Source organism: Rutidosis leptorrhynchoides, chromosome 6 (assembly GCF_046630445.1).
Source record: "Rutidosis leptorrhynchoides isolate AG116_Rl617_1_P2 chromosome 6, CSIRO_AGI_Rlap_v1, whole genome shotgun sequence".
Lineage (NCBI taxonomy): Eukaryota > Viridiplantae > Streptophyta > Magnoliopsida > Asterales > Asteraceae > Rutidosis > Rutidosis leptorrhynchoides.
This window is the reverse complement of record NC_092338.1, coordinates 308,483,249-308,555,337: the sequence shown is the minus strand read 5'-3', so window position 1 is coordinate 308,555,337 and position 72,089 is coordinate 308,483,249. Positions and strand designations below refer to the sequence as shown.

The 72,089-nt window shown below is 34.5% G+C and overlaps 1 pseudogene; it reads right to left on the bottom strand.

Moving 5' to 3' along the window:
- Nucleotides 1-24,062: 24,062 nt before the first annotated feature.
- Nucleotides 24,063-65,583, bottom strand: LOC139854635 (uncharacterized; annotated as a pseudogene).
- Between the last annotated feature and the right edge of the window lie 6,506 nt (nt 65,584-72,089).

Sequence of the window (72,089 nt, the reverse complement as noted above, 5' to 3'; positions counted from 1 at the left end):
ATCTTCTTGTATACTTAATTCTTGCATGAAACTTAACAACTTGATTCACGTGCTATATAATCGAGTTGTAACGAGCCATAGGACTAATTGGACAACTTTGACCAATCATGTTTACCGTTATTGATACAACCTACTTGTTTATGTCAAGACTAGCAATTGTCCTTGCACACATTTACTTGTGAAGTACTTTATTTCTCGTGCACTCAAGGTGAGATCATTGTCCCAGTTTTACTCTTTTAAACTTAAATTTAGGATGAGAAAACATAAACTTTTCGTTTTACAAAGTGAACACACGTACGGAAACAAACATTCTACGTACGAGTTAGAACAAAAATCCTCAATTCAATTATCATTAGTTACACTTGAAGGGTGTAAGCGAGAACTTATGTTGTATAGCCATACGGGTTTGACAAACCCTCATTCGGACGGTTCGCAATCGTTATTGGATGAAATATATTTTCGAGAAACAGTGTATGTTCTAACACAATTGTGATGGGGTTCTATGGATGGAAAGTTAAGCCTTGATAATTGGGTGCTCGTGATAACAAATTTTAGAATGGTTTACTATTATTTCAATGTTATAAATCTTGTGGTTCATTTGTACTTACTTACTTACTTACTTAAACTTATGATTTCACCAACGTTTTCGTTGACAGATTTCTATGTTTTTCTCAGGTCCTTGAACGTTTTGTGATACATGCTTCTGCTCACTATTTTTGATACTTGCTTGTATGTCGAGTATACATGCATACATGGAACATCTTTTGACTTACTTTTAAATTGTGTCGCATAGGTTTCATTTGTACATTAAACGTTGTAATGTAACTAGTCGTTGAACTACTTTTGTAAACTTGAAACATCTTTACATTTGAAATGAATACGACATATTTTGGTCAAACGTCATTTTAAAGACTTATGACCACGTAACGAGACCTAAGTAGACGACGCCGTCAATGACGATTTTGTCGGGTCGCTACAGATGGTATCAGAGTGTTGGTTGTAGGGATTTAGAGTTCATTGGTGTCAACCCCGAGTCATAGGGTACATTAGTGAGTCTAGACTACAACCAGCATATAGACTTGAAGTAGGAATTACTTGACTACTTGTGCATTTATACTCGAACTCTTCTATTCATACCTAACTCTTATTCTATCTTAATCTCACGTTATTTAATGTGATTGACACGTCACCTTGACTTTGCGAAATAATGTCGAATGCACATATGAATTAGGGTAATATAATTGCCGAGATTATATTACGGTGACTCATATGGACGTTCCGACATTATGACATAAAGAATTTAAGACGGGTCAAGGAAATTTTCTCTTCATCATTATTCCATATCATGATTAGTATTATTGAGAATACTAAACAACGATATTCTTGTCTCATGAAGGAACAATGGCTCACCGAGGTCAACACAACACTCTTCCCGAAACTCTCAAACAAGCTCTTCAACGAATGATAGCCAGCGCCGTGGATGCGTTCATGGCCGGTCACTCCTCCAACAACAACAACAATCATGGAGCCGGTAATTCAAACGAGGGGTGCTCCTACAAGAACTTCATGGGGTGCAAACCTCCCACTTTCTATGGAACTAGGGGACCGATTGCTCTCACCTGATGGTTCGAACAAATGGAAGTCGGTTTTAGAATAAGCGGCTGTCGGGACCAAGATAAGTTCAAGTTTTCTACCCTCACTTTCACCGATATCGCTCTCTCATGGTGGAACACGTATGTACAATCGGTGGGTACCGATGAAGCCCACACACTCTCTTAGACCGAACTAAGAGAAAGAATGATCACCGAATACTTCCCGCACAACGAGGCTCGAAGGCTCGAACAGGGGCTAAGAAATTTAAAAACAGTCAGGGATGATCTCAAAGTTATAATCAACGGTTTGTCGAACTAGCCTTAATGTGTCTAACCCTCATGACTCCCTAGTCCCTAAGAGTTGAACTTTACATGGATGGCCTCCCTAAGAGCATTCAACACGGGGTAATGTCATCAAGACCCGCTAACCTACAAGAGGCTTTAACGATGGCCCGCCAATTTATAGAAACGGTGGATGAATTTGAAGCGCCGGCACCAACGACCGAGGATCGATCGGGTAGCAACCAAAGAAAAAGGGAAGCCTCTCAATCAAGCAATGTAACGATCCGTCAAAATCTCTATTGACGCGGCACGTTAATCATTGATTTCACAGTGAGGTTTTGACCTCTATATGATACGTTTTAATAAAATATTGCATTCATTAAAATAAGTGACTTTCTAAACATAGAAAGTTATAAACATGTGGGTGAGTGCTTAGGTATAAGCAAATCCCCAAAATATATAAGTTTTTATCATACAGTTTGACATCACAGTCAAATTATTTATTACACAACGCAGTTTTATTTCGAATGCAATAAACTTTATACAAAGCATGAGAGACTCCATGCAGGCAACAAGCACATCACAGCGGAAGCAGTCTAAGGACCTGAGAATAAAACATGCTAAAAAGTCAACACGAATGTTGGTGAGTTATAGGTTTAATTGCTCGAGTCATAAATATATATAAAGATAGACCACAAGATTTCATCAAAAGTTTATCAATAGATTCTACGTAACAGAGCACCCTGGTAACTAAACTTAACGCTATAATGATAATTACCCTATTCGTTTTAATACACGCAAACCAAAGTGTCATAAACTCAAATAACATACGTCTGTTAAAAGGCTAGCGCTCTAGCTCGGACGGGGATGTCAAGCCCTATGGATCCATATACAATTATTCGCGCCCACCAGTCCATATCCTATGTACTGGCAGCTACTAGTTACCAAAGCAAAGGGATTTTCGGTTTAACTCAGTGTACAATTTAGTACGTACTTGTGTCTTATTGCGTTTAAAATAAATTGCATGTATTCTCAGCCCAAAAATATTTAAAGTATTTAAAGAGGGAGACTATAAACTCACAGTTCAATATTGAGATTCAATATTGTTGGAAAATTGCGTAGACGTAATGATGGTAGACGACTGTATGGTTGGCCTTGGATTCAAGAACAATACCCCGAACAATACCCAATTTTTCCTTAGCTTAAAACGGTTTGAAACCCGAATTAAAACACCCTCGTATATACTTTATTATTATTAAACTTAAATTAAAATTATAATTATAATTATAATTATAAATTTAAATTTAAAATACAGAAGAAAGAAAAGAAAGAGTGTGAAGAATTCGTCGAGCAAATTGGCGTATTTATAGTACTTTTCCATTTCCTGTAGCCCATGCGATCGCATGGGTTTGTAGTGTATTTGCCATGCGATCGCATGGCCGCCTGATCCGCTTTTGTTTGTTAGTTCGTCGACATAATATTTACAGTAGCAAATAGTGTTTACTGCAGCAAATAGTGTACTGTAGCAAATAGTGTTTACTGTAGCAAATAGTTTTACTGTAGCAAATAGTGTTTACTGCAGCAAAGTCGTTTTCACTGTAGTAAATAGTATTTTACTGTAGCAAAGTCGTTTTCACTGTAGTAAATAGTGTTTTACTGTAGCAAAGTGATTTTTATAATTATCACATGTTATGACGTTCGTGAATCGTCGAAAAAAAATCGAAAGGTACATGAATGTGTAAATTAGTTCAAAAAGGTTTAAGACTCAACATAATAGGTTCACTTATCGTGTCGGACACATTTATCCTGTAATTAATTTATTAATATGAAATTTTCTGGGTCATCACAGTACCTCCCCGTTAAAGAAAATTTCGTCACGAAATTTTGAGTAGTACCTGTTTTATATGCGATATCAGTGAACAAATGTGGATATTTTTGGTTCATTTGATCTTCACGTTCCCATGTAAACTCGGGTCCTCGTCTAGCATTCCAACGAACTCTAACTATCGGTATTTTGCTTTGTTTTAATTGTTTGACTTCACGGTCCATGATTTCAACAGGTTCTTTGATAAAATGGAGTTTATCATTGATTCGTATTTCGTCAAGAGGAATTACGACATCCTATTCACCTAAACATTTCTTCAAATTTGACACGTTAAATGTGTCGTGAACACTACTAAGTTCTTGCGATAGCTTTATACGATAAGCAACTGCTCTAATTCTTTCGGTGATTTCAAAGGGTCCTACGTACCTAGGACTTAGCTTTCCTTGTTTATCGAATCGTACAACGCCTTTCTAGGGTGACACTTTCAACACGACTTTGTCGCCCACTTGAAATTCTAGCGGTTTTCTTCTTACATCAGCATAACTCTTTTGGCGACTCATGGCCGTTTTCAATCGCTGTTGTATTTGAATGATCTTTTCGGTGGTTTCGTGAATAATTTCTGGTCCGGTAAGTTGTCTTTCTCCTACTTCACTCCAACAAATAGGAGATCTTCACTTTCTACCGTAAAGTGCTTCAAATGGCACTGCGTTGATGCTCGTATGATAGCTGTTATTGTATGAAAATTCTGCCAACGGTAAGTGTCGATCCCAACTGGTTCCAAAGTCAATCACGCATGCCCGTAACATATCTTCCAATGTTTGTATTGTTCTTTCACTTTGACCATCTGTATGTGGGTGATAAGTTGTGCTCATATCTAATCGAGTTCCCAATGCTTTTTGTAATGACTGCCAAAAACGTGATGTGAATCAGGTGTCACGATCAGAAATGATGGAGATAGGTACACCATGCATGGAAACTACTTCCTTCAAATATAGGAGTGCTAATTTCTCCATACTGTCTGTCTCCTTTATTGGTAAAAAGTGAGCTGATTTAGTTAGACGATCAACTATCACCCAAATAGTATCATGAATACTTACAGTCCTTGGCAATTTCGTAATGAAATCCATGGTTATTCTTTCCCATTTCCACTACGGAATTTCTGGTTGTTGCAGCAATCCTGACGGCTTTTGGTGCTCAGCTTTGACCTTTGCACACGTCAAACATTTGCTTACATAAGTAGCAATTTCTGTCTTCATATTAGGCCACCAATAGAACTTCTTGAGATCGTGGTACATTTTCCCGTTTCCTAGGTGAATTGATTACCTCGTTTTGTGTGCTTCATCCAGTACTAGTTGCCTTAGGTTACCATGTTTTGGTACCCATATCCTACCAGCAAAATACAGGGTTCCATCGGCTTTTACTTCAAGTTGTTTTTCTAACCCTTTGCTCATTTCGCCTTTTTCATTTTCTTCTTTTAAAGATTCTAACTGTGCTGCTTGAATTTGCTTTGTGAGATCGGTACGAATTGTAATGTTCAAAGCTCGGAAAATAAGAAATTTTACTCTTTCTTTTCGACTTAGGGCATCAGCCACAACATTAGCCTTTCCGGGGTGGTAACGGATTTCACAATCGTAATCGTTTAACAACTCTACCCAGCGACGTTGCCTCATATTGAGTTGTTTTTGATCAAAAATATTCTGAAGACTCTTATGGTCGGTGTACACTGTACACTTGGTGCCATATAGATAGTGTCTCCATATTTTGAGTGCAAAAACTACTGCTCCAAGTTCCAAATCGTGCGTCGTATAGTTCTTTTCATGAAGTTTTAGTTATCGTGAGGCATATGCGATAACTTTTGTGAGTTGCATTAATACACATCCTAAACCTTGGCGCGAAGCGTCACAATAGATCACGAAATCATCATTTCCTTCCGGTAATGATAAAATGGGTGCAGATATTAACTTCTTCTTTAATAACTGGAATGAGGATTCCTGTTCTGTGGACCAATCATACTTCTTTCGCTTTTGAGTCAATGCAGTTAAGGGTTTGGCAATTTTAGAGAAATCTTGAATGAATCTTCGGTAGTAACCAGTAAGACCTAATAATTGGTGGATTTGTGTTGGAGTCTTCGGTGTTTCCCATTTACTAATGGCTTCGATCTTGGCAGGGTCAAATTTAATTCCATGTTTACTGACAACATGGCCCAAAAACTGTACTTCTTGTAACCAGAAATCACATTTTGAAAATTTTGCGTACAATTTTTCTTTCTTGAGTATCTCTAGTACCAATCTTAAGTGTTGCTCATGTTCTTCCTTGTTCTTTGAGTAAATCAATATGTCGTCGATAAAAACAATGACAAATTTGTCTAAATACGGTCTACAGATGCGATTCATTAGATCCATGAATACTGTTGGAGCATTAGTCAATCTAAAAGGCATGACTAGAAACTCATAGTGACCATAACGGGTTCTGAACGCGGTTTTAGTAACATCTTCTTCCTTCACTCTCAGCTGATGATATCCGGAGCGTAGATCAATCTTAGAATAAACACTTGATCCTTGTAATTGATCAAACAAATCATCAATTCTCGGTAATGGGTACCGATTCTTGATCGTTAATTTGTTTAATTCTCGGTAATCTATGCACATTCTCATAGATCCATCCTTCTTCTTGACGAACGGAATAGGAGCACCCCAAGGTGAAAAACTGGGACGAATAAATCCACGGTCCGATAATTATTGCAACTGGTTTTGTAATTCTTGCATTTCTGAAGGTGCAAGTCTATATCGGGATCAGGCTACAGGTGCGGCTCCTAGTACGAGATCAATCTAGAATTCTACACATCTATGTGGAGGTAGCCCTGGTAATTCTTCTGGAAATACTTCGGGATATTTTCTTATAACTGGCACGTCTTCAATACTTCTTCCTTCGATATTGATCTTCTTCACGTGTGACAGAATAGCATAACAACCTTTTCTTATAAGTTTTTGAGCCTTCATACAGCTGATAAGGTTCAGCTTCGAGTTGCTTTTCTCCCCATAAATCATTAATGACGTTTTATCCTTACGAGGGATGCGGATTGCTTTCTCAGCACAAACAACTTCTGCTCTTGTTTTGGACATCCAGTCCATGCCAACGATTACGTCAAAACTTCCTAATTCTACGGGTATTAAATCGATTTTGAAGGTTTCACCAGCGAGATTTATTTCGCAACCATGGCAAATTTTATCGGCTTTTATCAGTTTACCATTAGCTAATTCAATAGTATATTTATCGTCTAGAGGCAATGATGCACATTTTAGTTTAGAACTAAAGTCTTTACACATATAACTTCTATCAGCACCAGTATCAAACATAATAGAAGCTAGTTGATTATTAACGGTAAACGTACCCGTGACAAGATCAGGATCCTCACGTGCTTCGCTGGCACTAACATTAAATGCCCTCCCACGTGCGGGTTTTTGTTCTTCTCCTTATCAGGGCATTGATTTATAAAGTGACCAGTCTTCCCGCATCGAAAACATTTTTTGACATCGGTCGGTTTTGTCTTTACTTCAAAAACGGTGGCATAACAATCTTTCGCGACATGTCCTTTCTTGTTGCACTTATCACAGACGACTTAGCAATAACCTGCATGATGTGTGTAACATCTTTTGCAGAACGGATGGGGTCCCTTATAGTTTGGACTAGCAGTTGCCCCATCTTGTTTACCTTTAAAAGTTTCTCGCTTCTTCAGGTGAGTACTTTTGCCCTTATAGTCTTCCCATTTCCTCTTTCCTTCAGTTGTCTTGACTTCGGTAATTGGTGCCTTAATCGAACTCTCTATGATTTGGTCCATGAGTTGGTGTGCCATTGTCATGGCTTCCTGCATCGTATTCGGTTTGGACGATGTAACATTTCCTTTGATATTGATCGATAAACCATCAATATACATTTCTATTTTTCGTTTCTCGTTTGGCACCAATTCGGGACACAACAAGGCTAGTTCCATGAAACACTTTTCATAGTTATTGAGATTAGAGCAGAAAACCTTCAGATTACGCAACTCAGATTCCATTTTTCTGATCTCGTTTCGAGGACAGTACTCCTCGATTAGCATCTTTTTTAGTTCTTTCCAAGAGATATCATATGCCGTATCTACTCCTTCTGCTTTAGCATAATTGTTCCACTAAGTAAGTGCACCGTCTTGCAACGTGCACGAAGCATACTTTGACTTGTCTCCGTCCGCACAATTACTGATTTTGAAAACGGACTCCATCTTTTCAAACCATCGGGTTAGCCCGACTAGTCCCTCGGTCCCACTAAACGTCTGTGGTTTGCATCCTTGAAAAGTTTTGTATGAACATCCGTTTTGTGAGTTTGTGTTCACAGTTGCTGCTTTGGCTGCTGCTTTTGCTGCCTCGGCTGCAGTAATTCTTTCATTCACACGTTTCTCGACTAGTTCCTCAAACTCAGCATCCGACATTTGAGACATGTTTCTTCAATAAACATATAAGATAATTTAATCACGTAGAATATTATAAATGTAGCAAGTAATTAATGGTACATCGTGGCATATTAATAATATGAACCAATTATTATAAAAGCCTTTTCTTCTTATTAGCGTTTTATAATTATTTCTTAGGGTATTACCTACCCGTTAAAGTTCATACTTAATAGCTTAATACAACAATTAACTACTACCGTTCAAATAATATTCTATTATGAAAAACTAATGCATTATCATTTCACGCTCTATTCTTCAATGCATTATCGTACAACAATACAATACCACTATTTCACATAAGTTTATTTTACATAAAAAATATGTAAGATAAAGTAAAGCACACTAATTAATATTATACACTGCGTGAAGTGATGTCATAGCGGAAATGGTTTTTAAAAGCGGCGAGGCTTCTTGTTATCAGGTACTGGAATATCGCTTATTCGAGCGGTAGGCTTATATTTTTGTTGGGGTTCTGAGGTACTTGATACCTCAATAGAGTTGGTAAGAGAAGGGTGACTAGGGGTAGCAATATTAGGAGCAACAATTACTTTATTAATTTTTGGATTCGGCAATTTTGGGTTGGTGACTACATGTTCCTTTCCTTTGTTAACTTCTTTTTCAGTAATCTCCTTTACTTCCTCCTCCTCCTCACTAATCTCACCTAATGAACTGTCCGAGTCATGTGTAGAAGAATATGTACCGGTGGTCATGAACCGATATCTGCCAGGCGTAATCGGCACAACCCGCCCGTCGGCGGTGTATCTGGCCCAATGTCCATGTTCGTTTAGAAATGGACGATCCTTATTTATTCTAGGGATCAGGGTACCATCGAAACGATACTGTGGCTCCGGAAAACTAGGGATGGGTGGAGCTGGGACCTCCTCTGGGTTTACCTGGAGTTGAGATTCTCCGGCTAACACAATTTCTTCTTTAATAGGTATTAGAACGCCCTTTTCAGTTGTGGATAGAATAGATTCAGTGTCTGATTCCGAGTCATACAAAATGATAGAATTAGAAGAAGTCATCTATCACATAATTTAAACAACAATTACGTTAGTATATAAATATATCACATATAATGTTTTTGACAAAATGATAAGCAAAAATCGGTAAAAACAGATATGGTCATAGTCCAGACTCACTAATGCATCCTAACAATTACCAGTTAAACACATTAATACAAATTCTGGTTCCCTATAACCTCAAGCTCGGATACCAACTGTAACGACCCGTCAAAATCGCTATTGACGCGGCACGTTAATCATTGATTCCACAGTGAGGTTTTGACCTCTATATGATACGTTTTAATAAAATATTGCATTCATTAAAATAAGTGACTTTCTAAACATAGAAAGTTATAAACATGTGGGTGAGTGCTTAGGTATAAGCAAATCCCCAAAATACATAAGTTTTTATCATACAGTTTGACATCACAGTCAAATTATTTATTACACAACGCAGTTTTATTTCGAATGCAATAAACTTTATACAAAGCATGAGAGACTCCATGCAGGCAACAAGCACATCACAGCGGAAGCAGTCTAAGGACCTAAGAATAAAATATGCTACAAAGTCAACACGAATGTTCGTGAGTTATAGGTTTAATTGCTCGAGTCATAAATATATATAAAGATAGACCACAAGATTTCATCAAAATTTTATCAATAGATTCTACGTAACAGAGCACCCTGGTAACTAAACTTAACGCTATAATGATAATTACCCTATTCATTTTAATACACGCAAACCAACGTGTCATAAACTCAAATAACATACATCTGTTAAAAGGCTAGCGCTCTAGCTCGGATGGGGATGTCAAGCCCTATGGATCCATATACAATTATTCGCGCCCACCAGTCCATATCCTACGTACTGGCAGCTACTAGTTACCAAAGCTAAGGGATTTTCGGTTTAACTCAGTTTAGAATTTAGTATGTACTTGTGTCTTATTGCGTTTAAAATAAATTACATGTATTCTCAGCCCAAAAATATTTAAAGTATTTAAAGAGGGAGACTATAAACTCACGGTTCAATATTGAGATTCAATATTGTAGGCAAATTGCGTAGACGTAATGATGGTAGACGACTGTATGGTTGGCCTTGGATTCAAGAACAATACCCCGAACAATACCCAATTTTTCCTTAGCTTAAAACGGTTTGAAACCCGAATTAAAACACCCTCGTATATACTTTATTATTATTAAACTTAAATTAAAATTATAATTATAATTATAAATTTAAATTTAAATTACAGAAGAAAGAAAAGAAAGAGTGTGAAGAATTCGTCGAGCAAATTGGCGTATTTATAGTACTTTTCCATTTCCTGTAGCCCATGCGATCGCATGGGTTTGTAGTGTATTTGCCATGCGATCGCATGGCCGCCTGATCCGCTTTTGTTTGCTAGTTCGTCGACATAATATTTACAGTAGCAAATAGTGTTTTACTGCAGCAAATAGTGTACTGTAGCAAATAGTGTTACTGTAGCAAATAGTGTTACTGTAGCAAATAGTGTTTTACTGCAGCAAAGTCATTTTCACTGTAGCAAATAGTGTTTTACTGTAGCAAAGTCGTTTTCACTGTAGTATATCGTGTTTTACTGTAGCAAAGTGATTTTTATAATTATCACAGGTTATGACGTTCGTGAATCGTCGAAAAAAAATCGAAAGGTACATGAATGTGTAAACTAGTTCAAAAAGTTTTAAGACTCAACATAATAGGTTCGCTTATCGTGTCGGACACATTTATCCTGTAATTAATTTATTAATATGAAATTTTATGGGTCATCACAAGCAACCTCAACCGCAACAACTTCACCAAGAAGCCTTTCGCCCCAGGAGGCAAGAAGGGGTATGCCGGAAACCTACATTATTGTAACAAGTGCCGCAAACATCATTTGGGTGAATGTGGCAAACCATTTTGCAACAAGTGTCAAAGAAGTGGCCATGTTGCCAGCGATTGTAAAAGTACCATCCCCGTCGCTCAAAAGGGGCCCAATGCGCCAAAAGCGGGTGTTTGTTTCGAATGTGGCCAACCGGGTCATTTTAGAAATGCATGCCCAAAGAATAAAGTTAAAACCAACGCACGCTGTTGAGCTTTCAACACTAACGCCAAGGATGCCCGAGATGACAATGAACTAGTCATGGGTACGTTTCTTCTCAACAACTCTTATATTTCTTGTTTATTCGATTCGGGCACCGATGAATGTTTTGTATCCAAGGCCTTGACTCCTACTCCTTGCACTCCACCATTTTCCTTAAATACTACTTATGCCATTCAAGTGACCAATGGAAAACTGTTGCGTGCCGACAAATTTTATCGGAGGGTGTACGTTAAACTTTTTGGGTAAAGAATTCGAAATTGACTTGATACCTAGGAATAGAACTAGGAAGCTCGAAACCTAGTCGTTAAGAAGAAAGTGTTTTTCTTTCATGTGTATAGATTAGCGTGAACTAAATAATTTTCGGTTAAGAACAGATATCCTTTTTCCCCGTACCAATGACCCCATGATCAATTACAAGGATTCCGTGCGTATCCCAAAATCGACCTCCATTCCGGTTATCATCAATTGAGGGTTAAGGGAGAAGATGTCTCCAAAACCTCTTCCCAAACTCATTACGATAGTTATGAATTTCTTTTAGTGTCGTTCAGTTTAACTAAGGCTTCGTCCGTATTCATGGACCTTATAAATCGCGTATGTAAACTTATCTAGACAAATCCGTTATCATATTCATAGGTGATGTCTTAACCTATTCAATTCAAGCGAAGAAGAAAACGAACAACGTCTCCGTCCTACACTCGAACTCTTGAGAAAAGTGCAACTCTATGCCGAATCCTCCAAATGAGAATTTTGGTTAAACGAAGTCCAAATTCTAAACCATGTTGTTAGTGGTCAAGGTATTAAAGTAGATCTCGTGAAAATCGAAGCCACACGTAATCGAGAAAACCCTCGTGACTCCGACTTGTATTCGAAAAATCTTGGATCTCGCCGGTTATTACCGAAGATTCATTTCTGTCTTTTCCCGTATTACTCATCCTTTAACCTCGTTAACTCACTAAGGGAAAGATTTAAACCTCTCCATGTCCGGACCTTGAACGTGATTATTCATACCCACCTTACTAGCCAAATTCGTGTAGCACAAAATGGAACTCAGATATGGAAATATTTTTACGTGAACGCCTGAAAAGCATACTCTCTCGACTTGAAATCAAGGAAACTAAAATTCGTTATTTTGCACGAAGAATTTGAAAACTTAATTATGGATCCGATCAATTTTCTCATCACCAAGTACCACGATACATAACTCTGTTATTCACTGTTACCGTCTGATATTACTGGAACCTAAGATAACACACAATCCAAGGATACCTCTTCCTTCTTTGACTTATCGTCCTTATGCTTCTGATATACGGCCAACTACTACTCAACACCGAACTATACAAATACATGTACTATCCTGTTCCCACCAAGTCTCAACATTTGGCCACAAGATGCGCGATGTGACTACATCAAGATGAAAAATCATACTATTCAAAAACTCTCATTTCGATCGTATCTTTTTCGCTCGTACTTCTGTATAAGGAAAACTTTTATCTAAATTCTCAATGGAGAGTGAGACTCTTCACGTATTACTAGTATTCACCACGAGGGTGAATAGCCCTGATGAACGTTTTCTGTAGCTGATAAGAAACTTGTTCCAACAAACGTTTTCGAGCCCTAGCTAACTTGTTTAAACACATCTTAAAGAATTCTATTCCAACACGGAGTACCATTGTCAATTATCTCGAATCACAATATTCGTTTCACTTCTAGTATTACAAGAAGCCTTAGGAACACGTTTAAACATAAGTACCGCGTATCATCCACAAACCGACGGACCAAGCAAACTTACGATTCAAATCTTGGAAAGACATGTTACAAACATGTATTGTTGCCTTTAGTTGTTTCCCTCTTACAACAGTAGTTACCACTCATGTATTAACGCCGCACTTTTCGAAACTTTATATGACCGCACATGTCATTCTCCTTTTTTTTTCGTTAGGCCAAAATAGGTGACAAGGAAATCACCGGATTCGAACTCATTCAAGAAATAGCCGTTAAGATCGTTCAAGTCCGAGAAGGGCTCAAGACGGCCCGTAGTCGCCAAAAGGGCTATGCCGATGTTAGACGTAAACCTCTCGAATTCCAAATGAGTAACCGCGTAATATTGAAAAACCGCACCTTGGAAAGGTGTAATCCGTTTCGGAAAATTGAGGAAAGTTATATCCACAATATTGATCCATTTGAAATCTTGGGGCGTTTTGGAACCGATTCCTACCGTTTAGATCTTCCGACTCAATTAAGTTTCCATTTATCCTACATTCCAGGTATAGAACTTTGAGAAGTGTCCTGCGGAACAGGAACTTGTTATTCTTCTAGATGAGCTTACTATTGATGACAAACTCCACTTCATAGGAGAACCAGTTGAAATTATGGATCGTAAAACCAAACCTTAATACAACGTAAAACCCCGATTATCCAGATTCGTTGGAATGCCAAAAGAGGACCAAATGAAAAGAAAGTACCTTCACTCATTCGTAAATTTGACAACTCTAGGTCTCGAGGAAAAGACATCGACTACTACTTCCAACTAAATTTCGGGACGAAATTTCTTTTAAGGTGTGGGTAATGTAACATCCCGCATTTTTCCGTTAAAATTATTTTAACGCCCGTCTTTTTATTTTATTAATATCTTTCGTATCTAGATTCGTATCCTCCGTTAGCTAATGTTCTTAATATTTCCGTTATCAGATTTTAACATCTCCCATTTACTCTCGCGTATTTAAATTAATTCGTTCGGTTAATTCACGCAACCGCTTTGAAACGTGAGGGACTAAACTTGCCAAGAGACCAAACTCTTGACTGTGTCAACTAGTCAACCATGATCTCTCATCCATTCATTCACTTCCTCCTCTCTTTCAATACTTCAACTTTTTCTCTCAAACACCAATTCGAAGATTCATCATCCATTTCCAATCTAGCAATCAAACATCAAGACAAATTACATATTTGGAATCCTTGCATCTTCCTCTTCAATTCCATACCGATTTCATCAAATTTGGCTAACTTTCTAAAATCAATAGATTCTTTGTTCTTGATGTTTTTAACTTATAAAAGTGTTAATTAGTGTCTATTGTTCAAGTCTAACATGAATATATGATTTGTATGCTTGTTCTTGTCATTTTGATGTAACTAGCTTAAACTTGAAATGGGTGTGTTTGATCTTGAAATTTGGTTACTTAAATGTTGTTAGATGTTAAAAGTGCATGTATTAAATGTGTTACTAGAACCATTAGCTTCAATTTGGTATATAGGTTGACTTGGAAAAGTCTCATTAACATGATTAAGGATTTTATGATTTTTGGTTAGGGTTTGGTAGCTTTAAATGTGATTTTTGATGCATTAAAAGCCTTGCAATGTTGTTGGTAAATGTTTAGTAGTATTGTATGTTTAATTACCTACGAAACGGCGTATTATATGTGTGCATTTAATTCCCGAATCATAAATGTGCGTTTATGAACTTGAATGTATTTATGATGAACATTAAATGAACATTCAACTTGGATTTTTATTTTTGTAAATGATATTTTTAATTAATAAAATGTGTTTAGTTGTGTTCCTCGTCAAATTTCCTTTCCAACGATATAAGATACGTGCCTTGAATGTTTACGGTTCGTTAAATGTGTTTGAATCAAATTTGGTTTAGGGCTTAGACTTTTGAAAAGAGCCAGGCACCAGCTCCAGTTGATTGCCGCGGCGCAGCCATCCCATGTCGCGGCGCGACATAAGCCGTGATCAGCGGCTGTTCACCATGACATTTTTTTTCGAAAAATGTTTGCTATGCTACGCACCTCCGATTCACATGCAACTTGTTCTAACATGCTTATATATGATTAAAAACCTCGGAAAAATAGTTCGGGACCCGACCCGAACGTGTTGACTTTTTTGTTGACTTTGACTTGACCAAAGTTGACTTTTGTCCAAACTTAACCAATATTTATTTAAACCGTTCTAATCTTCTTGTATACTTGATTCTTGCATGAAACTTGACAACTTGATTCACATGCTATATAATCGAGTCGTAACGAGCCATAGGACTAATTGGACAACTTTGACCAATCGTGTTTACCGTTATTGATACAACCTACTTGTTTAGGTCAAGACTAGAAATTGTCCTTGCACACATTTACTTGTGAAGTACTTTATTTCTCGTGCACTCAAGGTGAGATCATAGTTCCACTTTTACTCTTTTAAACTTATATTTGGGATGAGAAAACATAAACGTTTCGTTTTACAAAGTGAACACAAGTACGGAAACAAACATTCTACGTACGAGTTAGAACAAAAATCCTCAATTCAATTATCATTAGTTACACATGCCGGGTGTAAGCGAGAACTTATCTTGTATGACCATACGGGTTTGACAAACCCTCATTCGGACGGTTCGCTACCGTTATTGGATGAAATATATTTTCGAGAAACAGTGTATGTTCTAATATTATTGTGATGGGGTTCTATGGATGGAAAGTTAAGCCTTGATAATTGGGTGCTCGTGATAACAAATTTTAGAATGGTTTACTATTATTTCAATGTTATAAATCTTGTGGTTCTTTGTACTTACTTACTTACTTAAACCTATGATTTCACCAACGTTTTCGTTGACAGATTTCTATGTTTTTCTCAGGTCCTTGAACGTTTTGTGATACATGCTTCCGCTCACTATTTTTGATACTTCCTTGGATGTCGAGTATACATGCATACATGGAACATCTTTTGACTTACTTTTAAATTGTGTCGCACAGGTTTCATTTGTACGTTAAACGTTGTAATGTAACTAGTCGTTGAACTAATTTTGTAAACTTGAAACATCTTAACATTTGAAATGAATGCGACATATTTTGGTCAAACGTCATTTTAAAGACTTATGACCACGTAACGGGACCTAAGTAGACGACGCCGTCAATGACGATTTTGTCGGGTCGCTACATAAACACTGTTTTTTTTTAATCAAAAGTCATTTTTTCTTTGTTTTTTGTTACGATGCATCTGCTGCATGAAAGGCAGTTAACATGCATCAAACAGCATCAAAACAGTGGATAACATGCATCAGATGCATCTTAACGCTCAAGTTGAAGGAAAAAAAAAATTCTGAATCTGCACACTGAAAATAGATACCAGCAATTTTTTTTTTAAATCGGAGCTGTAGAACTCTAGATATAAAAATCACAAAATCACTTATCCCCTTATCCCACTTATACCCACTTAGCGCTGGATCTTCACCCTATATATATATATATATATATATATATATATATATATATATATATATATATATATATATATATAGAGTATTAAATAAAAATATATACAATATACATAAACAATTACTCCCTCCGTCTCATTTCAATAGTCCACAGACAAAAAACACGCAGTTTTAGGAAATTCCACTAACTTCATTTCTCCACCAATGAAATATCTTCTCTCTCCAGATCCACCAATGAAATATCTTCTTTTCTTTCTATTTATGGAAGTGAACTATCAGAATGGGACAGTCCAAAATAGAATAATGGCTTATTGGAATGAGACGGAGGTAGTACAATATAATCTCATCCCAAAATAGTTGCAACATTCCAGAACAACGATTTTTTATTCAGATTCATGGTTTAACGCGCATAAGCAATAGATCCTCAATACATTTTCGAAAGTAAAATTGTTATGGACTTTTTTTCAATAATTTCATATTTTTTATATTTTACATGTTTACTATTCCCTCCGTCCCAAATCTATAGTCCATTATTCTATTTTGAGATGTCCCAAATTAATTGTTCACATCCATAAATGAAAAAGAATATTGTGATAAAAGTCTTTTGTGCCCCTACTTTATGCATTTATGACAAAAAGATATGTAAAAAGTAATGGGTAAAACTGGAAAGTAAACAGAAAAGTACACGTGACATGTACTTTTTCTTAAACGGTGTATTTTATGTCTGGTGACAATAGATTTGGGACGGAGGGAGTATTATGTTGTAATTATTTTATTACCGTAATATTATTAGTTGTCAGTAACAAATAATTTTTAATATTTGTTATTGTTAGGGATTAATTAATACGGAGTATGAAATTGCTGAATTTGCCAACGTATCATCACTCGTGTGCACTAATTAGGAATTGATTAATACGAGTATATCATTCTTATATCTTATCTTATGCAAGTTGCGGAGAGAAATAAAAAAGATTGTAAACGTTAAGTTACTAACACCACTAAAAATCACTTTTAAAATTTGTCAAAACTACGATCAACACTACGGGCTCTTCAACTCAAAAGATTGTGTGAAAAAATCAATTAATTTTGCACGATTATGTTACTCATACGTAGAACGCATGGGCTCTAATATTTTATTTACTTTCGCTATTTATATATTTGAATGATATAATATGTTACGATTTTGCACGACATTTTACACACCCGTGCAACGCACGGGCTCTAAAACCTAGTAAATAAATAAATAAAAACGAGCTGGTAACCTTGAGTTTAATAGCCGACTTGCAAACTTTACTAAACAAAGACGATTCCTTTTATCTAATTTAACAAGCTTCCATATGCAAAGAAAGAAAGGGGTATTATTGTAAGTGAATAATTATACTAAAGGTATTCTTTTTGTGAACAAGAACAAAACTAGTGGTATTATTTATCTAATCTAAGTTAACAAAATAAAGAGGAGGTAACTAAATTAGAAGAACTTTTTATTTCATTTTTCGTAAATGAATAATGAATAATGAATAAATTAGAAATCGTGAACGATATGTTACAAGTAGCCGACTCCCACACGTTCAGCCATTGTGTCACTGTACGTCATGTATGGGGCTTAATCGCTCAAATCGCTTGAAGTTGATATTCCTCATTGGAATGACGTTCATGATATCTTTGCTTGGTTCTCCTCCAATGGTTTAAATGGTCCCAAGATCTTGTGTGAAACTATAATGTTAGAACATTATGGAGCTTGTGGAAATTGCACAACACCACCGATTAGACCTTCAAGAAATAGCCACTACAAATAAAATGACATTTAGTGACATGCGCTTTTAATGGAATTTTGATTTTGATTATATGTCAGTGATTCAAGTTTTTAGTGGCACTTTCGGTATGTCACTAAATCACATATTAATGACACATTATAACTCGTGCCATTAAAGTACATCTATATTAGTGGCACATAACCATATAAGCCACTAATGTAGAAACATATTAGTGGCACAAATTTAGATGTCACTGGTGTATGTATATATATTAGTGGCACAAATTTACTTGGTCATTATTTTATGTCTATATTAGCTACTCAAAAATATTATGCCATTAATTTACAAATATATTAGTGACACAAAATCACATTAGCCACTAATGTACGTACTCGTGACACAAAATTGCATATACTATTGAGTTACATACATACTATTGACACAAATTTAGGTATGCTAAATTCTGAATGACATCAATTCGCGCGTTTAAAGTACATTTAACAAACATAAAATAGAATTTTTTTTAATGTTCAACATACTAACGGTCACCTCCATCTTTTTTGTGACATGATCATAGATATTCAGACAAAACTACCTTAACACAATAATATAAACAAATAATATAATTTCCAACAATCGTTATTTTTATGTTATAATCACGTTCCAATCGTCATTAAATTAATAAATGGCTAATTTTTATTAATATGTATTTAAATATATGATAACCAAAGATAGTATTCTCATCTATATACATTTACATATGCATGATATTGGTAATTTTCGAAAAAGCATACTCATCAGGGCCGAATATTGGGGCGTGCAACCCGTGCGGTCGCACAAGGCCCAATATCTATAGGGGCCCAAAAATATATTCTAATGTTACATACCTAGGCCCATTTTACATATATAAGTCCATTTGTAGATTAATAATTGAAAAGAAAAAAAATACACAATCAAACCAATCTCCGCTTCAAATCTCCGATACTCGTTCTGCTCCAAATCTCCAATAGTCCAATACTCCGGCAGATTCCATAAATGCATAGGTATTGCTTAGAGTAATTCTTTATTATTATTTACTATCTAGAAGAAAGAATTTTTATCATACTACTCCGTATGTTAATTGTTAAATGTTAATACAGTTATATCTACAGTTATATCTATTTGATTTGCTATTAGGTTTTCTATGACCGTTATCTTATTATACTATTTTTTTTAACATAGATTTTTTTGGAATCAGTAGATCATTTATTTCAACAACCCTCATCATACGTATTATCTTATTATACTATTATTGCGCTTATTATTATATAATTGAAAATTTTTCGTATATAAGGGCCCACTTTTATTTATCGCACATGGCCCATAAATTTAACAAGACGGCACTGATACTCATAATAAATATAATCTTTTACGGAAATTTACAAATGTGCATTATTGAAGTTGAACTGACAACCACTTAATTGGAGGTGGTTAACTAGATATAGGGAGGTCCATACACAACTAATTTTTAGTCATACACAACCAAACATGTTTTAGACTATTGTACTGTATAACATCATAAAGTATATTACAACAGTCTAAAGCATGTTTGGTTGTGTAACACTAAAAATTGGTTATGTACAAATTACTCCCTTATTTTTATAATATGACAATTTAAGATTATAATTATACTAATGATAATAATAAAATTGATATAATTAGCATTCTACAAATAACTAGTGAAATGACCCGTGAAATCACGGGTTTGTTTAAACGAAACAGTTTAATGATATGTTTTAGGTATTAAGTGAACATAAATGCTAAAGTCATTTAGTTTAATGACCCGTGGAACCACAAATTCCAACTAAGAAACTCGTCAGTTGAATATTTCATCAAACACTCAAAGTGCATCATGTAAATAAAAGTAACAAACCTTTCTTTCAACCTTACTCATTATACAGATGCAAACTTATTTGAAGAAGATTCAAGAATCAATTAGCAAAATTGTGAAGTACAAACAATTTTTGAAAGAAAATAGGAGCATGAATATAATACATATAACTGAAAGATGATAGAAATTGATAGTCACTATCTCACTGGAATTTTTTTCAAATTTTACTTAAACGGAAGAGAAGAAGTACTTACATAAGAAGGGAACACTCAAAATATCTTTAAAGAATATGTAGGGAAACATAAAACGAACACACAAAAGCAATTTTGGAATGATCTTGAACTTTCACAAAACTTACACTAACTGCAACAAAAAAAGATCAATTTTTGCCATTAAATCATCTAAAAGACCATCCAAGATTCAAAATAAAATTATATTCAAGAACATGTTCTTATCAATAACTAAACATGAACTATCAAAATCAAGCAAAACAACACACTCAGAATCGGTCAAATAGAACCACTACCTAAAAACATGTTAGTGACATACAGGAGGTGTAAACCAATTATATTGGCCACCTTTAAGTTTGCAGCATTGACTTGACAAACTCAAACTCCACAAATGTTCTTTACCTTGAACCCGTATCCATGTTGTTTGAATCAATTTACACCAGGCTGATTTACATATTGCTAGCTATATTTGGAGCCAACTCCATTTGGTATTAGGTTGTTGATAATGCTAAAAACGAACATATATTTCATACAAGCTTTTAGTTGCAATTGTTCTATTTACAAGTGATATTCGTTTAAATAATAAAAGGTGAAGACAAAAGACAGATTCGATGAATTGAAGACGCAAACGACCAAAAAGCTCAAAAGTACAAATTACAATCAAAGAGGTTCAAATTATTGATAAGAAACGTCTCAAAATTACAAGAGTACAAGACGCAAAACGCAAAGTACAAGATATTAAATTGTACGCAAGGACGTTCGAAAATCCGGAACCGGGACCAGAGTTGTAAAGACCTTAATCTTACGAATGCCAATACATATAAATAAAGGTAACTTAAAAGATAATTGAGCGTTATTCTTATTCGAATTCAAACCATAGTTCAAACCAAAGTTGACAAACTTATTCAAAAGTACTACTAAACCAAAATAAGCTACTAAATCTTGAAGGAAATCTCTAAGGCAAGGTGCTAAGTTCACTCCACTCTACACTCTTCCCTCGTTCCCGACGCCCCCTTGATTACCTGTCGTATAAGAAGGAAAACAAAGAAAACGACTGAGCCAAAGCCCAGTGAACGGATATAACGAATAACGGAGTATAGTATGACATGCAAAATTTTATATTCAAAACGAACTTATTTTCAAAATAACTTAGCTGCAAAACAAAGCGCGAATATGTATAGATCCACAATACCATATATCATGGTGCAAATTTCATAAAATAATGCACTAAGAGTCAAAACAAATATGTACAAAGTATCAAAATGAAATCATAGGGTAGCTACTCCACTAATCATCCATATCGGTGACGTTTCGTATAACACTACGATGAACGTACACCGTCAAAACAAAATCCTAGGATCGATCCATACGCCTCCTATCAAAATATAATAACAAATATAAAGAGCTCGTACCACCACCGGGTAATCAAAAGGAGACGCCGTAGATATAACAAAATACACCGCTACGGTCGATGCCACATTATCGGTGTCACAATAATGCGCTCATGGGACCTCCATGAATAGGTTACTCTTAGGCACATTTTAAGAAATCGTTTTTACCGACTTATGATTACGAATTTAAAAATACTTTTAAAGTGATCAAAGGACTTTAATCTTTAAAAATGGTTAATATAGTGAACCAAAGTATTAAACGTTTGACCAAATACTTGATGAAATATTTTATAAAATGATATGTCGTATTAGTTTAAAATCACGTGTCAACTCAACCATTCGGTCTAACTTTTGTCAAAAGTCATGCTACATTATATTTCATCCCTTTACGAATTATCAACTTAAACGGGACTTAACGGGACATGTAAAGCCACGTGGAATGAGGGACACTCGATACGAATCACCGTACCATTCGCCCTACACACACACGTTCATTACCGGGCAGTTTGGAAACGTTTCGGGGCTGTTCGGGACTGATTCTGAAACTGATTTCGTGACAGATTTCGGACAGCAATTTCGCGACAGTTTCAGCTGTTTCGCGACAGTTTCAAACTATTTCGCGACACCTTGGGACTGTTTTGTTACAGTTTCAGGGGCTGATTTCGGGGCTGTCCGGAACAGTTTTCGGGACCAATTTCGGGGCTGTTTTGGTTGGATTTTTGAGACACGGTTTTGGCACAATTTACAAACACCAAAGTATTATTATTCCTCAATTAACAAACATAATTAGCAACCTCGTTAGTACATCCAAAATGAGAAAAACATAACACATTTCAAAGGCTAATAGACAAACAATTTTAAACAAGCATGTCATACAATAATACTTATACAATTTGAAACAAAGTTTTGAGAGGAAAGATTTACCGAAACGATCCTAGAACCACCTAGAATATCCGTACCTTATGTTGATTGAAGAAATTCCAAAGACAACAAAACACCACCAATGATGCGATCACCGAGCCAAATCTAAGGAACACACACGTATGAGCACAAAATGCATTTCAAATAGGGAGTATGTAATATCCTTTATTTAATTAGTGTTACCATTTGATTTTATGTGTTTATTTCTATCTCAACAATTTCATATATTTTATATTAATGATATAGTTATGTTATCATATATTACTATGACTTCCATATTTTAAAGTGTCTTAAGTATTTTAAGACTAAAAATTCCTACTATCTTAATTAAAAACATGGATTCCAAATATTAGTTTCTATTTCTTTTTTTTATATTATACAAATATACATCCACCTAATTGTATTATCATTTCCTACTAAATTCTATCAGTCTAATAACTTACATTTCATAAGGATTTAATAGGTTAAATATGAACATGGTCACATGCCATCTTAGCCGATCGATTAACACACTGTACAAGTTTAATAATTGCATCAACTCTCCATCATTTCTTTTGCTACAACACAATGCTTATTAGTTGAAATTTATATGTACTCATATTATATTTTTAATCTTTAAAAAGCATAGTCACAACCTTATAATTTTTATACTCCATTACTAAATATATATGACTACAATTTATTCAAGATCAAAATTCACAAAAGATACCCATTTAGTACCCAAAATCTTAACATTTCATCTCTATAATAATCCATGTGATATGTAGCCAATCTAAACTATTAAGTTGATTAAGAAGCCAATAAACAAATTATATATAAATAACAAAGGTGTGGTTTAGTAATTACCTCTAAAACGTGTTCGTGTTAGAATCGAAACTAGACCCCGCAAATATTTTGTATTCTCCTTTGAATGTCTCTATTATCTTCTCTTAATATTATGATAGATTATAGTGAGTAGTATGGCTATCAAGTTGGTGAAAACCTAGTGAGGAGAGTGCCAAAAAAATGATACTGAACAGATGACACTTAACGATACTCATAAGGGATATAACTTCATTAGACTTTCCCCATTCCTTTTAATAAATATATGGACCCAAACAAATTCCACCAGTAGGATTGATCTTCCTCATTTAATAATGAATTAAGTTTTAAAATTTAGTAGAAGGAAATTGACTAGTACTTGTTACTCTCAATATATTTATTCCTAACATGATACATCACCAATTTGGTATAAATTATATTTACGTTCTTAACTTTACAAGCTAGGATGATGTGTTAATTTATTTATTAATTAACTTATTTAGCACTTATTACTTATGTATCTATTTTATATGTTTTATTTATTTTAGTTTTATAGGATATTACAACTCCACCTACTTAAAAAAAATTTCGTCCTCGAAATTGAAAGAAGTTATAGAATCGAAACGCACCAATTAGCAAACAAATGAGGGTGCTTGGCTCGCATGGTTTCCTCAAGTTCCCAAGTGGCCTCGCTAGCAGGATGATTCTTCCATTGAACTTTAACAAAAGGGGTGGAGCTTTTACGAGTTACTCTCTCCTCGCGTTCTATAATAGCCTCGGGCTCTTCAACATAAGAAAGATCAGCTCGAATTTCAGAAAAAGGATATTGAACCACGTGCAATGGATGATAGTTGTAACCCCGCAACTGAGATACGTGAAATACGTTATGAACATGAGATAACTGTGGCGGTAATGCTAAACGATAAGATACTTCACCAACTCGATCCAATATCTCAAACGGGCCAATATATCGAGGACTGAGCTTTCCTTTCAAACCAAAACGTCGTATACCCTTCCAAGGTGACACCTTTAAAAACGCCTTATCACCCACAACAAACTCTAATGAACGTCAGTGTTTATCGGCATACACTTTCTGTCTCGATTGGGCTTCCTTCAGTCGATTCGTAGCTATAGCGACCTTTTCATTAGTCCCTCTAACCAACTCAGGTCCTTCAATTAGTTTCTCTCCCGTTTCATTCCAAAAAACTGGCGCTCTACACTTTCGACCATAAAGCATCTCAAATGGCGCCATACGGATACTAGCCTGCCAACTATTATTATAGGCAAACTCCACCAAACATAAGTACTCATCCCAATTTCCCTTCCAATCTAGGGCACACGCTCGAAGCATATCTTCCAAAATCTGTATCGTACGCTCAGAATGTCCATCAGTTTGTGGATGAAAAGCAGTACTAAGCTTCAATCGCGTACCCCAATCTTTCTGTAGCCCCTTCTAAAATCTAGATGTAAATCGAGGGTCACGATCGGATACGATGGACGAAGGGACCCCGTGTAATCTCACAATTTCTTGCTGAAAAAGCTCGGATAGCTTACTTACCGAATAATCCATACGAATAGGCAAGAAATGTGCCGATTTGGTTAATCTATCAATCACCACCCAAATAGCATCATGCCTTTTCACAGTCTTCGGTAAACCACATAAGAAATCCATTGAGATATCATCCCACTTCCACACGGGAATGTCCAACGGCTGCAACAAACCACTAGCACGTTGGTGCTCGATCTTTACTTGTTGACAAGTAAGGCACTTCCCAACATATCTAGCAACGTCTTTCTTCATGCCACTCCACCAAAAGTGCTGCTTTAAATCCTGATACATTTTGGTCGAACCAGGATGTATAGAAAAAGGTGAGCTGTGAGCCTCAGACAACGGAGCCTCACGAATAGCATCATCATTAGGAACACATAATCGATTCCCACACCAAATAACCCCATCATCATCTTCTCTGAACTCTTTCACTTTACCCTCTTCCAAATTTTGAAACACTGTCCACAAATCACCATCATCCAATTGAGCCCCTTTTATTCTAGTAATTAAATCAGACTCGAATTTTAGATTTGCCAACATCCCCGATGCTCTTCTTTTACTCAATCCCATATCAAGTCTTTCGAATTCTCGAATGTGAGTAACCAAACATGAGATACTACCAAATGACTTTCTACTCAATGCGTCGGCTACCACATTCGCTTTTCCAGGATGGTATAGAATGTTTGCATCATAATCCTTCAATAACTCGAGCCACCTTCGTTGTCTCATATTTATCTCTTTTTGCGTGAATATGTATTTGAGACTCTTGTGATCGGTGAAAATATCACAAGTTTCTCCGTAAAGATAATGCTTCCATATTTTCAACGCAAAGATCACAGTAGCTAACTCCAAATCATGAGTAGGGTAATTAACCTCATAGGGTTTCAACTGCCTCGAGGCATAAGCAATTACCTTACCATGCTGCATCAAAACGCAACCCAAACCATGCTTAGAAGCATCACTATAGATTTGAAAACCCCCACTCCCTGATGGCAATGCAAGAATAGGAGCTGATACAAGTCTTTTCTTTAACTCATCGAAACTCTTTTGTCGTTCCTCTGTCCACACAAATTTTTCCCCTTTCCTCAATAACTTGGTAAGCGGCAAAGCAATCGTCGAAAAACCTTCAACAAATCGTCGATAATAACCAGCTAAACCAAGAAAACTTCGAACCTCAACAACAGAAGTAGGTCTTGACCAATTTATAATAGCCTCAATTTTCGCTGGATCCATCATTATACCCTCAGCCGATACAACATGACCCAGAAAGGCAACTCTTTGCAACCAGAATTCACATTTAGAGAACTTCGCAAACAATTTCTTACTTCGGAGGGTTTCAAGTACAACACGAAGATGATTCTCATGTTCTTCTTTACTCTTTGAGAATACCAAGATATCATCAATGAATACGATCACAAACTTATCCAAATACTCATGGAACACACGGTTCATTAGATCCATGAAAACCGCAGGAGCATTAGTTAATCCAAACGGCATCACTAAAAACTCATAGTGCCCATAACGAGTGCGAAAAGCAGTCTTAGGGATATCTTCTTCTTCAACACGGAGCTGATGATACCCAGACCTAAGATCGATTTTAGAAAAATACTTTGAACCTTGAAGTTGATCAAACAAATCATCAATACGTGGAAGCGGATAACGGTTTCGAATAGTAATACGATTTAACTCGCGATAATCAATGCAAAGTCTCATACTACCATCCTTCTTCTTAACAAATAAAACCGGCGCACCCCAAGGTGACACACTTGGCTGAATAAAACCACAATCTATCAACTCTTGCAATTGCTCCTTGAGTTCTTGCAACTCGAGTGGTGCCATACGATAAGGAGCTTTTGATATCGGTTGGGAACCCGGAATCAAATCAATCGAAAATTCAACTTCACGAACTGGAGGTAAACCCTGTAATTCGTCAGGAAATACATCGGGAAACTCTCGAACAACATCGATATTTTCAAGGGAAGGACTATCGATAGACAAATTCTGAATCGAAGCTAAATAACCAACACAACCATGTGTAATGAGCTTTTGCGCCTTAAGCGCTGAGATAACCTTGATAGACTTTACAGGAAGATCGTCATTAAAGACACAATCGGGTATAGAATGATTTCCAAACAAAATCCTCTTAGAATAACAATCGATATTCGCATGATGGCGAGATAACCAATCCATGCCAAGAATAATGTCAAAGTCATGCATGGTCATAGGAAAGAGATTTGCAGGAAACATGCAATCATTGAATTCCAAACGGCAGTTTTGATATAGGCGATCTATAGTTTCAACACTACCCATTGGGGTAGAGATCGTAAATGGAGTAGACAACCAAGTTGGAGATACTTTCAAATATTTCGAGCTCTTAACAGACACAATCGAGTGCGTAGAGCCATAATCAAATAGAACGAATAGGGCGCGATGGTGTACAAATACATGACCAGTAATAGTACCTAATAACATCAAGAATGAATGAACAAATAACTCGAAGGAAATATTTTTAAAATGAATAGGGATCGAAATATACCTGTAGCGTCAGCAGCCTGAGCAGCAGTCATGGCAAAGACGCGTCCACCAGGAGCTGGCGGAGGAACCTTCGGAACAAACCCACGTCTAGGATTCTTGCAATCCTTAGCTAAGTGACCAACCTCTCCACAAGCAAAACATGAACCCGCACTACGATAACAAACTCTTCCCGGATGATTCTTTCCACAAGTCCCACACGGTGCGTTGGCATTAACACCACCACTTCCATTACCCCTTTGCTGCCCTTGGGGACGGTATACTTGTAATTGACCACGGTTATTATTATTTGGCCCGTTGTCAATCCTTTGCTGATTTCCTCTATTATTCCAATTATTACTACGATACCCTTGGTTCCCAGATTGTTGACCCTGTTTGGTAGTCGGTGCAGGCACAGATCGTAGTGGTTGTGCAATCTTAACCCTCTTGTTTTTACCATCCTCATTTTTAGTAGCCAAATACTCAGCTCGCTCCATCTCCAAATTCCGAGCATAATCGGCTGCCTCAGCGACATCAAAACATTTCAGATTAATCATTTTAGAGCGGTAACGCCCATGAACAGCCCATTTGTACTTACGGGCTTGGTCCTCAGAAGACCCAGCAGCAGCACCAATCAAACCCACAAGCCTCAAAAACCTCTTAGTGAAATCATTAATAGACTCATCATTCTCTTGCTTAATATTCGCATACTCCCGAATTACAGCTTCTTTCTCCGCCTCAGAAAAGTACTGACGGAAAAACAACTCTTTGAAATCAACCCAATCTAATGAATCCTCAAAATCGATACCCCCTTTCGCTTGTCTCAAAGCGATCCACCAGCGCTGAGCATCCCCCTCTAGTTTATAAACAGCTAATGGCACCCAAAACCTCTCTTCACAACCAAGCACTCGGTATATCTTCTCAATGTGAGTGATCCAATTCTCAGCTTCCACGGGGGTACTAGCAGTGCTAAATGACAAAGGACGTTGTTTTTAAAACCGTCCTTACCAAACATGAATAGCATCCCCCGTTACAGATTTCTTCTCCACATACTCATCCTCATCTTCATGCTTAAAAGTCTCGCCACCTTGATTACGCATAGCATCAATAGCTTGAGCTATAATTTTGAGTAACAAATTCGTGATAGTTTGGTTAATCTTGTTATCTACCTCCTCCTCGGACATTCCCTTTTTTTTCGGTTCCATCTATGAACGAGATGAGGATATAACGGTTACAATTAGTACGAAGAATAAAAGAGAATATTCAAAGTGGAATTAGAATAATATAGCGGAAGGAAAATCCTAACCCAAAAGTCTACCCAAATCTCACAGGCCATAACTTAGGACTAAAGTTTCTACAGGAGGGAACCTAAGCTCTGATACCATCTGTAAAGACCCTAATCTTACGAATGCCAATACATATAAATAAAGGTAACTTAAAAGATAATTGAGCGTTATTCTTATTCGAATTCAAACCATAGTTCAAACCAAAGTTGACAAACTTATTCAAAAGTACTACTAAACCAAAATAAGCTACTAAATCTTGAAGGAAATCTCTAAGACAAGGTGCTAAGTTCACTCCACTCTACACTCTTCCCTCGTTCCCGACGCCCCCTTGATTACCTGTCGTATAAGAAGGAAAACAAAGAAAACGACTGAGCCAAAGCCCAGTGAACGGATATAACGAATAACGGAGTATAGTATGACATGCAAAATTTTATATTCAAAACGAACTTATTTTCAAAATAACTTAGCTGCAAAACAAAGCGCGAATATGTATAGATCCACAATACCATATATCATGGTGCAAATTTCATAAAATAATGCACTAAGAGTCAAAAAAAATATGTACAAAGTATCAAAATGAAATCATAGGGTAGCTACTCCACTAATCATCCATATCGGTGACGTTTCGTATGACACTACGATGAACGTACACCGTCAAAACAAAATCCTAGGATCGATCCACACGCCTCCTATCAAAATATAATAACAAATATAAAGAGCTCGTACCACCACCGGGTAATCAAAAGGAGACGCCGTAGATATAACAAAATACACCGCTACGGTCGATGCCACATTATCGGTGTCACAATAATGCGCTCATGGGACCTCCATGAATAGGTTACTCTTAGGCACATTTTAAGAAATCATTTTTACCGACTTATGATTACGAATTTAAAAATACTTTTAAAGTGATCAAAGGACTTTAATCTTTAAAAATGGTTAATATAGTGAACCAAAGTATTAAACGTTTGACCAAATACTTGATGAAATATTTTATAAAATGATATGTCGTATTAGTTTAAAATCACGTGTCAACTCAACCATTCGGTCTAACTTTTGTCAAAAGTCATGCTACATTATATTTCAGCCCTTTACGAATTATCAACTTAAACGGGACTTAACGGGACATGTAAAGCCACGTGGAATGAGGGACACTCGATACGAATCACCGTACCACTCGCCCTACACACACACGTTCATTACCGGGCAGTTTGGAAACGTTTCGGGGCTGTTTTCGGGCTGTTCGGGACTGATTCTGAAACTGATTTCGTGACAGATTTCGGACAGCAATTTCGCGACAGTTTCAGCTGTTTCGCGACAGTTTCAGACTATTTCGCGACACCTTGGGACTGTTTTGTGACAGTTTCAGGGGCTGATTTCGGGGCTGTCCGGAACAGTTTTCGGGACCAATTTCGGGGCTGTTTTGGTTGGATTTTTGAGACACGGTTTTGGCACAATTTACAAACACCAAAGTATTATGATTCCTCAATTAACAAACATAATTAGCAACCTCGTTAGTACATCCAAAATGAGAAAAACATAACACATTTCAAAGGCTAATAGACAAACAATTTTAAACAAGCATGTCATACAATAATACTTATACAATTTGAAACAAAGTTTTGAGAGGAAAGATTTACCGAAACGATCCTAGAACCACCTAGAATATCTGTACCTTATGTTGATTGATGAAATTCCAAAGACAACAAAACACCACCAATGATGCGATCACCGAACCAAATCTAAGGAACACACACGTATGAGCACAAAATGCATTTCAAATAGGGAGTATGTAATATCCTTTATTTAATTAGTGTTACCATTTGATTTTATGTGTTTATTTCTATCTCAACAATTTCATATATTTTATATTAATGATATAGTTATGTTATCATATATTACTATGACTTCCATATTTTAAAGTGTCTTAAGTATTTTAAGACTAAAAATTCCTACTATCTTAATTAAAAACATGGATTCCAAATATTAGTTTCTATTTCTTTTTTTTATATTATACAAATATACATCCACCTAATTGTATTATCAGTTCCTACTAAATTCTATCAGTCTAATAACTTACATTTCATAAGGATTTAATAGGTTAAATATGAACATGGTCACATGCCATCTTAGCCGATCGATTAACACACTGTACAAGTTTAATAATTGCATCAACTCTCCATCATTTCTTTTGCTACAACACAATGCTTATTAGTTGAAATTTATATGTACTCATATTATATTTTTAATCTTTAAAAAGCATAGTCACAACCTTATAATTTTTATACTCCATTACTAAATATATATGACTACAATTTATTCAAGATCAAAATTCACAAAAGATACCCATTTAGTACCCAAAATCTTAACATTTCATCTCTATAATAATCCATGTGATATGTAGCCAATCTAAACTATTAAGTTGATTAAGAAGCCAATAAACAAATTATATATAAATAACAAAGGTGTGGTTTAGTAATTACCTCTAAAACGTGTTCGTGTTAGAATCGAAACTAGACCCCGCAAATATTTTGTATTCTCCTTTGAATGTCTCTATTATCTTCTCTTAATATTATGATAGATTATAGTTAGTAGTATGGCTATCAAGTTGGTGAAAACCTAGTGAGGAGAGTGCCAAAAAAATGATACTGAACAAATGACACTTAACGATACTCATAAGGGATATAACTTCATTAGACTTTCCCCATTCCTTTTAATAAATATGGACCCAAACAAATTCCACCAGTAGGATTGATCTTCCTCATTTAATAATGAATTAAGTTTTAAAATTTAGTAGAAGGAAATTGACTAGTACTTGTTACTCTCAATATATTTATTCCTAACATGATACATCACCAATTTGGTATAAATTATATTTACGTTCTTAACTTTACAAGCTAGGATGATGTGTTAATTTATTTATTAATTAACTTATTTAGCACTTATTACTTATGTATCTATTTTATATGTTTTATTTATTTTAGTTTTATAGGATATTACAAGAGTCAACTCTCAACGCGCGACGCAACGGACTAAAAATTACAAGTCAACTATGTACATAAATATAATATAATATTTAAATAATTCTTAAAATTATTTATATATTATATTTATTTATAAAAACCGTCGGCAAGAAAGAAAACAAAGCAATGTGAGCTGGTACCTACCTCCATGCGATCGCATGGCCTGTAGGCTTAATATCCATGCAATCGCATGGGCCACTTTTTGTGGCCACATGCCTATAAATTCGCAGTTTGGTGATCGATTAAAGAGGCATCTATCTCTCTATCTCACGTATATATATATATATATATATATATATATATATATATATATATATATATATATATATATATATATATATATATATTATAATTTTAATTTTAATTTTAATTTTAAAATCTAATAATAAGGGTATGTTAGCGAATGTTGTAAGGGTGTAAGTCGAAATTCTGTCCGTGTAACGCTACGCTATTTTTAATCATTGTAAGTTATGTTCAACCTTTTTAAATTAATGTCTCGTAGCTAAAGTTATTATTATGCTTATTTAATGCCGAAGTAATCGTGATGTTGGGCTAAATATTAAAATTGGATAATTGGGCTTTGGACCATAATTGGGGTTTAGATAAAAGAACGACACTTGTAGAAATTAGATTATGGGCTATTAATGGGCTTTATATTAACTTAACGATACCTCGTTAATTTAATATATAGACTTATAATTTAACGTATTTATATATAACCACATACGCTTGACTGGGTACGGTGGGCGGGATATCTATAAATACCAATAATTGTTTATTTTACCGGACACGAAACTGGATTAATAGTTAATAGACTTGTTGAAACAGGGGTGGATTACATTCAAGAGTAATTTGTGTAATTGTTAACAAAGTAGTAAAACCTTGGACTATACGCAGTCGATAACCTGGTGTATTCATTAAACAAAGTATTAAGACCTTGTTACAATTCGAATCCCCAATTAGTTGGAATATTTGACTTCGGGTATAAGGATAATTTGACGAAGACTCTCGCACTTTATATTTATGACTGATGGACTGTTATGGACAAAAACCAGATGGACATATTGAATAATCCAGGACAAAGGACAATTAACCCATGGTAATAAACTAAAATCAACACGTCAAACATCATGATTACGGAAGTTTAAATAAGCATAATTTCTTTATTTCGTATTTAATTGCACTTTTAATTATCGCACTTTTATTTACTGTCATTTTATTTAATTGCGCTTTTAATTATCGTAATTTTTAATTATCGCAATTTTATTTTATCGCACTTTTATTTATTGCAATTTCATTATCGTTATTTACTTTACGCTTTAAATTAAGTTATATTTATTTTTAATATTTTACATTAGGTTTTAACTGCGACTAAAGTTTTAAAATCGACAAACCGGTCATTAAACGGTAAAAATCCCCTTTTTATAATAATAATACTACTTATATATATATTTGTATTATTACAATTATAAGTTAAAAATATAGCGTTAAACTTGGCTAAGATCCCTGTGGAACGAACCGGACTTACTAAAAACTACACTACTGTACGATTAGGTACACTGCCTATAAGTGTTGTAGCAAGGTTTAGGTATATCCATTCTATAAATAAATAAATATCTTGTGTAAAATTGTATCGTATTTAATAGTATTTCCTTGTAAAAATATAACTATTTTGTACACCACCTCGCACACATCAAGTATTTTTAGCGCCGCTGCCGGGGAAACTAAAACGCCGAAAGCGAAATGCTATATATAAAAAAAAAATTAGTTTACTTTTGTAAAAATACGCTTTTGTAAAAATACGTTTTAAACTTTAAGAATACAAAAACCATAAAAAAAGTATATATTTATATTTTTAAGTGTTGTTCAAAATATAAAAAATTAAAAAATTTGTATTTTCTTTTAGTTACAAAAACTAATAGGTAGATATTTTTGTAAAAATATAAGTTGTATTTAATTTTTATTTATATTTTTGTATAAATATAAAACAGAAAAAAAGTAAAATTATTCTGGCCTGGTACTGTACCAGCCCAGCATTTGGCCCGGATCCACAGGTCATGCGATCGCGTGAATATATAACATACACTCCTTGCGATCGCATGGAGTGATTTGACTCGTCTGAAACATAAGCTGTACGAAATTAGGGTTTATAATTATAATTATTATTAATTAAAAACCCTAATTAGGTTATACTTATTTTATTATTTAGTTTAGTTTTATTATTTAGTTTGTATTTTTTAGTTTAATTAGTTTTATTAAATATATAAAATTAATAGTTTTTAAATAAATAATATAAAAATAATATTTTTATAAAAATTGTACTTTTTACAACTTTAAGTTTATTTTTATATTTTGTATATTTTTATTTGTTTTAGCGTAATATTTGTATTTTTCGCTCGTATTTAGTTTTAAGTTATAGTTTTTGCCGTAGTTTTTTTTTATTTCTAGATTTTTAGGCTTTACCGTAAAATCCCTTAAGTGCTTTTTCTTTAGACTAAGATTTAGGTGCTTTAGAATTGTGCGACGCCGTTTTATAAATTTTAGTACCTTTTTAAGTTATTGCCATTTGGGATATAGAATTTCTTTTAAGCTTTAATATTTTTAGACGCAACTTTTAATTTTTAGTTTTTAGACTTTTAAGTTTCGACGCGCTACGTTCTTTTTATTATTTTTCGCCACTCTAGTTTTTTAGGACATAGAATTTTCTATTTCTTCTCTAAAATTTCTTTAAATTTCAACGAAAAAATTATTTTAAGTGGTTAAATTGATAGACATCCAAAATTTTCTGCTTCGCAGTAATAGTTGGATTTGTTAGTGGCTGAGTTGTGAGCTTTCAATTTAAAGGGTTCTGGCTCCCTGCTGCATCTATTGGATATTCGAAACGTGGGCAAAAGCAGAAAAGTCTATTAATTTGATAACTTATATAATTTTTATCTTTTATAACTAATAGGATATTCAGTGAATGCACCGAGCAAAACGTTCACCACCTTTTGTACGTTCACCACCTGTAACTTGTGATGACCCGGGAATTTCCGACCAAATTTAAACTTAATCTTCATATGATTTCGACTTGATAAGCAAAGTCTGTAATGTTGAGTCTCGAAAGTGTTGAAATCAATATTCATGTCATCAATTACCCTTTGACTATTCCCGACGATTCACGAACAATTGTGTGTAAATAAAAATATAAATATAAATATAAGAATATGTAATATCATTGAATCAATAAAATACCTTTAGTTAATCAGAATTAAAAATATAATAAATAGAATAAATAAGTTACTATTAAAAAGAATATATTTATATAAATATTTATACATATGATATTATATGTAAAGGATTTCTATCAATAATTATTATATTGTAATTAATTATTCAATAAATGTTATCACGTAATCTATGATATAATTATTAAATATTACATAATTGATAAATTGTAATATCAAAACATTAAAAGAAATTACAAGTTAAAATATAATTATTATATTAATAATTTTACTATTACTTTCATTAAAATAAATATTAATATTAATATCAGAATTATGAATATTATTATTTTAATATAAAACCTACTACATGTAATTTTTTATATAAATGTTGTTATTATTATTATAAAATCATTATTTAGAAAATGATACAATTTATTATTATTATCATTTTTGTTATTATTATCATTAATTATCAAGAAACATATTAAAATCATTATCATTGTTATTATTATTATTATTACTCATTTATTATTATTATTATTATTATTATTATTTTTATTATTATTATTATTTTTATTATTATTATTATTATTATTATTATTATTATTATTATTATTATTATTATTATTATTATTATTATTATTATTATTATTATTATTAGTTTCATTATTATTAATAAGATTAATATTAAAAGCTAATGTTATATAATTAGGGTTACTTTATTTCTTTATATAAATATATATATATAGCGATATATATAATGATGGAAATACTGATATACTTATATATAAATACATTTTTAGAATACAAATATATATGAATATAAATACATGAACATGTAAATATATATATACATATATATAAATACGATAATATATATATGTAACTATAAATAAATACGTATTGTTACTTTTAAAATTCTGAATCAGTTTTAGATCCTTAACAACTGTATCTGAAGTTTGTTTATATCCCTAAAAACGATTCTATATCTATTACTCGTACAAATTAATGAATTTAATAAATAAACTTTATTTACTTTTCTTCCTGATTGAAATTTGAATGTCCTTTATGTCAGAGTTGGTTATCTATCGACCTCATTGATCAATACAGACAAACCAAATGAGTACAACCATTTCCATATACTTCGACTATCATTAATTGAAAGTGGAAAAACAAAGAATTTAAAACAAAACCCGTTCTTACAATTCATCACTTTCTTTCTTCTTCTCTATCACTATATCTCTTCTATAAATTCTTCATGAACCCATTCTTTTCTATTATATTAAAACTGCTTCTAGTGTTTCTGTTTCGGAGCACTGACGAGAACAAACCCCAAACCACCATCAAATTCAACTCATACCACCACCATCTACCTTAAATCACCACCAAACATATCAAGATCCAAACCGCCATCAAAACGGCTCCTGCTGTAGCTGTTCTTTTGTTTCAATTCAGTCCGTAAACCACCATGAATCTTCATTTGTTTCTGTTTTAATGTCGCCACCTTCTCTTCTCTCTCTCTCTCTTTATTTATCTCTCTCTCTCTCTCTCTCTCTCTCTCTCTCTCTCTCTCTCTCCTTTCTTTTAAACTGTCGCCAACACCAAACCCTCACTTTGATCATTCAATCGATCATATTACTACTACATCTGTTTCTTTTTCGGTTCAGAAGGCCACGCAACAAGGAAAGATAATAAGAAGATGATGAGAGAAAAGTTATAAAGTGAATATGGAAGGAAAAATCGATTATCGATGATGTATTTATGTTTTTTTTTCTTCTAACCATTAAGTATAAACCAAAGGTTCCCCACTTGATGTTTTTAATGATCAAGGTGAGCTGTAAAGACACCTTAATGGAAGGTGACGATTTGATGAGCTGTGATTAATGAGAAGGAAAAGAAACAGATGTATTGCAGGTTATTAATTATAGGTATGATTATGTATCAGAAAAATGAGAATGGTGGAATGGTTGAGGGTGTTTGCTTAGATCTATAGGTCGCGGGTTCAATCCCCGGCCATTGCATTTTTTTTTATTATTAACAACAGAATATGTTTGGGGCTCTGCAATTGGGCCGTGATCCAGTTTACATGCTGTTGGGCCGATCAGGAGCTGCACTGAGGAATATAATCATGGTGTACGTATAAGATGATGAAGGGTTGATTGGATCGATTGAAAATTTATTTAAGATGATAAAGAGAAATGAAGCAGATATGAAATAAGTTAAATAAAAATAGTATGCGAATTAAGTTAGAAAAGCTGAGATGGATTAGTGGTTAGGAGGTGTTTGGGTGAACGAGAGGTCACGGGTTCGATCCCGGGCTATGACATTTATTTTTAGGCTTGCTTTGAAGGTAGCCTCCTTTTATAATATTATTATTATTATCCTTATTATTATTATTATTATTATTATTATTATTATTATTATTATTATTATTATTATTATTATTATTATTATTATTATTATTATTATTATTATTATTATTATTAAAACTATCATTATTAGAATTGTCATTATGTTTATTATTAATATCATTATTATTATTATTATGAAAATTACTATTATTATTAATTTTATTAATATTATAATGATTATTATTATTATTATCATCATTATTATTTTTAACATCAAAATTATTATTTTTAATATTATTATTATTACTATCATTATTTATATTACTAATATTACTACTAGTATTATTATTATTACAACAAATATTCTTTATACAAAAATATAATCATTACATGTAACGTAAATATAACTAATATTACAAACTACCATGTTTTAATATATTAACTAAATTATTATTATTATAACATTAATTAAATTATATATCATATATAGATAATATAATCTATTATAAGAAATAAAATGATTATATATAAGGATATTAATCATAATACCTTATAAAATCTATAAACTTAGATGATTAATATTATGTGTTAATATACATATAATTGATATAGGTTCGTGAATCCGAGGCCAACCTTACACTTGTTCAAAGATGTTATATGTATTTTTACTACGAAATACAGTATGGTGAGTTTCATTTGATTCCCTTTTTACTCTTTACATTTTTGGGACCCAGAATACATGCGCATTTATAAATGTTTGACGCAATAGACACAAGTACATTAACTGCATTCTATGATAGAATTATCTGGGATTGGGGTTGATTATTATGACACGCATTAGCCCCCGGTTTCCGTTAGAGCGTATGAGCTCCCGAGCCGGGTGGATGGTTTATTATTGATGACATTTTGGCACCGGTTGTCCTATATTTTATAAACATGTGTTCAGCCGTGGGGTGTAAAGACCAGCACAGAGGTTCTATATTTTGAAGGCACATGTATTCAGCCGTGGGGTGAAAGACCGGCACAGATGGTTACTATTATATTTTGAATCCTCACCAGGTGTTCTTCATATGAAAGATATTTTTTTTTTTGTGCAGTTGAAATGGGACTTCTGCACATTTTATAATATTTAAAATCTTGTGGTCTATTAAAACTATGAAAATGAAATGATTACTATAAACTAATGAACTCACCAACCTTTTGGTTGACACTTGAAAGCATGTTTATTCTCAGGTTTGAAAGAAATCTTCCTCTGTGCATTAACTCAATTTAAGGACATTACTTGGAGTCATTCATGACATATTTTAAAAGACGTTGCATTCGAGTCGTTGAAGTTCATTAGAGATTATTATTAAGCAAATGACAGATTAGGTCATTTATAGTTTGGATATTATGAAATGGTATGCATACCTGTCAACTTTCGATGAAATGAAAGTTTGTCTTTTAAAAACGAACGCAATGTTTGTAAAATGTATCATTTAGAGGTCAAGTACCTCGCGATGAAATCAACTATTATGAATCGTTTATAATCGATATGGACTTCATCCGGATAGATTAGGACGGGGCGTTAAATAACCCGATCAAGACATCTAGCAAATATTGTCGCCGTTGATTTTTCTTTAGAATCGTCATCCAGTCAACCAAGTACTCCAATTCAAATTTCCGATAATCCATTTTTTGAACCCGACCTCACAATTGAGAATTCAGAGGATATTCAAGGACAATTCAGAGATCCTGAACCATTAATCTTTCCTTCGGAACCACCAATCATTCAAACGGAGATTGTCGAGGAACAACCCATTAAATCAGAATCTTCTAGTGATTCAGATTCAATAAATTCAATCATGGAAAATCTGGAACCTCTAAGTATGGAAGACCGAATGAGAGCTAAACGCACTGGCCAAGGTCACGCAATTACTCAACCTAACATTAATGCGCCAGATTATGAAATCAAAGGACAAATTCTACACATGGTAACTAATCAATGCCAATTTAGTGGTGCACCGAAGGAAGATCCAAATGAACATCTTCGTACCTTTAATAGGATCTGTACTCTATTTAAAATCAGAGAAGTGGGGGATGAACAGATATATCTCATGTTATTTTCCTGGACTTTAAAGGGAGAAGCCAAAGATTGGTTGGAATCGTTACCTGAAGGGGCGATTGATACATGGGATGTTTTAGTTGAAAAATTTCTTAAACAATTTTTTCCGTCATCTAAAGCCGTAAGACTTCAAGGAGAAATAGTTACGTTCACATAAAAGCCGAATGAAACTCTATATGAGGCATGGAACAGATTTGGAAAGTTATTAAGAGGATGTCCGCATCATGGTTTAGACACCTATTAAATAGTACAAATATTCTACCAAGGATGCGACATCACTACAAGAAAAGACATAGATATAGCAGCTAGTGGTTCCATTACGAAGAAACAGCAAATGACGTTTACAAAATTATTGATAACACTGGTTCCCACTCACATGAGTGGCACCAAGAAAAAGATATCGTTAGATCATCTAAAGCAGCTAGAGCCGATTCTAGCCATGACTTTGATTCCATTTCCGTAAAGATAGATACTGTCGAGAGACGAATGGAAAAGATGACTAAAGATATTCACTCAATACGAATTAGTTGTGAGCAGTGTGGAGAACCACATTTGACAAAAGATTGTCTCAGTATTGAACTAATAATGGAACAAAGAGAGAATGTTTCATACATAAACCAAAGGCTTGGAAATAATTATCAGAATAATTATCAACCGCCAAGACCAATCTACAATCAAAATCAGAATTATAACCGAAATGTTCCATACAACAACCAACAAGGTCCTAGTAATCAGCAAGTATCCAATAATACTTACAACCAGCAAAGACCTATTTTTCAAAATAAACAACCACAAACCGATGATAAAAAGCCAAATTTAGAAGATATGATGTCGAAGCTAGTTGAATCTCAAACTCAATTTTTCACATCTCAGAAACAAACCAATGAACAAAATGCTCAAGCATTTAGAAATCAACAAGCTTCTATTCAAAATTTGGAACAAGAAATAAGTAACCTAGCAAGGTTAATAGGTGAAAGAAAACCGGGAAGTCTACCTAGTGATACAAATGCTAACCCCCGGAATGAAACAGCCAAAGCCATTACCACAAGAAGTGGTATTACACTTAAACCACCTGAAATGCCTGTAATTTCTGATGATGCTATTCCTACTCCACAAGAACCATAATCTGAGCAAGATAAGGAAACAGAACCGGTAGTTGAAAAGGTTAATGAAGATAACACAGTTAAGGCTAAACCTTATGTTAAACCATACCAACCACCACTTCCTTACCCTAGCAAAATGAGAAAAGAGAGACTTGAAGCCGAGCAATCTAAATTCTTGGATATGTTTAAACAAATAAATGTCAATCTTCCTTTCATTGATGTGATTTCAGGAATGCCTAGATATGCTAAATTCTTGAAAGATCTAATCACAAATAGAAAGAAAATGGAAGAACTCTCGGCTGTTACTATGAATGCCAATTGTTCTGCAGTGCTGTTGAATAAGATACCAGAAAAACTATCTGATCCAGGAAGTTTCACAATTCCATGTTTTCTGGGTAGTCTTAGTTTAATAGAAGCATTGGCACACTTAGGTGCTAGTAAAAATTTAATGCCATATTCACTATACGCTAAACTAGACCTTGGAGAATTGAAACCAACACGAATAAGCATACAACTAGCAGATCGATCAGTAAAATATCCTAGAGGGATAATGGAGAACATGCTAGTTAAAGTTGGTACTTTAGTATTTCCAGTAGATTTTGTTATTCTGGACATGGAAGAAGATTCTCGAGTTCCTCTCATATTAGGAAGACCATTCTTAAATACAGCCAAAGCAATAATAGACGTGTTCGGTAAGAAACTGACCCTAATTATAGAGGACGAGAGTGTTACCTTCTCTGTTGATAGAGCCATGCAACAACCGTAATCTGCAGATGATACATGTTTTTATATTCAAACTATAGATTCACATGCAGAATTATTAAAAGAATTTCCAGAATTACAAGGAACAGGAGAATGTTCTTTAGGAGAAGGAACTGAACCAACTGATGAAACTGAAATGTTAGCTACACTTATGGCTAATGGATATGAACCAACAACAGAAGAAACTCAAATGCTAAAAGAGGAAGACAGATATCGATATAAATCATCGATAGAAGAACCACCGACATTAGAGTTAAAGCCACTTCCAAACCATTTGGAATATGCTTATTTACATGGTGAATCTGAATTACCTGTAATAATATCGTCTTCTCTTACTGAAAATGAAAAATCACAACTCATTTCTGTGCTAAAAGCTCATAAACCAGCTATTGCATGGAAGATTCATGATATTAAAGGAATAAGTCCTTCATATTGCACACATAAAATCCTTATGAAAGAAGGTCATAAAACGTATGTGCAACGCCAACGAAGACTAAATCTGAATATGCAAGATGTTGTTAAAAAAGAAATTATTAAACTGCTTGATGCAGGTTTAATTTATCCAATCTCTGATAGTCCATGGGTAAGCCCAGTTTAATGCGTGCCTAAGAAGGGTGGCATGACTGTTATCACAAATGAGAAAAATGAGCTTATTCCTACTAGGACTGTAACATGATGGCGTGTTTGTATTGATTATAGAAAATTAAATGACGCCACCAGAAAAGATCACTTTCCCTTACCTTTCATTGATCAAATGTTAGAAAGATTAGCCGGAAACAGTTACTATTGTTTTCTTGATGGTTTTTCAGGATACTTTCAAATTCCAATAGCACCCGAAGATCAAGAGAAAACCACATTCACATGCCCTTATGGTACTTTTGCTTACAAACGCATGCCATTTGGACTTTGCAACGCCCCTGCAACCTTTCAGAGGTGCATGATGGCAATTTTTCACGACATGATAGAAGAATGCATGGAAGTTTTCATGGATGACTTTTCAGTCTTCGGTGATACTTTTGAATCATGTCTAGTTAATCTTGAACGAATGCTTATTAGATGCGAACAATCAAATCTAGTTCTTAATTGGGAAAAATGTCATTTCATGGTTAAAGAAGGCATCGTTCTTGGACATAAAATCTCAAAGGAAGGAATTGAAGTGGATAGAGCTAAAGTAGATGTAATTGCTAAACTTCCACATTCCACCAATGTTAGAGGAGTTAGGAGTTTTCTAGGGCATGCCGGTTTTTACCGACGTTTTATAAAAGATTTTTCTAAAATTGCCACTCCTATGAATAAACTCCTAGAAAAGGATGCTCCATTCATCTTTTCAGATGAATGCATCAAATCTTTTAATATTCTTAAAGAGAAACTCACTAATGCGCCGATCATGATAACTCCAAATTAGAATCTATCATTTGAACTTATGTGCGATGCAAGTGATTTTGCAATGGGAGCCGTTTTAAGACAAAGGATTGAAAAACGATTTCAACCTATTTATTATGCTAGTAAGACGTTACAAGGAGCACAAACGAATTACACAACTACTGAAAAAGAACTCCTTGCTATCGTCTTTGCTTTTGACAAATTTCGTTCATATCTCGTTCTAGCAAAAACGGTGGTCTATACCGACCATTCTGCTCTTAGATACCTATTTTCGAAACAAGATGCTAAACCAAGATTAATTCGTTGGATCTTTCTCTTACAAGAGTTCGATATTGAAATCCGAGATAAAAAGGGAGCAGAAAATCTCGCCGCTGATCATCTTTCTCGTCTTGAAAATCCTGAATTAGAAGTTCTAAATGAATCAGCCATACAAGACAACTTTCCTGATGAATATCTATTGAAGATAGATTATAATGAAATTCCATGGTTTGCAGACTATGCAAACTACTTAGTATGTGGATTCCTTGAAAAAGGGTTGTCGTACCAAAAATGAAAGAAATTCTTTAGTGATATAAAACACTATTTCTGGGAAGATCCACATTTGTTTAAAAGTTGTCCCGAGGGAATAATACGCCGATGTGTATTCGGAGATGAAGCTAGTAAAATCTTAAACCATTGTCACACAGGACCAACAGGAGGGCATTATGGGCCTCAGCTCACAGCAAGAAAAGTTTACGATGCTGGATTCTATTGGCCTACAATTTTCAAAGACGCACACCTTCTTTGCAAATCCTGTGATGCTTGTCAAAGGGCCGGAAAAATAAGTCAACGAGATGAAATGCCACAAAATGTCATTCAAGTATGTGAAGTATTTGACATTTGGGGTATTGACTTTATGGGTCCATTTCCAAAATCTCATAATAATCTCTACATTCTCGTTGCCATTGATTATGTATCTAAATGGGCGGAAGCACAAGCTCTCCCGACTAACGATGCACGAGTTGTAGTCAACTTTTTAAAATGTCTTTTTGCTAGGTTCGGAACACCAAAAGCTTTAATAAGTGATCGGGGTACTCATTTCTGTAATAATCAACTTGAGAAAGTTCTCAAAAGATATGGAGTAACTCATAAAATCTCAACCGCTTATCATCCACAAACAAGTGGACAAGTTGAAAATACCAACCGAGCTTTAAAATGTATTCTAGAGAAAACCGTAGGATCAAATCCGAAGGAATGGTCCATGAAATTGGAGGATGCACTCTGGGCTTTTAGAACAGCCTACAAAACTCCAATTGGAACCACACATTTTAAACTCGTTTACGGAAAAGCATGTCATCTTCCAGTAGAAATTGAATACAAAGCATTTTGGGCTTTGAAGACATCTAATCTTGATTTACATGAAGCCGGACGTCTACGGTTAAGTTAACTAAATGAATTAGAAGAATTAAGACTTAAGGCATATGAAAATTCCTTAATCTATAAGGAAAGAACGAAGAAATGGCATGATAAAAGAATCAGAAGTTCAAAAGAATTTAAAGAAGGAGACAGAGTTCTTCTTTACAATTCAAGATTCAAGCTATTTCCTGGAAAATTGAAATCAAGATGGTCTGGACCATTCATAGTCAAAAGAGTTTTCCCATACGGAACAATAGAGTTAATAAATTCAAATGGGATTGAATTTAAAGTTAATGGTTACAGAGTTAAACATTACATACATGGTCCGATGGAAGTTGACAATGAAGTTAATCACAATTTCGATACCACAGCTAACTAAGTGTGGGAAGGTTCGAATCTTTTTAGGGTAATATATATTTCTGTTAGAGTCAGATATTCTGTTTTCATGTAGTTTTTGAGAATGGAATCCGAATGGTCTTTCCCTAGCAGACCCTAAAGAACTAGTCTTCTCCCCCCATTCTGAATTTTTATTTTTTTAGGTTTTACAAGATGAAGAATTCCTTTGATCTGAACCATGGTCTAATGCTACACGCTTTGATTACTAAACGTAATAATGACACACTTCTGAGTGAACTGGTATCAGTAATAAGAGCCAAATTGGACGGAGTAAGAAAAGACCTCAGAAACGATCATAATAAATTACATTTTGGTAAAGGAAAATCAAAATCCGCAGCGAAAAGAAGAGCACGACACCTTGAAAGATGTCACAAATGCGGAAAATGGTCACACGAAGCAAAATGCTCGACGAATCAGACATATTCCAATACCGAGTTCGTTACTTTATGTAGAGAAGGACCGTTCATATGTTTCGAAGAAAAATCGTTGAATGCTCGAGGTTATGCCTATGTAGCTATGGAAAACCAATTAGTCCGACTATCTTATGAGTGGGCTAAAGCAGGTCACCGAGAATTCTATCTCACAGGTAAGTATGTACAGTTTTATTTTTATTTTTATTACTCTTAACCTTTTGATAATAAATGCTAAATCGTTCGCTATAAAGTATTAAATTGGTATTCAATAAAATTAGGTTCTGCAACCGAAATTATTGATATCATACAAAAATTTATTACATCACTGCGAAATTTACCGTTTATTCTTAAGGTATAAATATCTTTAATCAATCAACCCAAAATATTTCAAAAATTCGTCAGGAGTAAAACTAGGTAATATTGCCGAAATTACTTTACCGAAAAGATGGGCGTATATTTTTGATAATATTTGATTGATTAAAGTGGGATAAAAGACCAAAAAGATTTTTAATTTTATTTTTACTTTGTTTTTTTAATTAATATTAAATTATTATTATCAAATTTTTAAAATTAATATATATTTAAGTTTGTAAATATTTGAAAAATTAATATTTTTAATATAAGTTTGTATGTATAAAAACAAAATTATAATATAAAATTGGTGTGAATTTTTAAAAATTTTAATAATATGAATTTTTAATTTTATGCATTTTAAATTTAAGTTTGGTGTGAATTTAAAAACAAAAATTTACTTTATTTCACTAAGTTAAAAATATGATTTTTAAAATTCGTCGTGAGTTGAAAACTAGGTCATTGAACCGAAATTGCTCTACCCAAAGGAGGGACGAGAACTTTTATTATCATTATTTTTAATCTTGTTGAATTAAAGTATGCCAAAAATATTTAAAAAAAAAAATCCAAAAATCTTTGCTTTTAAAACTGAGCTTTGAATTGACAAATTTTAAAATTTTGTCGTGGGACGGACTAGGACAACAATCCGAAACGCCCTCATCCTAAAAAGAAACAAAATTTTAAATTTAATTAATTATTTGTTTTAATAAGTTAAAGGTTTTATATAAAAAAAAGGGACCTCATGCGATCGCATGAGATTTACCCTGTAACCTCATGCGATCGCATGAGGCTGGAATTCAGGCCAGGATCAAAAGCTCCAGCGAGCTGTGTTCTGTCTCACTTCAAACACCCACACACACACGAGCATACACACATATACACTACTAAAATCGCCATTTTTTCACCAAAATCAACCAAATTTCGTTCTACAATCCGCTATAATCATGCCTAGGTTCGGATTTTTCAACAAAAAGGTAAAAATTACTCCCCTAAACTCTTAAATTTCTTAATTTTTGTGATATTTATCAATATTTTACCTAATTTGATTTTGTTAATTTCTAATGTAATTAGAGTTAAATTGTTAGTATATTATGCATGTATAACCTAGATTGATGCTATTTAATATGATTTGAAGCCAAAAACTTCAAAATTTTTAGAAATCTAGGGTTTGTGTTCTTGAGCAATTTGGGGCTTTTTGATATAAACAGGTTATGGCCGATTTTTGTCATAAATTATTGCTAAATTAAGTAGTGTAATATGTTTAGGTAACTAAATGATCCAAACTTTGATCCTAAACATGATTTTTGAGAATTAAAGTGGACTTTTTAGGTCAAAAATTCATGAACTTGATTAATTTGATATAATTGCCATTTGAGACTTGTTTAATTGCTAGTAATGACTATTTTGACATGTTATTTGAGTTAAATGCTTATGAACTTTGTATACATTTTCATATATGCATATTTGAAAAAGTGTAGAATTGTAAAAATTGTGAAAATGTGTATAAGTTTAATTTTGATTGAACATGTTATTGTAATTGTTTCAAGTTGTTATCTTGCTAACACTAATGCATATTTGGATGCACAAATTTCGTGTTTAATGTGTTTTGCAGAAATATACTGAAACTGGAGGTGCATCATCATCATCTAGACAACCACAACCGGAATCTGAGCCAGAATTGCAATACGAGCCAGAACCCGAACAAGAACCACAACAGGAACAACAACAGCAACCTGATCAACACGTACCTTATTCTGATCCGCTACAATTTGTTGATGCCTTTATAGTATTTCCGATGCATCCGCCAGTAGAATACCCAACGATTCCTGAACACACGTTGCATCCTAATCTGAGATTCGATAGAAGCTGGAGAGATTACCCAACATATCAAAGTAACAAATTTAAATTGATACCAAAAAATGTAGAAGTGCCGAGGGTAATCGATTGGGAGCCTTTGGAAAGGGTCCAACTTGCTAACTCAGTTAGGGAGCATCTGATCCAAAGGTATGGCAGCCCTTCTTTTCACGATTGGGAATGTTTATTCACCATTCGTAGACCTGTATATAAGGAATGGTGCATTGAGCTTATGAGTACTATATCGTTAAATGCAGATGTAGATAGATTAGATGATAAAAGTTTTCTTAGATTTATACTTGGCCGTAGGATGTACAGGATGTCCATGCTGGACATGGCCAGGGCTTTGCAGATATATACTCCTGGTGAATTACTACTACCCGATTGTATGAATTTGATTTATCATGGTGAAAGGGTAGATAGGAATTTTGACGCGAACGCCGTCTGGAGGCGTATGTCAGATTATAATGTTTTTACGCTGGGAGGAAAACACTCCTACTTACATATTAACAAAGCCGAGCTTCGTATAATTCATAGATTTTTGGCTAACTCGATTACATAGAGAGGTCACAACAAGGAGAAAATGACCTTACATGATTTATTTTACCTAAAGTGTATTCGAGACCCAAGAGGCTTTGTTAATATCCCTTACTATGTTGGTTTTTATTTGTCTAAAATGGTAGAAGGAATACAGGAAGGGGGAATAATAGGAGGAGGTATTTTTGTTACTCTCATTGGAGAGTATTTGGGTGTAGATAGGGAACAAAGGGGTCCACTTTTGGAATGTAGGGAACAGGTTGAGCCTTTAGGATTGAAGGTCTATCAGGGTGCTAAGGTATTAAAGAGCAGACGAAACCAAGCAGTACCCTATGAAGGTCGTCATCCATAGGTAGAGAAAGGATCAGATGAGGAAATGGAGGAAGCAGATGACATTAGGGATGTCATTAGGGAGGCTATGCCTGACGTCTACCAGCGTGTAGATGAGGTAGATATGACAAACAGGGAGAGATTTAGTCGGATGGAGCAGTGACAAGCCCGGAATGATTACGAGCATTCCAGGCAATGACAGTATGATAGATGGGACTATCATCAGCGTCAGATCATGAGCCTGCTATCACCTCAGGATCACTACGTACCGACCCGACCCGCTTACTATCCTCCACACCAGCCCGAGATGAGACCACCATATACTCTCTACGACCCTAACCAGGCCTACCAGTACACCTATCACCAACCATGGAACCCGGACGACAACATGAACTGGAACCCCTATCCAGATTCATATAGTTCCAGTTGGTGATTTCTATGATTTTTATTTTTTTATTATTTTTATTTATTCATGTTTAAACACATTATATTTTGATACTTTTATTGTAATGCTTAATATTTTTATTATGTTATACTAATATTTCATATTTGATTTGAAAGTGGGATTTTAAGTAACATTTCAAATTACCATGCATGTTTATATTTGTATGTATGTATATTGTCAATTTTATACAACAGGATAAAATAGCGCAATTTCAAAGACTGGCATTAAGTTCAGCAAAAGCTACTAATTTTGACGACAAAACGAAAAACAAATGTGATGTAACAACAAGACGGAATGAACAAATGATGTGCACCATTTATTATTCAGCAAACAAACACCAATATGTTTGGAAACTTTGGTAAAATTTAATCATTTTTCTACGCTAATCACCCTCAATAATTTAAAATTGTTACTGATTTCTTGCAAATGAGGGCATTGCAAGATCTTAAGTGTGGGAAGGGGTTAAATTATTTCGGATTTTTAAAATTTTTAACTTATACACTTGGTTACCATTAAAAATACTAGTAACGCAGTAGTTGTATTAGAATCTAGTGCTCTCTGATAATAAAGAACAGCCCTAGTCTTATATACTGACTACCCAATTCTAGTAAAATTTTTCAATTAAATGAATTCAAAATCATGTTTATACATATTTATGAACAATAAAACTAGGTGTTAACATCGAAATTATTGTTACCTCAGAAAGGACATAAATTGAGAAACAACCCAAAATGTTAGAATTCATTTAAAATGGAATAGAGGACAATAAAAAGGCAAAGAAAGGAAAATAAAAGCCAAGTGTGGGAAAAATTTACCAAGTTATTTAAAACATATATCACATATTTTTGTACAAATAATTGAAGATACTTTTGTTTTGGACAAAATTAACCGTTTTACCCGAAAAATTGTAATATATTTGAAAGAAAGATGGATCTATACGATGAATCAATTCCATCATTAAAAGGAAGTAAAGTCTTCCAAAAAAGAAACGCGCTTCTTGATTTAGGTCATGAAGTTGTCGTCCAGACCAGTTGTAGAGTCTACAAAAAACCTTGAAAAGTTTTCTCGAAAATCAACTGGAAATCCACGGACCTCAGCATCAAACAGGGTTGCCAAGTGGTCAGACTTATCCTAACCATGAGAGGATCTGTCTCGTAAAATGGGGAGGGTACCGTGAAAATTAGCTTGATAAGACTAATGAATCAGATCCCCAGAAAGAATAATCTCCTTAAAAGATCTAAAATCAGCTTTTAAGACTGATATTACTCAATCCTTGAGATTGACTTTTAAAGATTGAGAATTACAAACTTATGGAATTCAATGATATCTAAACTCGAGCTTGAACAAGAAAATATTTTGATCAAAATTACAAACCGATTTGTTTTCTAAAAACCTATTTTCAATGTGTTCATTACCATTGAACATAAAATCCTGAGAATTCACCTGGAATTCATTAGGTCACCTGAACCAAATCGGGTGTCAACCGTAAGAACGGTGGTTGCATAGCATGGTCAAAGACAGGACCTTGTGCCAGACCGAAAAACCATAAGGGTGAGCTTTACTATTGCTCCTACCAAGGATAGAAATTGCATCCGACACGTTATAGACCATAATTAAAAGCATGTCAGGGGACATTGCCTCAACAGTTGCTTTTTCAACGCTTTCCTTTACAACCGGACGGTAGTTTACCGAAAGGTAATATACGGAGCAAGTATACTGGACGTGTTTCTTTCCTAATTCAAGGATAGCAAGTGGGTGACACAAACCATAAGTTTTGAGCTAAAATTTTCAAATCTGAAACCCAACAAACCCACAAAAATAATTTCGCAAACACCGGTGAAGGGTTATTCCGAAAAACTTATCTAGGGTAAAAGCTAGATTGAATTTTCAAAAGATCAAATGTTTTCATAAAGATCCAATTTCCTTAAGGATCTAAATTTTCATAGTCATGTGGGACTGTAAACCACAACGTTACTATCATTGTTTATACCGCCGTATAGAAATCACTGATGTACAAAGTGTGAAGAATAAAGAAGTGATTCTAGTATTTTTATTTCAAGACTATATTGCTTGAGGACAAGCAACACTCAAGTGTGGGAATATTTGATAATGCTAAAAACGAACATATATTTCATAGCATTATCCCTCAAGAAAGACAAGCTTTTAGTTGCAATTGTTCTATTTACAAGTGATATTCGTTTAAATAATAAAAGGTGAAGACAAAAGACAGATTCGACGAATTGAAGACGCAAACGACCAAAAAGCTCAAAAGTACAAATTACAATCAAAGAGGTTCAAATTATTGATAAGAAACGTCTCAAAATTACAAGAGTACAAGATGCAAAATGCAAAGTACAAGATATTAAATTGTACGCAAGGATGTTCAAAAATCCGGAACCGGGACCAGAGTCAACTCTCAACGCGAGACGCAACGGACTAAAAATTACAAGTCAACTATGTACATAAATATAATATAATATTTAAATAATTCTTAAAATTATTTATATATTATATTTATTTATAAAAACCGTCGGCAAGAAAGAAAACAAAGCAATGTGAGCTGGTACCTACCTCCATGCGATCGCATGGCCTGTAGGCTTAATATCCATGCGATCTCATGGGCCACTTTTTGTGGCCATATGCCTATAAATTCGCAGTTTGGTGATCGATTAAAGAGGCATCTATCTCTCTATCTCAGGTATACATATACATATATATATATATATATATATATATATATATATATATATATATATATATATATATATATATATATATATATATATATTATAATTTTAATTTTAATTTTAAATTCTAATAATAAGGGTATGTTAGCGAATGTTGTAAGGGTGTAAGTTAAAATTCTGTCCGTGTAACGCTACGCTATTTTTAATCATTGTAAGTTATGTTCAACATTTTTAAATTAATGTCTCGTAGCTAAAGTTATTATTATGCTTATTTAATGCCGAAGTAATCGTGATGTTGGGCTAAATATTAAAATTGGGTAATTGGGCTTTGGACCATAATTGGGGTTTGGATAAAAGAACGACACTTGTATAAATTAGACTATGGGCTATTAATGGGCTTTATATTAACTTAACGATACCTCATTAATTTAATATATAGACTTATAATTTGACGTATTTATATATAACCACATACGCTTGACTGGGTACGGTGGGCGGGATATCTATAAATACCAATAATTGTTCATTTTACCGGACACGAAACTGGATTAATAGTTAATAGACTTGTTGAAACAGGGGTGGATTACATTCAAGGGTAATTGGTGTAATTGTTAAAAAAGTAGTAAAACCTTAGACTACACGCAGTCGATAACCTGGTGTATGCATTAAACAAAGTATTAAGACCTTGTTACAATTCGAATCCCCAATTAGTTGGAATATTTGACTTCGGGTATAAGGATAATTTGACGAAGACTCTCGCACTTTATATTTATGACTGATGGACTGTTATGGACAAAAAACAGACGAACATATTGAATAATCCAGGACAAAGGACAATTAACCCATGGTAATAAACTAAAATCAACACGTCAAACATCATGATTACGGAAGTTTAAATAAGCATAATTTCTTTATTTCGTATTTAATTATCGCACTTTTATTTACTGTCATTTTATTTAATTGCGCTTTTAATTATCGTAATTTTTAATTATCGCAATTTTATTTTATCGCACTTTTATTTATTGCAATTTCATTATCATTATTTACTTTACGCTTTAAATTAAGTTATATTTATTTTTAATATTTTACATTAGGTTTTAACTGCGACTAAAGTTTTAAAATCGACAAACCGGTCATTAAACGGTAAAAATCCCCTTTTTATAATAATAATACTACTATATATATATATATATATATATATATATATATATATATATATATATATATATATATATATATATATATATATATATATATATATATATATATATATATATATATATATATATATATATATATATATATATTTGTATTTGTATTTTTACAATTATAAGTTAAAAATATAGCGTTAAACTTGGCTAAGATCCCTGTGGAACGAACCGGACTTACTAAAAACTACACTACTGTACGATTAGGTACACTACCTATAAGTGTTGTAGCAAGGTTTAGGTATATCCATTCTATAAATAAATAAATATCTTGTGTAAAATTGTATCGTATTTAATAGTATTTCTTTGTAAAAATATAACTATTTTGTACACCACCTCGCATACATCAGTTGTCAGCTCATAAATCATCAAGATATGAAACTTATCAATTACAATAAGCATATATATAAATGAACTACAATTATGTAAATAAAAACAATAGAACTGGAGTAATTTAAAAGGTACACTTTTATGAAACACAACCATGACTAACCGCAGCGCCTTTGAAGATTCCATGTCCTATGCTCGAATACATCAACAGCTTGGAGTTATAGTCATTATTAGGTTGGATTGTTTCACATTAAGATATATGTAGCAAAATTTTCATCATCAGTAAAATTAAACATTCAAATTCAACAATTAAAAAGTACCAGAAAATGTAAGCTTCTTTGATTTCCTTATCCAAGTCTCATATTCTGCTTAAATATCAAAATTCAACTTTGTCATTTTAACGAACACCTGATGTGCATCCAAAACGATGCATATCTTTTGCATTGGCGAACAACATTATAACATTTCTAATACTTAAAAAATGTAGCGTACAAATGTAGGAAAAAAGGAAAGTGGATGGTGATAAAAAAGATGCAGCAATTTGAGTTGCATATACATAACCGTGTAAAATCCTGTAAAGAAGATTACAAACCTAGAGACATATCATTGAGATAAAATTGAGAAATACGTAGAAAAATGATGAAACATGACTAGGAACTTCGAAATCAACAGGTTTAATTCACACAAAGGCGGAATTAGTGAATCAAACCATAACTAGTGAATATGTGAAGCTTTTTGGGATTAATTTAGTCAAACCACAAAATGATTGTGATTAGATTAACACCTAGAGCTGTTATTCACCTATTTAGTGATTTGGGTTGAGAGAAAATCGGATAAGGGCTACCAGATCTGAGTGATGTGTGTGTAAGAGAGGCTTAACCTAAAATGAAGAACATAACACTCATATACCCCTGCTGTTGACTCACCCGTGCGAGTCATCCATCACTCGTACGAGTTGGCTTCCTCAACCGTACGGGTGATCACTTACTATCATCTCATTTAGGTTATATTTGTGACTTAGCTCAGCATCAATCGTGTGTATGAGCCTGTCAGCCGTACGTGTGAGGCTTCACTCGTACGTCTGACTAAGTCTAACATAGTCAAACATCCTTATCGCATTCCTGCAGTACCTGTAACCACATACAAACACAGATAGGATAATAACGAGCGATCATGGTAGCCTGTAAACTGTAGTACCTGCAATGGACGTGGGTTAGATGTCTAGGGACTTACATAAAATGCATCAACAACTCCCCCTAGGACCTAGACCATCGATTACAATAAAGTAAACATCCATGAAATACACATAAGTCCAAAAGTAACATCAGTTTAATATCAAGTACATATCCAGATTCTCTCTCTCGCATAAATACATCATCAAAAACAAAATACAAACTAGCAATACAGTATCCGATATAGATCAGATGGCTTGAACTTGGTTTGAGCTTTGATCATCACTGTTTCTGTTGAGATATGCATAGTAGACATCGATCACACGTTGATATCTCATAGCTTCCTCCTTTCGATCATCTCTAAATGTAATGTGATGGCGGTGAAGGGTCTCCACATCAAATCTCGATAAGTTCCTTAGCCACATAGGATCTAAAATCCTCACATTGTCGAACTGTATGCTTCCATCTTCCTTTTCAATTGCAGTTAAGATCACTACTTCTTCCTACAACTCATCATAGAACCACCATCTGAAGTTTTTGCATATATCCTTGGGTAAGGGCATCAATGGAGATTGCTTTATGTACTTCGCTGGACGGAACTTAATAACACGTACAGGTCCACCTTTAGAATTTCTCTTTGTTGGGTGCATGGAAAACCTGGCGGCTGTTGACTTAAAGATGTCCCATTTCCCTGTCTTATACTCATATCTGAGTTTTCTCTTAAACCAAATGGAAAGGTCACAATTTTCAGCGTTCAACATCTTCAGCTTAGCAAGCTGCATGATCTCGAAGTACGGTAGAGTTTTGAAATGACTAGGACGTGCCATGTAATCAACTCCTCCTTCCCTCTTGATCGCGAAACAATTGATCTCCTTGAAGTAACCCCAGCTTAAAATTTTACCCTTGGAATACTTCTTGGTTCTCTTTCCTCTTTCGTAGAAACTAACAAACTTCGGCTCGAGTTTTGGCTTATTCAACTGATCAGGGTTAACAACGTTTTGTTTCCACCAACTCTGACAGATCTCGTCTTCTTCAACGTTTCTGTTAACTTTAACCATATCACGTTTGAACCATTCATTAATCTCATTCCATGCCTCGGCTTTAGCTTGCTCGGCTCGGAGTTTCTTCTTCTTCAGCTCAATCTCTTTTCTTTCTTTCTCAACGAGCAGTTTCTGATGTCGAATTTTCTTGTTCTTTTCAATTAAAACATCCACTTCTTTCACTTGTTCTTGTATACCTTCCTCGCCTATTCAAAATTATCTAACTTCTTTCTTTTCACATCACTACTCAAATTGAAAAAGTCACTTAAGGTGTTGAGTGACGGATTTGAGTATGGCTCAAGCGAAGGCATAACAATCTCAACTTCTTCTTCATCATCAGACTCTATTACCAATTCGTCCTCGAATTCAACAATCACATCCTCTTTTACACTATCCTTACCAACAGAATCTTCACTCTTCTCATCAGCAAACAAATTATCGAAATCACTCAAGTTGATATTTTGGATTGATTCAGGAGGGATACTGGCAAATGACTCTTCTTGTGGAGCTTTGTTCTCAGCTTCAACTGTCTCTGCATCCTCTGTATCATTTTCACTATCGTATGCCAGAGCAGCAACCTGTTCCAATGGAAAATCACTTGGTGGAACGTCCCCCTTTTCTGCATCATTAAAAATATTTGAATAATTCATATAATATTCAGTAGTAAAGACCTCACCATATTCATTAAAGGTTCGAATATGTATCACTAACGGTATCTCAAAAGAGGGTCCTCCAGTTCCAGCATCTTCTTCATCGTCTTTCTCATCATCACCACCCAAATCAGAAGAAAATTCTTCTCCTCTCTCCTTAATCAACTTAGTTTTACCAGAGATAATCGATTCGATCTTATTGTTTAAATCCTTCAATTTCTCCTTATTCTCACTCTTCATCGCCAACGCTTTCTTCTTTAACTTCTCTGTCCTTCCTTTCTGACGGTCCAGTCTATCAGATAACCTCTTGTTTTCTTCTACCAATGACTCAATCTTAGCTTCACTGATCTTCTTCTCCTCAATGGCTTGATTCTCTAAGTTAGTTATTTTCGTGATCAAAGACAACAGTAGATTTTGCTGTGTCTTGAATTCAGCTGGCGTGACTTGAGTTGTTGTGGTGGCAGGTTTTGGTGATGTAACAGCAGCTCTTGCATCCTTCATGAAACCGTATGGTTGCTCTGAGCCTGTTGTTTTGAACCTCCATGTGATGACTTTTGAGATGAATCAAAATGATGTTTCGTTCTCTTCTCCTTCTTCTTAGGCTGTTCTGAAGTCATCGCTTCCTTCCCTTTCCTTTTTCTCTGAATCAAACTAACATCTTCCTCTGTCGCTTCATCATCACCTTCAATAATTTCATCATCAACATTACCTCCTCCTTGAACTTCACCAGTAGCTCGTTGATTATCACCCTCACCTTCCTTATCAGAAACTTCCTAGTCAGAGTCTGAATTCTCATTCCTCCAAGCATTACCTGCTGGACATCGATAATTCTCCTTGGCAAGATGACAAATAAGCTTTCTATTAAAGTCAGGCTTTAAACCCTTGTTTCTTATCTCCTCCATTCTTCGAAAAGTTATCGGATTCATTGGCTTAAGGTGAATAATTTCCTCTTCAAGCTTAGGTAGATCAGCTGCAACGTCATTAATAATTAATTGAATAAAACGGGCATAAATGAGATATCTCTGAGTAGAACTGAAAAGATTTGCTTTGAAGTAGTGTAAGAGAAATCCTGAGAAATCGTATGGAGCCTTTAGGACAGGTGCCATAAACATACTCTGCACTTTTTCATTCAACTTATCAAATCCCGATTTGCGTCCACTCAAGCAGTGCATAATCACATGAGCAAGATATGTAAACTGTGAAGGCAGAAGCGTCTTCATCAGTTCAAATTTGCCAGCAATATACCCAGAATAAGTACATCTCTTGAAGCAACCATGAATTCTTTCTCGACTGATCGTCATGTGGGAGCAGTTCTCATCATTAAAACCCAAAATCCTTCTTATCACTGTCTTAGAAACAATGATCTCATGCTCTTGAACCTTACTAACAATCTTAGCATCATCTTCTGATACGTCAAGTACAGCATTTCTCCAGAATTCTCTTTGATGGTTGTAGTAGGCCGTGCATGGAGTAGAAATAGATGTATGTATCCTTGAACGCTGAAGGAAAGCTATAATCTCTGTAAAATGATCACCTCTCTCTAGAGTAGTTTCATAGAGAGCAACTTGATTGTTCAGTTCACCCTTCTCTAGAGAAATCTCTTGCTGAGCAGGTGGGTTAACTGGATTCACTTGAGGATTAGCTTGTTGCTCCCCCTGTCCTTCTACGTTAACTGCTGGAACATTGACTTATTGTTCAGCCATTGTTGATATCTTAACAAACTGAAATATCAACAGAAATGTTAGAGATACAAATCACATATCATAAAATATCAAAGCATTCGAATCAAAGTGTCATAAACATGTTAACATGATAAACCGTGCGAGTGATAATGTCACACGTCTGGCTGAGAGATCAACCGTGCAAGTGATATAGTCACTCGTGTCACTGTTGACACATTTGAGCAGTAATATGGTTTCAGACAAGGTACACGGTTGAGGTACTGTTCATAAGCGAGTGAGTCAACTGTGTGATGACTCGTGCAGTTAATCACACGTGTCAGCACTGTGAAGCGAGTGAGCAGCCAAATCAAATTTAACGAGTGAGCTCAAGGGTTCACACAGTTGATCATCAACCGTGTAGTGACTCGTGCGAGTCATGTCTCACGCGTACGAGTGATGTCACTCGTGCATGTCTGATGAAACCCGTATTAAATGCCTTTTAAAATTACATAGATTACATGTTTGATCGTTTTAGGGACCGATTTACATCACAATAGCAAGTGTAGGTTCCGTTTAACTCAAAACAATAACAAATAACGATCAAAATGAGCATCAATTTCACAAAATTCGATTTACAAACCCTTAGGGTTTCGATGCATTCAAACAACAAATTAACCAACTTAAACTCGATGAAATCATACCTAGATGGTGGCACTATGATCGGCTAAAAGTGCTAAGCAAATGCTGCGATGGAAATTTGATTTGGTGATGATCGAATTTTTGAGAGAAAAATAGGTTGGGTGCACAAGTGTGAGCTTCTATGCTCGTCACCCCTATTTCTACTCTCGTGATCAACCATACAGTTGATCACACGATCCACCATTAACTACGTGTCTCACCTTAATCACTCGTACGTGTGACCCAAATGTCTTAGGACACTATTGAACAGGGTCATCTGTACGGTTAACCTCACACGTATGGTTACTCGTACGGTTCACACATCAAACGTGAGTGAGTCACTTAGGCAATTTCAAATTTTCACAAATTTTCACAAACTTAGGATTTCGACTCGTTTGGCAATATTAGAGCTAACTAGCACTTTCAATTTGAGTCAAAAATCACTAATCCATCAAGAAATGATCACTAACACTTAGGTAATCCAAACAACTTAACCTTATTGAGGTTATTACTCCAAACATTCTGTTTCTCATGAGTAAGTCCTACAGTGTAATGTTATCTTACGTTCACTAACAACCTTAAATCATTAAAGTCCTTCAAACAATCACAAGCTCTACAAACTTTTATCTTATGGATTTGGTGGCCAATAATATCTTGATCTCGACAAGGTTCTTTCAGATGTCATTGTACATTCAGTGGATAATCAGAAAACAAAAGAACGAAAGAAATCTTTATGAATTTTCTGAGATATAATATCATGCAACTAACAATATGCAAATAAAAGACATTCTACTATGAAATGGAATAACATGCAAAACCAAAATCTTTTTGTTGTTTTACAGTTTACAATGTAAACTATTTAATAAACAGATAAGCAAACATATAAATCCACATTCTTTTTGTGAGCTAGATGATTAACAATTTAATAAAAATGGATCAGAACTGACATATTGAATCAACTTCTGTTGTTCATTCCTAATTATCCAGTCTATGTCTATTATCATGCAATTACTGATATCAATCCTCATTAAATATGAACATATTTATTCCGGACACTTCGACAATCATGTTGGCATTAATTACTTGAACATTATAAAGCAGTGATTTTTGAGATCATGCTAAGTTCATTGATCCTTGATTCTTTCATTAGTTATGATTGTGCATTTTTATTAGGTTGTCAATTCATTATGCCTAACTTTCCGTTATCTCTTTCCATGTACTTCATTCAAATTGAACAGGATCATTCTCACGGCATTTTGAATAATCCTGTCAGCCTTTGGCTTCTATCAGTGTATTGACAATCTTCAATCTAGTTGGAACGGCAGATTTTAGAGTATATTGGATTATCCAAATAGGCGCATTATTTACCGCGAGGATTGGTCTACAGTTAAAGCAGACTTGCCTGATGACTAGTCGTCACACGAAATAAATCTCAAGACCCTTAACTTCTTTATGTTCAAGTTGACATGGAAAACGAATTGAAAGTTAAACTTTCATATATATATTATTTAGAGTATATCTAGGTAAGTATCTTTCCAACTTACAGTCTTAATAGGTATAACTCTATATTGCAGACGACAAGAATCTTGATAGTTCAGTGTAAACGTCGTTATTAAACAATTCAAGCTGCGCGAGGGCGTCACACTAAGAATGATCTGAGTTCTTTATGAGCACATCATGAATTAGCATTCTTCATACTTTCAGGACTTTGCCATCTTGATACGCCAAATATTTTTTACTTTGATTTTCTTTTGATATTACATTTTCAACATATCACAGTCTTTTGATATATTGATTTTGAATGCCATCATGAATGGATTTTCCATTGTTATGCATGAACTTATGTTTCTTTGTTGTGTGCTCAGATCACTCAAAGGTGTTCTCCCTTAAATGCTTGAACGGTCCGCAATAAGGAATTATACTTTTCAACCTTAAGCGAGAATGGACACTTACTTTCGACATAAACTAATTTTCTCTGATATTTTCAGGGTTTAGTTTTGATTATAAAGTCTTAGGCCCGTGACAACGTGGAATGCACCAGCCAAACAGATAATCCTTAACTTAAAATCCACCCCCAACCTTTTCTAGTGATTATCAATTATGATAGGGGATACCCTCAACCGACTGTTGAGTTCCTCAAAAATTATCATTAGATACAGTTTCAGAGATAATTAGGTGACTACCTTCAAACGCTACAGATCGTTCATGACTTCTGAATCTTAGATGATCGTTATTCTTATTATGATTGTCTAATGCCAAGAATTCATAAGTCACATCTATCAGTACATCACACAATAGATAAACATAAACATTCAAATCAGTCCTTACTAATCAAATATATCAATTTTCAGTACAGTAATTTTTTCATCTCCAACATATTAATCAAAACAAGCTCATTTTTGGAAATTTTCAACTTTTTAGGGTTTTCTGGTGAGGCATTTTACACTTTTTAGGTATTTTCTGTTGAAACATATACTCCCCCTAAAATACTAAAACATAAAATCTTTTTGTCTTTTAGCATTTTAACAAAAGAAACAGAAAATAACTACAGACTAGCATGCAAACATGAGATAAATCATGCAGAGAAATACAGACAGGAAGCAAAAATATGCAATACAGATAATAAGAAACTAAAATTTATATGTCATGCATCCTACATGCAAAGTCTAAAAGTTTGATTAACCCTTACAAACAACATTCGAAATTACTTTGTCTCGATCAACAATGCCATTCATCTCTAAAAGTAGCAAGAACCTAGGTTTATCAAAAGCCTTAGTGAAAAGATCAGCCCTCTTGTCCTTAGTACCTATTCTCTTAACCTCAATTATCTTTTTCTCATGGCATTTCCTAAGAAAATGATATTTAACACCTATGTGTTTAGTCATAGAATATTGCACAGGATTCTTAGTAATTGCAATAGCAGCAGTATTATCAATATAAAGAGGAGAGAAATAGATTCTTAGTCCGTAATCGTGAAGTTGTTGTTGGATCCAAACAACTTGCGAACAGCAACTAGCAGCAGCGATATATTCAGCTTCACTCGTAGAAAGTGTAACTGCAGTTTATTTCTTGCACTGCTAGGTCACCAGTCTTTCACCTAAAAATTGACATCCTCCTGATGTAGATTTGTTGTTGATTTTGCAACCTGCATAGTCTGAATCACTATATGCTACAAGATCAAACTTGTCTTCGTTCGAATACCAGATGCTGAGATTTGGAGAATGTAACAGATAACGAAGAATTCTTTTGGCAGCTGTAAGATGAACTGTATTCGGATTAACTTGATAACGAGCACACAGACATATTGCGAACATAATATCTGTCCTAGATGCAGTGAGATACATGAGCGATCCAATGATTGCTCGATAGTATGTAGGATCAACAGGCTCCCCCTCACAGTCTAACGAAATACCATGATTCACAGCTAGTGGGGTTGATACATGACGTTCTTGAGTCATACCAAAACGTTCAAGTATATCATTTACATACTTTGCTTGATGAAGAAAAATTCCATTATCAGTCTGTTCGACTTGTAAACCAAGAAAGTAGAGTAAGAGACCCAATTTGCTCATTTCGAATTCGTCCTTCATAACCTGCTCGAACTCATTGATGAGTTCCTGCTTAGTAGAACCAAAAATAATGTCGTCTACATAGATCTGGACCAAAATAATATCATCATCTTTAACCTTCGTGAATAGAGTACAATCTACCGTGCCCATTTGATAACCTTTTTCGATCATATAACTTGACAAATGTCCATACCAAGCTCTTGGGGCTTGATGTAAACTATATAGGGCTCTTCTTAAACGGTAAACTTTGTCAGGATGAAGATGATCTTCAAAACGCGGTGGTTGATTGACATATACTCTTTCATTCAGCTTGCCATAAAGAAATGCACTATTGACATCCATTTGAAACACTTTGAACTTCATAAATGAAGCAAAAGTCAAGAAAATGTGAATAGCTTCCAATCTGGCAACAGGGACAAAAACTTCATCATAATCGAATTCAGGATCTTGCTGATAACCTTTTGCAACTAATCTTGTTTTTTTACGGATAACATTGCCATCTTCGTCAAATTTGCACTTCTAAACCCATTTTAGATCAATTACTTTAGCACCATGCGGCTTAGTAACTAGCTTCCAAATATCTAAACGATGGAATTGCTGAATTTCTTCTTGCATTGCCATGACCCAATCAACATGCTTCAAGGCTTCCTTTGTTGTCTTTGGCTCTATTCTAGAAAAATGACATGAGTACTCGTAGTATGCAGCAGCAGCTGTCATGTGACTATCAACTTGACCATCAAACTGAACTTGCCTTCTTGTTCTAAAACATGCATTTGGATCACCAATAATATTCTCTCTAGGATGAGCAGCTGTAGTTCTGGGAATTGGTTGTGCAGGAACAGGTATCTCATGATGTAGATTCGTAGTATCACCAATATCTTCATGATTATCAGAACTCTCACTTGAAATATCAGATCCACAGGTATTGTACACTGTATCAACATCTTGATCTGAATCTTGAACTGGTTCATCGACAACGGGTAATGGAGTTAGAGTTGGTGTAGATGCAGATACTTCTGGTTCATTCTGTAAATCGAACAGCATTTGTAACTCAACTTCGTTCTCCATCTAATCTGGAGCAATATTGAATGAGTCAATCAGTTCATTATAGATATAAATCCAAGGATGACTCTTAGAAGCACTCTTCGTATGATTCCTCTGGACCACAACTTCAGACCATTCTTCAACACATCTTGTCTCATTGTTGAAAACTCGCTTATTAGGAGAACTATACCCAAGAAATACTCCAGTAACCACTTTTGAATCAAACTTACTTCCTGGTTTTCTTTTCAAGATGGTACACGGTGCACCAAATGGTTCTAGATGCTTCAAAGATGGTTTTCTCCCATGCAATAGCTCATAGAAAGTTTTACCCAGTCGTTTAACAGTCAGAACTCGATTCATAGTGTAACATGCATTTGCAACAGCTTCACTGCAAAAATGAACAGGTAACAATGAATTTGCTAGCATTGTTCTAGCTGTCTCTATCAATACCCTATTCTTTCTTTCAGCAACACCTTCTACAAGATTGTTGTAAACCAGATGGTTCATCTTCCGAAAACTTAAATGACCTATGCGTTTGTGCCATGTAATAGAATCTTGTTCAGTCGCTTTAGAAACAAAAGCTTGATGATGTTCAGCAGTTGAAGTAGCAACATTCATATCTAGCATATATAAATCAGCTTGTCTAGGAGACTTCATCAAAATAATTTCATGAGGAATCACAAACTCTGGCTTCAAAATGTAGCTGAATTCGTCATCAAATGCTACCTTAAATGATTTTTCACAGATTTGTGAAATCGACAACAAATTGTTTGCAAGCTCTTGACAATAGTTCACTTTGTCGAAACTAACTTTTTCATTCTTCAATAAACCTTGAGCAGAAATGTGACCTCCTTTATCTCCAGCAAATGCTACATAACCTCCCTTAATTGGGTGTACATCCAAAAGAAGAGATAGCTGTCCAGTCATATGTCTCGAAGTGCCGCTATCCACTATCCAGGTATTGTTTGCAGGTACCGTGGTCCCCTGCATATCACATTAAGAAAATTAATTGATAATGGGAACCCACGCCCGTAAGGCAGTAGGTTGTCCATTAACACCCATAGCTTGAACTTCCATCCATTTCCCATTTGTGTCCGGTGGAATCTCATCATTAGAAACCGTAAACTTAGATAGTTTAGAAGTAGCAATATTGCTCTTCTGGTTTTTCACATTTTGCTCATTTTCAGAGTGATTCACTCGTGGTCTGGTACGAGAAAAGTATTTTCGACGACTAGCTTTTTGCGAAGGCGAACGTGCCTTTAGTTCAAAAGCTCTACTATGATCACTTGATTTGGCAACTCTTGCCTCAGTATCCTGTTTAGGAACTTTAATCTTCACAGGAGAAATTGACCTATTGAAGTTCTTTCTTTTATACTCTCCATAGACAACATTTGTCGTACGATTTTTAACACACACTTCATCATTAACAGGTGAACCTGTTTTATGAGCATAAGATGATCTGCGATCATCATATGTGAGATCAATCTTCTGTCTGGGTGATCTATATCTTCTAGGACAATTAGCAGCATTATGTCCAAAAATAACACAATTAAAACATTGACGGAACTCCCTATGTCCTCTAAATTCATACAAGTTATTAGAGTTTGAAGAAGACGGATCTTGTGTTCTTACAAACACAGGAGAATCATTTGTTTTATTTCTTGGAACAGGCTTAGGTGTAATAGGAGGAACCGGTCTGTTAGCAAATCTAGGATTTCTTAAAATTTTAACAGGACCTTTCGGTGTTCTAACTCTACTTGTCTTAGAGTTATCTCCTAACCCAGTTTTCCTATCTTCCTCATGATCTAGAGCACCATCAGCAGTATCATCAGAAGTTGTATTCTTAGTTGAACTACATTTTTTATTCTTTTCAACATAATCTTCATAACTAGGAGGGATACAATCTTCTGGTCGACCGTCAACTACGTTTGCATTAATGAATGTGTTCTGAAAAGGAGGAGATACAGAACTATATCCAATACCCTTTCCCTTGGTGTCATTAAGTTCCACCATTAATGCATTCCATTGTGACACACTTGCCCAACATTTCATCTTAATTGAAATTACCCTTAAATCAGCTTTAACGCATTCATTTTCTTTCTTTAGTTCATTAATTGTGTCAACACGTTTAATTAAAGCTTGATTTATGTTAAAGTTATAACATTTAAGATCGTGAAGTTGTTTTTTATAAACTTTGATTTGCTCTTTCAATTCATTTTCAACCTTAGTGGTCACATGGTCTGCATGCCATTTTTCTTTCATCTCCGCATATGCCTTTGTTAAATTATCTATTGTTACCTTAGATTCAGCGCATTTAACACATTCAATAATAGTAGATGGATCAGAAGATACCTGTTGAGCGTTATTTGATGAGGAAGTCTCAGCCATAAATGCAAAGTAATCTGTCTTCTTCTCATCATCGAGCTCATCTTCTAATTCTGACGAGTCTGTAAGGAACTCTGATGTATCAGCATCTTTACCCAAATGAATCTGTTCAAGTCTGTCCCAAATATCCTTAGCTCTTGTCAAACCGGAAACCTTTTCAAGATCACTTTCTGATAAGCACATCTTCAGTAAGTCTACTGCTTGCTTGTTCAATGCATCAAAATCAGATTGATCTACTCCAGTATGGTCAGCTTTATCTTCAACCTTTGATTCTGAATTCTTGTCCGAATCATCAACTTCTGAACTTACACTCTCGAGATCTGAACCTTCACCCATAAGAACTAACATCTCCAATTCAGCAGCAAACATTTTACCCCATTTGTCTAGTTCCTTATCTGCATCAACCAATGTCTCTTCACTCTGACCAGCTTCTAGAATTTCTTCAAACACTGAGGTATCACCATAGTTATCCTTCCAGCTGTTGAAGTATTAGTCCTCTGACGATGTTGGTGAAACACTTCCAGATTCAGGTGCACGAGGAACTGAATCACGTGCCTTCTTGAATTTATCTTTAACCATCTTTTGAACCTTCTCTCTCCGAATGGTTCGTGACAATTCTTCATCTCTTTCAGCACGAGCAGTCAGCTTCTCAATTATACTTTGACAAGTGACACAATCTTCTTCTATTTCAGTAATCTTAGCCATGTTAGCTGAAAGGACCCGTCCTAATCCACCTGGACGAAGTCATCAACATTTGGTCCCATTGCGATGATCGGCTCCAATTAATGTCCTTATATTGAGCAAATGCATAGCGGAAGACTTAATTCGTACCTGAGAATAAACATGCTTTGAAGTGTCAACCAAAAGGTTGGTGAGTTCATAGGTTTATCATAACAATCATTTCAATATGTTAATAGACCACAAGATTTCATAATCATAAACATAATACACTCGCAAGTGTATGTAAAGCATTCTAAGTGGTTGAGCACTTGGTAACCATACTTAACATTTAATCAACGTCGCATATTCCCTTTATTATGAAATCTCAGTACACCGTACCAAGTGTAGTCACCAAAACGAAGTACTGTGCAACCGTTGAATACTGGTCGTCCAGTCCAGTTGGGGTTGTCAGGCTCGATAGATCTATCAACAGGATTCGTGTTTACAATACCCATGTAAATAGTAGTTACCAAGCTACAGGGAAATATGCCAGTGGTACAACTCAACGTAGAATATATTTTTAAGTACTTGTGTCTATTTTGTAAACATTTATAAAAGCAGCGCATGTATTCTCAACCCAAAAATATATATTGCAAAAGCAATTAAAAAGGGAGCAAATGAAACTCACTTTTGCCTTGAAGGTATTTAATTCGACTTGGTCTCTGATAGATATCATGAACCTAACCATATATATAATATATCAACATATTTTCTTTTTAAGTAATCGTTACATATATATATATATATATACTTTTAATACTTTTAATATTTTCTTAGTCCGTAGTTAGCAGTCCGATGTTAGTGGTCCACAATTAGTTGCTTAAATAAAATAAATAAAGACCCCATCATATTCGTATTGATCAGAATTAATCTCGACCCATGGTACCATGTTGTCAAATGACGTGTTGCGTACATAAAGTACCGTGTTGTCAAATGACGTGTTGCGTACAATCATGAGGTCTTATGATTAATCTTCTCGTGTTGTTTACGGGTGGTCCTGAAATATATAAAATCAAATCATAAGTAATTATATATAAAATATCATATTAATTAGAAAAGATATGATTAATTTACTTTTTCTCCAAATATTTTCGTAGCTAAACTAGCTTCGGATACCCAATCTTATTTTAGTCGTAGTTTCTTCATTACAACTCCGTTTTTGTTATTTCAACTTGCCACTTCCTTGGATCGAGTCAAATTTTAAGAATATGAACTGAAAATACCTTAGTTTGTATTCAAAATCATAGGTTATAGGTCAAACTTTGGGGAAACTTATGAAAGTAATCATTTTCCATCATAAAAACAACATTTAATGATCATTTTTCTAAAAATACTTACACTTTGAGTTAAACCATGAAATTTTTATGTGTTAACATATTCATAAGAAATATCATTTTTCCAGAACATGAACTTCCAATTCAAACTTCAAGACGGTTTTTAATTATCCAACCCAAAACAGCCCCCGGTTGCACTCCGACGACGTAGATTCAGTTTTTAAGATGTTCTTTGTAAAACCAAGTTATATCTTGTTAGGTTAGCATATCATTATGATATATTACAGGTCTTGAAGTGTTTTAAAAGTCAAGTTAGAAGGATCTATTTAGTTTGCGAACAAGTTTGAAATCATTCAAACTATGTTCTTGTTGTTAAAATTTTATACCACAAAATAAGATAGCTATATGAATACGAATATAATAAGATAATGAACAAGGTTACTACCTCAAGTTACTTGGACAAAGTTACTGCAAAAGATAAGAAATAATCTTGAAATCAAAGAGTGGTGGAGTTAGATCAAAAGGTTAGAAGTAAACTTCTTCAAATGGGTGGTTATTTTGATATGTTCTTGAAAGAGTTTTCTTATGGTGTTTAAGGCTTGTAATTAAAGCTAAATGATGGGGAAAATGCTTGGAGATGATCAAGTATGAAGTTAGGAGTATTTTGAGAGAGAAATGAGGGTGTAGGTATGAGAAAATGGAGTGAAGAAATGGTGTTCATTTATAAAAACGTTTTTAGTTTATAAAGAAAGAAAAGGATTCCTAATTTTGTTTTCTTACTAATAATTCATACTACTTGAAAAATCCTAGTTACCTCATATCTAGGGCAGTAATACTGTTGATTAGGATGTTGATTTGATGTGTATATACCAATAGTAAATACGTATAGAAGCTGGGTATGATACGGGTACATATACCCTAGATATACGTATAGAAATCTTGAGGAAACGGAACGAGAATTCAAATATAGCTATCTTTTGTGAATATACTTATATTGTTTTATGTACTTAAGTCCTTAAAAAGTGATTAAATACATTATATATACGATACATGTATAAGCATTATAGATTATAAGTATATATATCAAAGAATGTTACGTATAGTTATCGTTTTGAAAACTTAAGTTAGTAGTTTCAAAATATACTTATAACTCATTGTCATTAGTACACAATGAGATGTTAAACCATTCTTAGATCATGTTAAATATATATAAATACATATATATACACAAACGTATAATTATCGTATGTTATATAGTTCGTGTCATATTGGACGGTCAAACGTTGTGTAAAACTCTTTTCAAAAACACAAGTTTCAACAATTTGGATTACTTATCATGTTGGTATGGTTTAATTTATGTAAATAATAATCTCATAAGTATAATTTGGTCAGAAAATTCCGGGTCATTACAGTACCTACCCGTTAAAGAAATTTCGTCCCCGAAATTTGATAGAGGTTGTTATGGATAACAATAAGAAGGTTTTCATGACAAATAAAAGGTGATAATGGAGTTTTATCATCATTGAGTAATGTAGATAAAACAATTCGATTATGCGAGGAATATAAATGAGACTATCATAAAAGAGCGAGATGAGTAAAATATATTCGTCTTAACCGATGACGTAGTTATGATTGATTTCCGGGATTTAAGGGATTTAAAGAGAATCTTACGTAATAAGATTTGGTTCTTTGGTGATTAAGGAAATCAGGATCTTCTTTGATTATATGCAATAATCTGTTTCGATTGCTCTGTCGGATATTTCACTATAAATTCACCCCTTCGTTTCCTTATTTTCCACGACTCACACCTTCTATTCTTTCTCCCTTGATTCTTACTTTAAAGCATTCATCAATATGCTCCATCCAGTCCTGATTCTTGATATACTCCTAACTTTTATATCTGTCATTCTTCTTTTTCATCTACCACCAGAAGAATCTATTTACTTCTACTCTACTCTTGTGTTTATAGTGTTTCTAATTCTCCCGTGTCTCTATATTGCTATCTGCATCGATATACACGGTTTGTAATTTCGGGGTTATTATCGGAGTTTATATTCTTCATTATTTTTTGGAGCTTCATGCTTTCGTTTTCTCTTCCCGACTTCGAGTCAAGCGAGTAATGGTCCGGAATTCGTAGATATGAAATTCAGAATGAACATAGCTAATGCTCTAAGAAGAAAATGGTAATAGAAAGATTTTGATTTGTTAAATTACCAGAATACCCTGGAGAAGACCGAGTCATCCAGAAAAATATTCTCTTGATATGTTTAGAGATTAGATAGAATGTAAGAGTCGTGTAAATGGCACATGATGACGGTACTGTGAATCATCATGCTTCATTAGAAACTCAGCATGACTTACTGTAATATAATGACGTTGATCAGGTGTCATTATATTATACTAATCCATGCTTCAGTTCCCAACACTACTTCAAAACATTCATATTTTAAACTCGAAGGTTTCAGAATTTAGAAACTAACACAGTTTCTTTTATGTTGCAGATATTACAGAGAGATAAATGATCTCAGATAAGAATAGTTGTGAAAATATCGCCAGAAATATGGAGGATATTTATAATAGAACATACGAGAATATCTTAGAATTTCTAATATCAATGGATGATGAAGAAGATTTGTCTGTGAAGGTTTAGAATGAGAAATAAGATGTTTGCTAATGATTTCAGCAGGCACAGAATCATTTGGATTCTTTGAAGGCAAACTTATTCTTTGTGATTTGTCCACGACTTTCTTCATAGTTTGGCATAATCCGCTTTTCGGTACTAAATTTTCTATCGAGCGTTCCTAACACTCCTTTCTTTATCATCAAACTTTTGGCCATTAAGATCATCTACAACATGCTGCTTCGTCAGCATTTTCAAAGTTAACTGATCTGGGTCATCGGTTATCAAACCGAGGTAGTTTCAGGAGAATTGTGTTTTTAGAATGATTAATCGCTGATGGTAATATTGTGGAATATAAAAGGTTCCCCAGTAACAATAAAGAGTACGCATATATATCGCGGTTATAATAAAGTTGTTTCGGATGAAAAGTCGAAGTTGACTTGCTGGAGCTGTGACAAAATTAGCTACTTTGGAAAGGGATTGCAAAACGATCTTCGGTAATAACAATGTCAAAGGAACTAGAACAGATACGTGTCAAACGTTTACTCAGTTTCCGAGGGTTTTTCAGGTGCATAACTATATGCATCAATCTTTTCTTCCGTAGATGAAGTGCGGTTGGTTTATCCTCTCGATTGAGGTGTTTTTAAGAATCATGATAGATTTGAACGCTGATTGTAATCGTCGAGATACAATGAGGTTTAAGATGAAATCAAGTGGCAATCTTGAAGAAATGTTTAGTTTCATATGTTATAATCAATATTTTAATTTATTTTAATTGTCCAATGTCATTAGTCCACAGTCGATAGTCCACAGTAACAGTCCAATAATTCATATATAGTTTAATATATAATATACGAATTAATTAATACGTGTCGTGACCCGTATACGTCTCAGACTCGATCACAACTCAAACTATATATATTATTGTAGAATCAACCTCAACCCTGTATAGAGAACTCGATCATTACTGCATATAGAGTGTCTATGGTGATTCCAAATAATATATATAGATGCGTCGATATAATATGTCAAAACATTGTATACGTGTCCCGATATTTAAAGTGCGTAAAATAATTACAGAAATTAAATGACGATAAATAAAAGTGCGATAATTAAATTGCGATAAATAAACTGCGATAAATAAAATGTAATCAGTTAGCTATGAACAGTTAGCTGTAACAGTTAGCGTGGATTCTTAACAAAATTTTTCATAGTTAATTTGTTTGTTTCTAACAGATTTTATTTTGTCATATGTTTTCTTCATATGCCACTTGTTGAATTCTGGGAAATCAAAATCCAAATATGAAATTGAATGAAAATGGTTATTCTGCGGTGAACGGATACGTATATCAGTGGTTGTAAGTAGGATAGTAAATGACTGTTGAATCAGCTTCGACGAATGTACAATGTAACTTATTAAGATGAAATCTAATTATTCCTTGGGTATTACCTACCCGTTAAAAAAAATTTCACCATTAATATTTTGTACAAAAGAACTTTTAATTACAATCTTTATGAAAACATATATACATATATATTTTCTTCAGATGAAATCATGAATTTAATGAGTTAATATGATATTAATCTCATTTGCTTTTCGGTTTGAGCTAGAATAAGAAATCTCTAAAACTTTTTGAAACCACATATTCTTCGCAGAATATCAATGAAGTTATGGATCAATACTTCATCGTTCATTATTGTTGGTACTCCTTGGTATCTATGGTGCGTATGATGTTGATGTTTGTGGGACAGATTATGATGTCGAGATGTGTGATGCGGATGTTGTTTGTTAGTGGTGATGATGGTATTGTTGATGTTATTGATGATGGTGCTGATTATGCTGATGGTGCTGCTGCTGGTGTTTGCAACCTTCGCACCATGTTCTCCAAAGCCGTCACGCGAGCGCGAAGTTCGTTAACTTCTGCTAGTACACCGGGATGATTGGCGGTTGGAGCGAGCGAATGAACAAGATTTGTAATATAGGATAGTATATAATCGTGGCGAGATACTCTAGAAATGAGAGAGAAAATGGTGTTTCGAATAGGTTCGCCGGTAAGTGCTTCAGGTTCATCGCCAAGAGGGCAATTTGGTGGATGGAATGGATCACCTTCTTCTTGTCTCCAGTGATTTAGTATATTACGAACCCATCCCCAATTCATCCAGAATAGATGATAGGAAATTGGTTGATCCATTCCGGTGACGCTGCTTTCGGAGCCCGAATGGAAATCTATATCGGCATAACAGTCGGAATCTGAAGAATTCGAACTAGATGCGGAATCCATCTTGTATAATGGGGAAAATGAATTTTTGGTATGGAATAGATTATAGGAGTTAGATTTGGTACTCTTCAATACATAATTTACATATGTATATATAATACCAAAATCCCGTAAATTACGGAGAATCTTTGAAAATGTATCAGTCAAAGTTCGCAATAACAGATATGCTAAGATAAGAATTCGTCTATACACTATCAATGCAGTAAATGCAGTAAAACGTGTCTAGACTTATGAATGATAAGCAGGTAATTTCCTAAGGATGATAAGCAGATGATTTCCGACTAGAAATGATAAGCAAAACTTTTGACATGTAGACAC